This window comes from Glycine soja, chromosome 16 (assembly GCF_004193775.1).
Source record: "Glycine soja cultivar W05 chromosome 16, ASM419377v2, whole genome shotgun sequence".
Classification (NCBI taxonomy): domain Eukaryota; kingdom Viridiplantae; phylum Streptophyta; class Magnoliopsida; order Fabales; family Fabaceae; genus Glycine; species Glycine soja.
The window spans coordinates 24,720,469-24,792,557 of NC_041017.1; the positions used below are offsets into that span (position 1 = coordinate 24,720,469).

Below are 72,089 nucleotides of genomic sequence, written 5' to 3' on the forward strand. Positions count from 1 at the left end.
TCAATAATGCCAAACAAAAAGAAATGTTGAAGAAATTGGGTAAGATTTCATATTTGATGGTCACGTTTATTTTACTTTCATTTATACTTAAAATTGTTATTCATAACTAATTTTATGTAGCCTACACTCCTTGCAAGCATATTTTTTTATCAAAATTTAGAAAAATTTCATGAACTGAGTCTAGCCATAGCAACATGGATTGATCGCATTTCTAAGGAAAAATGGTCGATGGCTTACGATAGAGAAGGATGTCGATATGGCCACATGACAACGAACCTCTCAGAATGCATCAATAAGGTTTTAAAGGATTGTCGCAACATTCCCATAACAGCATTGGTGAAATCAACGTACAGTAGGTGTCGAAAGTACTTTGTTGAGTGTGGCCTCCAAGCCCTGAGACAGTTAAATGAAGGACAAGTATATTGTTCAAAGCTTGTTAAAGAACTGAGGAAAAATCAAGAACAAGCTTGTACGCACATCGTTCACGTGTATGATATATACTCCATAAGGTTTGAAGTAGAGGAGACCTTCAACCCTATAACGCAACATGGCGGACAAAAGTGGGCAGTTAACATGAATGGTCATCATTGTCAATGCGGAAGGTATTCTACGCTTCACTATCCATGTTCACACATTATTGCAGCTTGTGGTTACGTGAGCATGAACTACTACCAATATATAGATGTTGTTTACACAAATGAGCACATCTTAAAAGCTTACACCGCACAATGGTGGCCTCTTGGGAATGAAGCGGCTATTCCTCCTTCTGATGAGGCATGGACACTTATCCCTGACCCAACTACAATTCGTGCGAAAGGTCGCCCAAAATCAACAAGGATAAGGAATGAGATGGATTGGGTCGAACCATCTGAGCACCGAACAAAATGTAGTAGATGTGGAGCCGAAGGGCATAACAGGCGTCGCTGTCCAATGCAATTTGAGCATGGGAGTTGTTCAAATCATTGATTTATGTATGTTAGTCGAGTGACTTGTATTTGTTTAAGTTCTCATCAATGTATTGAATTTTTCGTTATTTAGTACCATTACTTATTTTCATTTGTCTACTTTAATTATTGTTTATATTAAAGGAGAACTATATACAATGATGAACTATGGACTTAGTTGTTTAAGGGTATTGAAATTGATAATAAAGGAGAACTATCTACAATGATGAACTATGGACTTAGTTGTTTAAGGGTAATCAAATTGATACTAAAGGAGAACTATCTACAATGATGAACTATGGACTTAGTTAAAAATATAAACATCAACCCAAACCATAAACCCTAAAACCTAAACCTAAACCCTAACCCTACGACTAGACCCCAAACCCTAACCGCTAAAGCTAATCCTTAACCCCTAAACCTATCCCCTAACCCCTGACACCCTAAACCCTACTCAATAACCCTAAACCCTAACACCTCACACTAAACTCCAACCCCCAACCCTAACCCCTCACACTAAACCCCAAACCCTAACCCCTAAAGCCAAACCCTAAACCCTAAACCATAACCCCTAACGCTAAACCCTAACCCCTAAAGGTAATCCCTAACCCCTAAACCTATCCCATAACCCCTAACACCCCAAACCCTAAACAATAACCCTAAACCCTAACACCTCACACTAAACCCCAACCCCCCACCCTAACCCCTCACACTAAACCCCTAAATCCAAACCCTAAACCCTAAACCGTAACACCTAAAGCTAAACCCTAACTCCTACACCTAAACATTAACCCCTAAAGGTAAACCCTAAACCCTAACCCTAAACCCAAACCCTACCCTACACCCTACACCCTAAACCCAAACCCCTAAAGCTAAACCCTAAACCCTAAACCGTAACCCCAAAAGCTACACCCTAAAACCTAACTCCTAAACCCTAAACCCTAACCCCTAAAGCTAAATCCCAAACACTAAACCCCAAACCCTAACCCCTAAAGCTAAACCCTACACCTAATCCCTAAACCCTAACCGCAAACCATAAACCCTAAACCTAAACCCTAACTCCTAAACACTAACCACTAACCCTAACCCCTAAACCTAAACCAATACTTAGTTTGATGGGCGACATAAAAATAGTCATTATGGTTAGTACCATTAATTATTTTCATTTGTCTACTTTAATTTTTCATTTAGAAGTTCAAATTGGTGTTTGTCGTTAGTTAGTACCATTACTTATTTTGATTTGTCTACTTTAAAAATAGTCATTATGGTGTCTACGATGGTGATTCCAAAACAAATAGTCATTGAAAATGAAATTCCATAACACATTCCATAACAAGTACTATGAGATACCATAAATTAAGTCTGAAATTCAAATTACAAAGATAAAACACAAATATTAAATAGACACATCAAAATCAGTCATTATGGTGTCCGTGATAGTGTGAGCCTATGCCACACGGTCGGTCCCTAATGCTAAACCCTAACCCCTAAAGGTAATCCCTAACCCCTAAACCTATCCCCTAACCCCTAACACCCCAAACCCTAAACAATAACCCTAAACCCTAACACCTCACACTAAACCCCAACCCCCAACCCAAACCCCTAAAGCTAAACCCTAAACCCTAAAGTTAAACCCCAACCCTAACCCCTAAACCCTAAACCATAAACCGTAACCCCTAAAGCTAAACCCTAACTCCTAAACCTAAACCCTAAACCCTAAAGGTAAACCCTAACCCTAAACCATAAGCCAAAACCATACAACCTAAACCCTAAACCCTAACCCTGCACCCTACACCCTAAACCCAAACCCCTAAAGCTAAACCCTAAACCCTAAACCCTAAACTGTAACCCCTAAAGCTACACCATAAACCCTAACTCCTAAACCCTAAACCCTAACCCCTAAAGCTAGACCCTAAACACTAAACCCCAAACCCTAACCCCTAAATCTAAACCCTACACCTAATCCCTAAACCCTAACCGCAAACCCAAAACCCTAAAGCTAATCCCTAACCCCTAAACCTTAACCCTAAACCTAAACCCTAACACCTAAACACTAACCACTAACCACTAACCCTAACCCCTAAACCTAAACCATTACTTAGTTTGATGGGCGACATAAAAATAGTCATTATGGTTAGCACCATTAATTATTTTCATTTGTCTACTTTAATTTTTCATTTAGAAGTTCAAATTGGTGTTTGTCGTTAGTTAGTACCATTACTTATTTTGATTTGTCTACATTAAAAATAATCATTATGGTGTCCGCGATGGTGATTCCATAACAAATAGTCATTAAAAACGAAATTCCATAACACATTCCATAACAAGTACTATGAGATACCATAAATTAAGTCTGAAATTCAAATTACAAAGATACAACACAAATTTTAAATAGAGACATCAAAATCAGTCATTATGGTGTCCGTGATGGTGTGAGCCTGTGCCACATGGTCGATCCCTAACGCTAAACCCTAATCCCTAAAGGTAATCCCTAACCCCTAAACCTATCCCCTAACCCCTAACACCCCAAACCCTAAACAATAACCATAAACCCTAACACCTCACACAAAACCCCAACCCCAACCCTAACCCCTCAATCTAAACCCCAAACCCTAACCCCTAAAGTTAAACCCTAAACCCTAAACTGTAACCCCTAAAGCTAAACCCTAACTCCTAAACCTAAACCATAACCCCTAAAGGTAAACCCTAAACCCAAACCCTAAACCATAAACCCTAACCCTACACCCTACACCCTAACCCTACACCTTAGACCCTAACCCCTAAAGCTAAACCATAAACCCTAAACCGTAACCCCTAAAGCTACACCCTAAACCCTAACTCTTAAACCCTACACCTTAATCCCTAAAGCTAAACCCTAAACCCTAAAGCTAAACCCTACACCTAATCCCTAACCCCTAAACCTAAACCCTAACTCATAAACATTAACCACTAACCCTAACCCCTAAACCTAAACCATTACTTAGTTTGATGGGCGACATAAAAATAGTCATTATGGTTAGCACCATTAATTATTTTCATTTGTCTACTTTAATTTTTCATTTAGAAGTTCAAATTGGTGTTTGTCGTTAGTTAGTACCATTACTTATTTTGATTTGTCTACTTTAAAAATAATCATTATGGTGTCCGCGATGGTGATTCCATAACAAATAGTCATTAAAAACGAAATTCCATAACACATTCCATAACAAGTACTATGAGATACCATAAATTAAGTCTGAAATTCAAATTACAAAGATACAACACAAATTTTAAATAGAGACATCAAAATCAGTCATTATGGTGTCCGTGATGGTGTGAGCCTGTGCCACATGGTCGATCCCTAACGCTAAACCCTAATCCCTAAAGGTAATCCCTAACCCCTAAACCTATCCCCTAACCCCTAACACCCCAAACCCTAAACAATAACCATAAACCCTAACACCTCACACAAAACCCCAACCCCAACCCTAACCCCTCAATCTAAACCCCAAACCCTAACCCCTAAAGTTAAACCCTAAACCCTAAACTGTAACCCCTAAAGCTAAACCCTAACTCCTAAACATAAACCCTAACCCCTAAAGGTAAACCCTAAACCCAAACCCTAAACCATAAACCCTAACCCTACACCCTACACCCTAACCCTACACCCTAGACCCTAACCCCTAAAGCTAAACCATAAACCCTAAACCGTAACCCCTAAAGCTACACCCTAAACCCTAACTCCTAAACCCTACACCTTAATCCCTAAAGCTAAACCCTAAACCCTAAAGCTAAACCCTACACCTAATCCCTAACCCCTAAACCTAAACCCTAACTCATAAACATTAACCACTAACCCTAACCCCTAAACCTAAACCATTACTTAGTTTGATGGGCGACATAAAAATAGTCATTATGGTTAGTACCATTAATTATTTTCATTTGTCTACTTTAATTTTTCATTTAGAAGTTCAAATTAGTGTTTTTCGTTAGTTAGTACCATTACTTATTTTGATTTGTCTACTTTAAAAATAGTCATTATGGTGTCCGCGATGGTGATTCCATAACAAATAGTCATTGAAAATGAAATTCCATAAGACATTCCATAACAAGTACTATGAGATACCATAAATTAAGTCTGAAATTCAAATTACAAAGATACAACACAAATTTTAAATAGAAACATCAAAATCAGTCATTATGGTGTCCGTGATGGTGTGAGCCTGTGCCACATGGTCGATCCCACCTTCGGGCTTCGCGATCAGGATTTCTTCTTGCCCGCTGTCGCCGCCCTTGTTGCTCAGCCTCAACAGAAAACTCATGACGCAAATCAACACCTAATAAATCACCCATATCAGGTATTGCTCCGGGTACATTCCATTGCGGAGCTAATGGGGCATTAGGTGTTGCCATTGGGGCATCATGTTGCTGCGAAGGGGTCATGATCGGCCATGAAAAATGAGGGTGTTTCCGCAACACCACCATACGAATGTTCGCTTGCAGACATATCAGTGTCATGACCTTCGAAAGGATATTGATACATCTGAGAAGGATACTGAGAAAATGTTGGTGGCCTATAGTACATTCCATGGCCACGCTGCTCCATTTGTTGGGAAAAATCTTCCGCTTGAACAATCTCCCTTCGTCTGTCAAAACCTCGAGTTTCGACACTGGACGGAAGCATGTGAAACTGTTGTGGCGGAAATCGACGCTCTGATGCTGGACCATGTGCCACAGGCTCAGTGATCCTCTCTTGCTCTTCGGATAAAATTGTCAGCTTCTCCACATAAGGCACGAAATCATCAACTGTCCATGTGTTCCGCCCTTGTGGTGACACCATATACTGCAATGTCTCTGCAACTTCACCCTGGAATTATTAGGGTCAGCAAATTAATGTCAATGCTTTAAAAAAATTGAAGTTAAATATTTAAAAAGAAATAAATACCAATGCAGCTGTCTTTGCATTGTTTTGGTCGACAAACATCTTTGTTTTTCGCCTATACCAGACCATGTAATCTGAGTTAAAACTCAATAGGCCCTCCTGTCGAGGATAAATGTCGACCCTAAAGTCAGCTCGATTATTCCACTGACTGATCATTAGGGCCAACAGCTGGAACCAATTTTCATCTTGTTTGTCTTTCAGCGTTAGCCCATGGATATTCTGTGGTTGCGAAGGAGACTCCGGAATAGGTTATTGCATTCCAAATTGTCGCAACACTCTATCGGATTGGTGCCACTCTACAACATGGAAACAAATGAGTGGCCCCACTGTGCACCACGCCACACTACCAACCAAACAAATGGGAGGAACCATTGACAAAACAGTTGTTGTGTAAGGCTCCCACAGAAACTGCATACAATAAGACAATTGTTAATTTTGACTTAAACTTGACATTTTATTTATTATTTAACGAATACATAATGATCTTCTTACCTTATGTCGTTTCATGATATCTAATTTGCGACGGAAAACTATTAGATCATCATTGCCAATATGTTGGTTTCCACGTCGCAGCCACCTACAAAAAAAAATATGAAATAATTAGTGGCGACGCGTTACATTATTGATTATTTTCAAATGAATTTTTTTTTAAAACAACTAACCTGTGCCCCAGTGGTTTATTTTCTAGTACAGGAGGAGTCCTCTTTGGAGCCAAAGTCGTGCAGCATTCCCATGCCCACATTTGGATTAAGATGCACATACCTCCGATTGATTTAATTTTGTAATCGGTTGCGCTGCACATCTCTCTAAATAAATAAGCAAGCATGACATGTCCCCATACATACGTGCTGCACTGTTCAAAGTTCCGTAAAATTGAAGGTACCTTAGGGAAATTTTACTGCTGCTTTTATCAACAAATAGAACACCTCCTATGAATCTGAGGATCCATGCACGGGTAAATCTTTGTAGATGCTCTACGTTACCATCATGGATATTTATTTCTAAGAAATGGTGAGTCAGCCAACTTAATTTTACCACACTGCCTTGAAGTTCACCTTCCTGTGGTCTGACGCCCAACAATTCTTCACACAATTCGCTCCAATCAAGATTAGTCTGACCAATTAATGGTGCCCCATCAACAGGCAGACCTAATAATACAGAGACGTCTTGAAGAGTAATTGTATACTCTCCGCATCTCATGTGAAATGTATGGGTTTCGGGCCTCCATCTTTCAATCAAGGCAGTAATTAATGACGAATTTATTTTGAGGTAGCCCATCTTCATTATCCAGTAAAAGTCAGATTGTCAAAGCAGAGAAATAATTTCCTCTGGTATCTCTTCTTGACCTTGATAAATCGGGACAGCTCGTCGAATATGTAATTTTCTGTCTGGTTCCCCATTCCAAACATGTTCTGAAACATGTTTAGGTTGCATCCATAAAACGTCTCCTTCTATTGGACCAGACTTAATTTGTATACTTGATGAAGACGACGACAAAGATGTCATTGATACTGTAAAAAAATATAATAAAAAAAATTGACAACAAAAATTTAACATAAAAAAATTAATTTGACTTACAACAAATTAATTAAAATGTCACTAAATAACAAAATACATAAATTTGAACAACAAAATACTATATACAAAATTAAAAATCTTTAAACTGAATAATATTAACATTCTAAAAAAATTATAAATTAAATTACATAAAAAACATAAAATACTAACTAAAATACTATACAAATAACAAAATTAAAAATTTAAATACATACATAAATTTAAATAAATTACCAATTTATTTTCCAATTAATAAAATTTAAATTAAATTACATATATTACACAAATAAATTAAAATAAATTCAAAAAATACTATGGAAACAAAAATTTAAAAAATATATATATATATATATATATATATATATATATAAAATTAAAAACATATCATATATTCCAATAAAAATTAAAAATAAATAAACTAAATAATATTAAAATTCTAACAAAATTATAAATTAAATTACATAAAAAACATAAAATACTAACTAAATTATTAACTAAAATACTATACAAATAAAAAAATTAAAAATTTAAATACATACATAAATTTAAATAAATTACCAATTTATTTTCCGATAAATAAAAGTTAAATTAAATTACATATATTACACAAATAAATTAAAAAAATCCAAAAAATACAATGGAAACAAAAATTTAAACAATATATATATATATATATATTATTAACAACGTATCATATATTCCAATAAAAATTAAAAAAAATAAACTAAATAATATCAACATTCTAACTAAACCTAACATACTATATATATAACATAAATAATGTCATACAAATCTAAAAAATCTAAACCAAATAATAATAACATATCAATTAAAAAAACTTAAACAAATTCCTATTAACAAATTAACTACAACTAATGTACCTATAACACAAATAATTGCATACCAACTAAAATTATAACATATATTTATAACACAAATAATTTTATTATTTTAGGATACTACTTAAAATTTAAAATTATTACCTAAACTAAACAAACATACTATATATATACTAACCAAAATCTACACATATATAAAACAAATAATACCATACTAATTTATAAAATATAAACAAAATAATATTATCAAAAACTAACCTAAAGCACAATTAATACTAACTTAACATATGTATATTAACCTAACTAATATTCTTAAAATAATATTTATAAATTAACTAAAACTAACCTAACATATATATATAACACAGCTAATAACTTACAACTTACAAAAATATAACCTAAATAACATTAATATCTCAACTAAAATTAATTTAACATATATGTATATAACATATAAGTATATAGCAAACAAGATAAAAATAAATTAACTTACCTCAAATACGTACTAAAGAAAAGCAACCAAAAAGTGTAGGCCAAAGAAGAACAAAAACTTCACCTACAACATAAAAAATTTATCAATTAATATTAATATATCAATTATACTTAAACATATATATCACAAAAAAAAATCAGTTAACAGCATACTTACCAATAACACAAACCCGTAGCAAGAAAATAAAATGAGTTCACTGGAAGCAAACAACAATGACAGGAGAAGGAAGAAGCAATGCACTGAAGAGTGAAGGGAAGGGATTCAAACACGAAGCAGACATAAGGGAGCACCTCCTACATTGCTTTATAGGCCAGAAAATTTTTGAACAACCAAATCGCCACCATGACTGGCGATTTCTAGTCCTTCTGCGCCTGCGGCAGCCTGCACCGTAGCTGCACCGCCTAGCCTACGCCTGAACCTCCCCCTGCAAAGCCAACCCGCCAGTCAAAGTAGCGATTTCCAAAACCATGCACAGAATCGCCAGCAAAGGTGGCGAGTTCAAGCTCCTATCAAATCGCCATCACGAGTGGCGTTTTCCTTGCCACGTGGGAGATGCTCAGCAAACTCGCTATTGGCAATGGCGGTTTGCTAAGAGCCCCATACATTTTACGTAAAAAACAACCCCCTCATGTAAAATTTTTCAAAACCACCCCATTTGGGGAAATACTTTTTAAAAGAATCCCATCTGGGAAAATTTGCCCCATCAATCATGTGGGAAAGTGTTGTCAATTAGCGTCGTGTTCACCAATCACGTGTTTTCATTTTCACGCTTCACATGTCACAATATTCTCTCGGAATAGTTTGCTTGAGAAATTTATTTATTTTTTATTTATGAATAACGTTTGATTAGAGAAGCTAATGAATTTTCAGGATCTAAATTAATTGACTAAACAGGATAGTGACTTATTGTAATTTTTCTAACATTATCTTCTATTCCTATCTATCAAGCAAAAGAAGCTAATCAATTTGTAGTTTTCACTCAGCTCCTTTAAATCGGTTTCCCTAGATGAGTGATGTTGTTTCATTGTCTTTTTCCTACGTGGATACTAATATTAGGTCCTTGCCTCCCACTCACTTCTCTCACTAATGTAATTGACTATTGACCCATTTCACAGTTATGGTGGGTTGAGGTCAGAGAGTCCCCAAGGAACAGAAACAGGAACAGTAGTATTTAAAATGTAATGAAGAGTTTGTCCTTCAAGAACTTTCGCCACTACAAAGATATTATATTGATGCCACAAATGTCGTTTTTGGCTTTATACTAGAAAAGCAAAATAAAAAGAAAGAAAAAGCAATACCATTACCAATAGCATCCCCAGGTGAATAGCCTTCGTTTTATGAACATTATTCTCACTCTTACCATACCATCAATAAAATTTCCTTTTAAGATCTGCCCTTTTTTTCCTTCTTCACAGTTTTTATCTGATTCTCCAAAATCTTCAATGGTCTTACACTACTCCTGATTAAAAAGTTGATTTTTTCTTTCTTTCTTTCTTTCTGGGCACATGTAAAGTTAATGTTTTTATTCTCAAATTGAACTAAACACCAGGTTTTCTGGACCACTTTGCTGCTGAATATAGATGTCGGCTACTATACTGTGAATCAAACTTCAGGTACATTCATCTCTTTGATTAAAGTCCTATGTTATTCACATGTTGTTATTTCCCCTTGCAATCTGCTTCTTTTTTGCTTTAATGGGAGGGACTTTATATCTTTATTCTTTCTCGTCATGGTTTTGTTTAAGATTCACTTTGCAACTTTGTGCCTGTGTTTCTCTTTTGGGTTACTTTGCCTGGAACTAGCTTAACATGCCTAATAAGGTCTTGATTGTGAAGTCCAGTTTATGCTTAATGTTTTAAAAGTCACAGTTTTGGGGATGAATGTTTAACTTTTTACTTTCTTAATATCCCCCTTTTTTTAATTCCCTTAGAATGTTGCTTTACTTGTTGATTTAGCAGTGTGATCGATAATGGCTTTCCAAAGGGAAACTACAACCATGATTGGAGTTTGGCTTGTGGTGTTGATGGTTCTCTCCAAAGGGTTATCTTCAACAGGGGTTGTACCAGATAATTTCACTATACCTTCTTTTGTAAATATTGGGGTTCTCTATTCTTTCAATACTAGTGTTGGTAGAATGGTGAAAACTGCTGTACAAGCTGCGGTTGACGATGTAAATTCTGATCCATCTATTCTTGCTAACACTAAGTTGAAGGCCTCACTGCAAGAAGATACTAAATACAGAGGTTTTCTGAGCATTGCCGAGGGTACGTCCTTCACAATATTCCCATCCTTTTTGTGTTAAAACTTTAAAAGAATCTTTTTCTATTAGACAAGTTACTAAGTTTTGGCAGATTATAACTCTTGTTTTACATAAATTATGTGTAATAGCCTTGCAGCTCATGGCAACACAAACTGTGGCTATAATCGGTCCCCAGACCTCTACAACAGCTCATGTCATATCTCATATAGCGAACGAGCTCCAAGTTCCTCTGCTATCATTTACAGCCACTGACCCTACTCTTTCTTCGCTTCAATTCCCATTCTTTATTAGAACTGCTTTTAGTGACATTTATGAAATGACTGCAATAGCAGACTTTGTTAACTACTTTGGATGGAGAGAGGTTATTGCAGTTTATGGTGATGATGACCATGGGAGGAATGGAATAGGTGCATTAGGGGATAAGCTTTCCGAGAGACGTTGCAAGATCTCATTTAAAGCACCTATGACTCCTGAGGCAACTAGGGAGGAGATTACGGATGTGCTTGTTCAGGCGGCCTTGGAAGAATCCCGGGTTGTAGTTCTTCACACAAGTACTGCTTGGGGCCCAAAAGTGTTAAGTGTGGCAAAGTCTCTAGGAATGATGGAAAACGGGTATGTCTGGATAACAACTACTTTTCTGTCTACTTGGCTGGATATAGGTAGTCCCCTATCTTCAGATGCAACGGATGACATGCAAGGAGTTATTACACTTCGAATGTATATACCAGATTCAGAGCGCAAAAGATGGTTTTTTTCTAGGTGGAAAAACTTGACTACTGGAAAGACTGCTAATGGTTCCCAGGGTTTGAGTACTTATGGTATCTTTGCATATGATACTGTTTACGCTCTTGCTCATGCACTTGATGCATTTTTCAAACAAGGGAACCAAATTACATTTTCACGTGATCCAAAGTTATCTCAACTACGTGGAGACAACATTCATCTTGATGCTGTGAAAATATTCAATGAAGGAAAGCTGTTGCATAAATATATTTATGAGGTTAACATGACTGGTGTATCAGGTCTATTCAAGTTTACATCTGATGGAGACCTTGTTAATCCTGCTTATGAAATCATCAATGTAATTGGAACTGGGACTCGGAGGGTTGGTTATTGGTCAAATTACACTGGATTATCAATTGTTCCTCCAGAAGCACTTTATTCAAAACCACCTAATCGATCCAGTGCAAGCCAAAAGCTACTCCCTGTGCTTTGGCCAGGAGAAACAACCCATAAGCCCCGTGGTTGGGTTTTTCCAAACAATGGAAGGATGTTAAAAATTGGAGTTCCAAAAAGGGTTAGTTACCGAGAATTTGTCTCTCAAGTACAAGGCACTGACATGTTCAAGGGATTTTGCATTGATGTATTTCTTTCTGCAGTGAACTTGTTGCCCTATGCTGTACCCTATAAATTTGTTTCATATGGGGATGGTGACAGCAATCCTAGTAACACTGAGCTTGCCCGTCTTATCACAGCGGGTGTGAGTATCATTCCAATTACTTTTGTAGAGCTTGGATGTTTTATGGTACTTTCTGAGACCAGTTTTTTTTTTTTTTTCTTTCCATACAGGTCTTTGATGCTGCAGTAGGTGACATTACAATTACTACAGAAAGAACAAAGATGGTGGATTTTACTCAGCCATACATCGAGTCTGGTCTAGTGGTAGTTGCATCAGTTAAGAAGACAGATTCCAATGCTTGGGCATTTTTTATGCCGTTTACACCAATGATGTGGACTGTCACAGCTGTCTTTTTTCTACTAGTGGGAGCTGTTGTTTGGATTTTAGAGCATAGGCTGAATGATGATTTTAGGGGACCTCCCAAACAACAAATGGTCACAATTTTGTGGTAAGGAAATCTGGTCATTCTCTCTCTCCTCCCTTTCTCAAGCTCACTATATTGAGTCTACCCATGTTGGTGATACATTCAGTAATCATATCAACCAATGCTAGGGTTTTCACTCTGGATCACTTAGCTCTCAATATGTTTGTAACTTCTATTTGTTTTATTTGACAGGTTTAGTTTTTCAACCATGTTCTTTGCTCACAGTAAGTACCATATCTTTGTCTTCTGTGACATGTATGGTTCATGTATAAGTGGTGGCTATTTTGAGTTTATCAACTTGCTCTTTTCTGTACTATGTAGGGGAAAATACAGTGAGCACTCTCGGTCGCTTTGTGCTGCTTATATGGTTATTTGTAGTTCTAATAATTAACTCAAGTTACACAGCAAGTTTGACATCAATCCTCACAGTTAAACAACTTTCTTCACCTGTCAAAGGCATTGAAAGTTTAAGAAGTAGCAAAGAGCCTATTGGCTACTTGCAGGGTTCATTTACTCGAAATTATTTAATTGATGAAATTGGTATTGATGAATCCAGACTAGTTCCTCTGAAAACACCAGAAGAAACTGCAGAAGCACTTAAGAAAGGTCCCCAGAAGGGTGGTGTTGCTGCATATGTTGACGAGCGTGCTTACATAGAGCTCTTCCTTTCAAGCCGGTGTGATTATAGCATTGTAGGTCAAGAGTTTACCAGAAATGGTTGGGGATTTGTAAGTATCTCCTTTCCATTGGTCCAGATATTCTTTAGTTTTTTTTGTCTTTAAATGTAATTTGGAACCTGGCATTCTTTTCTATTCTTTTTTTCCTAAAGAAAGTGTAGATGCATTTTCTCGACTATTCTAATTGAAACTTCAATCTGCCATTTACATTGTCCACTACAGTAATACTCAGTCAAACATAAAGCACTGGGGAAATGGGATTGAATGATTTATCTATACTAAATCCAGAGATAATTTTACTGCCAAATCATAACGTACAAGCTTTTTCCTAACTCTATTAAATAGACTCCATTTTTGTGGTGTAACTGAAATGCTTCACAGGCACAAAATAATACTTGCATATATAAGGTTAGTTATATCATCATATATGTAGCAAATTTTCAATGTTTTCTCCAGATTCTTTCTTCCATGTTTGATGTTACTCAGCAACTTTCCTAAGTCAACTCAAGAATTTAACTGAACATGCTTTGGTCTGTGTATAGTTCTTTGAAGCCTGTAACCATGCAACAATAAAGGGTAAGCATTAGGGGGGAAAATAATGGAGCTTTTACTTGATTTTTTTTTTCCTGAGCATGTTCTTTTGCCTATCAAGTACCAAGCTAAACTTGTTATTCTAAAACAGAAAAAAAAGTTGACAGGATGTTACCTTCTCTGCATTTTTAAGTTTGTTAGCACGTAATCTAGCTCAAGGTTAATATACCATGCTTAACTGCTGGTACTGTAAGTTATCAAATCCCAGCTCTTGACACTTGAAGTTGTACCTGATCAAGATAGTGAAAATGAAGTTGTAAGTAGTGGAAAACAATTGGTAGGTAGAATTTCACTATTTCTTGTCCTTTTCATTTTTCTTCAGGCCTTTCCGCGAGACTCGCCATTAGCAGTTGACCTTTCAACTGCAATATTGGAGTTGGCAGAGAATGGAGACTTGCAAAGGATCCATGACAAATGGCTTTTGAGCAGTGCTTGCCTATCACAAGGTGCAAAGCTTGAAGTGGACAGACTCAACCTGAGAAGCTTTTGGGGCCTCTATCTGGTGTGTGGATTAGCATGTGTGCTTGCTCTCCTCATATATTGTATTCAGACCATGAGGCAGTACTCCAAGCACCGCCCCGAGGAGCTTGAGTCTTCTGGCCATGGCTCAGGATCTTCGTGTCTGCGCACATTCCTTACATTCATAGATGAAAAGGAAGAGATAGTTAAGAGCCGCTCCAAGAGAAAGAAAATGGAGGGGATATCATAAAGAAGCACAAGTGAGGCTGGATCATCCATCATCTTCAACAAAGCATATTCCCAGGCATCATTAAACAGAATTGATTCAGTTAATGAAATCTAACCGTTGCATATTTATTTGCTCCTCGTAATTTTGTGGCCTCTTGTACTACTTGTGCATCACCCTTCATTCTTCATTCCATACTGTAACTGTTGGCTTCCTACTACATTTTCTTTTTCTTTTTCAGTACATATAATTGTAAGATATATATCAACTTGTGGCGGATTGTGATCTAAGTGTGGGGACAAGGTGACCTTGCAATTTTTGTTCATACTTATGGTTTGTGTAGGATACATTATTGAATGAAATGATCTAATTGTAATTTTTGATGTCCTGAATGAGTAAATTTAATGATTTTAGTTCCTCTTGATAGTTGTCTTTTAATTTCGTTAACTTAGGTTATTGTAACACTGCTACAATTTTTTTCTAGTGAATCAAGGTTTGAATCCCTGTTGGGATAGTTGTCTACGTATAATGTCTGAATATTTTGTACGTATTGCCTTTGAAGGATACATGTGGGAAATCACAACTTTTCTGGTAGTGTAAAACCATAAAAAAAATAAAAAATTCTAATGATTGTCAAACTACAAAAATTCTCTATTTTGAGATATTTCTGGCAGTTTAACGCTAGAAAAATTTTGCATTCTTAATAACAAACTTTGTCTAGGGACTAAGCCTTGTCATTATTTCGTACAGGATCAAAATAGTAAAGTGCAAACATGCAGAGATTAAATTAATAAATAAACTATTACAATTGCCAAAAAAAAATGTTCTAAAAATTTTACTGCACCAGAAATATTTTCTAGCAGTATTACCAGTAACTATAGTAATTTTGTTAATAATGACCAGTGACCAAAATGCATTAAACTTCCTCATCTAAGAAATGAAAATTTACAAATTATTGCTTAGGTTAAAACAATAAAGTACAGATAAATACAGACTAAATTAGTAATTAAATCATTACAATTTTACAATTCACGGCCTTTTTATTATTATTTGTTTTATTACACAATTCAATTATATCCAACTTATAAGCGTGTATAATCAAATCAAAATGATCTTTAACCTATTATTGCAGAATAATGTTTTTGTGAAATGTTGAATCCTTAGTATGCTACTGATTACATTTGATGAACAGTTAATGATAGCATAATCCTGAATGAGACGACGTATTTATATAACTATATGTGTCAGAGACATGTAACTTTAGGTTAGATTAATATTATGATACTATACATACATATACATTATTACATTTTATAAAATACCAACATAATCTGCTTCATGCTGCAACAGTCTTTTGCCTTTATATTCTCAAGCCATCCAAACGATGACAAGGCACTAATCAACATTTTTAAAATATCTTAGGAAACATTCTTCCTCCTTGCAGTATTGGAGTATAACTTTATACACTTCAATCAAGAGTCTTGGGTATCGACTTGCAAAGTAATTGAAGAATCCTTCGGGAACAGGTCCTACAAGTTCCTGAAAAACCAGAGCAAAATTAGAAACCATATATTTATGGATGGATGAAGAAAGCTGTCATGTTGTTAAGATTAAAGATATCCAGCTTATGCACGACTTATTATCATTCTTTAATTATTTTCTATCCTTGAAGTTTATGCCTAGAAGATTATAGATGTCATGTGTTAACAAAGATGCATGTTGAAATTTTATGTTACAGACCATTATCAGCGCATATTAAATAGGTTTAATGACTTATTTAGTTTTCATAATTTTTAAACAAATTCCTTTTAATTTCTATAGTTAAAGTGAATTTTTTAATCCTTATAAAAATTAAAATGTAAACTTTAGTAAACTTCAGAACTAAAAAATCCATCAAAATTAAAAAAGATAAGTTTAAAAACTATAAAGATTAAATAAATAATTAAACATATTAAATATTAACTCCTACTCGTAGGAGGTCTTACAATTTCAGTGAACAGTATAATAAATATTGAAAATTCAATCATGCTTGTCAAGCATATCAAGGTAAAAGAAAAATGTAAAGACATTATCTGGAAACTAAATCAACAAAGGCATCCCTATAAGATCCAGCTATGACACTTCCTAATCATCACACACACACTGTCATCTTCGGAGACAACAAAGTGGAAATATTATGATAGCAACCACCCCATTTAATAACCAATCATTTGTTCAATTAACTTATCATATGGAGTTAAGATTGGAGATTGAGTTGTATTTATCTTATGATTCAATACACAATATGCTTCATCATATACAAATTATTTTACAATTATATGTTTTCCAAACAGATACAGTTCCACGTAATATCACATAGTAGCATATGGTTGAACAGAAGAGATGTCTGGTGATGTAAAGATTAAATGTGGTTTCGGTTAAAATTAATGTCTAGTTAGGCTTAGATTAATGTTATATGGATTGGGATTAGGTTCGATAGATTTTGAGTACAGCTACATGCTACAGGACTTCGAGGTCACTCAAGTTCTCAAAAAACAAGAAGTCTAACTATCCCTCAGAGAATTCAATACCTAAATCTGAGGGTATTGGTCACAGTATAAAAGACAATATTAGAGGCACATAAAGGTCCATTGACGGGCCAGGGTCATAAAGGTCTATATGAGATCCTAACAATGTCATGGTATGCTCAATTATCTATTAACCTAGCTATGTTAGGTTCTTTGACCATTCATTCCATCTTAATATTTCAGGCATGAACCCCTATTTTGTTCTGTCAATGCCTACACAGGGCAGAATGCTGCCTTGAACATTTTGGTCACAAACCACCTATGTTATGCAATATAGGGAGTTTGATTGTATCACTACCATGTAAGATATAACAGGTTTGGATACTAGATACTTAATTTTTTAGAAATTGATTGCAATTTGCAAAATAAATAAAAGAGTAGTTTGCCGAGTATTGTAATGCAAAATCACTTTGAGAATATCAATTTACGAAAAACATATCATGATATATTGAGGAACCAACTCAGAATATTTGACATGAAGGACATTTTTGGAAAATAAGTGGATCAACCTGTTCGTCTTGCTATATTTTTTCACTTTTGCTCAACATACAGAAGGCACCTTGAAAATCATGTAAATCAATATTTGCTAATTTGTCGAGAATGCAATTTACTAAAATGATATGGGTTGCTGTGTTCTAAATATGGTTCTGATAATGAACATCTAAACCAATCAGGCACAAAAGTTTCAACTTTCACCTAAGCCAATCATCTGCTAGGCCACTTGTAACCACCCCGAGTGTTCCAAACCTGGTCCATGGGGTATGGAGAAGTTTGGGATTATACTCTTGCAAAAACATGGGATGTGAGTTTAGGGCCAATCTGCCTCACATCCAATAAATAAAAAACTAATTGTCTTTATACTTGGTAAACTTCATATTTTCAAACATGAGATGTTGGTCTGCATTATAATGAGGTTGAGCAAGGCATGTAGGGTGCCTATTTATTATTCTTTTATAAAGGAGGGTATGAGATTTTGGTCCCACAAGACCCACAAGGTGAGTAGATAGGAGGCAAGCATTAATTTCAGACCAAAGAATGCAGTATAGGGTAAGTTAGCAAAATCCCACCCCAACCCACCATGTTGCCAAGCCTATCCAACCAAAATAAAAATGAAAGAACAAATTCATCGAATAAATGTTAACCAAAAAAGAACCTGGATTTCTCGAGGCATTTCTCTATAATGATTTAGTTTGTTTCTCATAACTCGCAACAAGTCTCGAACACTGTTAAAATTATATCGCCGGTAATAACCGATGTTAGCAATGAAAGCTGGTTCCATCCTTTCATCCCATTTTCCACCCAAGGCCACTGTAGCAATGCTTTCTAATGTCACCAAAAGATCAGAATTAGTCTCTCTATTCTCCAGTTCCACCCTGTCACTGGTGTCACGTAAAAAGGAAAGTCTCATCTCAGAACTCCAGAAAAAAGGATGGTACAATACCTCAGTTGCCTTTGGCCTGCAAATAAAGGAAATAAATTTTTAAATGAAATTGCTAGCCTGTAACCAGAAGATTACTAATATAAATGCTAGAGATATAACAACATTCATGGGCCTCTATCTAAAAGCTAAAGCTTTTAAGAGAGTTGATATATGGCAGCACATATATATACTTCCAGTCCCTCATATTATAGGAGCTACCAAACAGTCCCTCTAATTTTAATATGCAATCAAATGTTTCATATTTGTCAAGTTTTGTCAATCATGTGCAAATGATAGCCTTTGAAACTCCTTAACAATAGGGGAAATGGAAGTCCAGAGGTTCATGACACCTAGTTGTGGAGTTCCCTAAAGTGGCTACCAAAATAATTAATACCATTTCTTTATTATTATTGCATGATGATAAAATATCCTTTGCACTACTGACTGAACCTTCACATGTATGTGCATGCAAGGCAAAGCACCTTCACCCACCCTTTGTTTTTCTCATATTTGTAAATTGAAGACTTTTGGAAAAGAATAAGTTAACCATGCCTCATTGACTAGGCCACAGCTGTATGCATTGTTTTTAATAATAAAATAAAAAAGAAATGTGTAATTAAATTAAAACAGAGAGTGAAGGGGCACAAAATAAGAGTTGTGGAAAGACCCTCCTGAATACTGATATCGGCTGATCTTCATAAACTCACATAAATACTTCAATAGATTGATCATTACATATTATCAAAATAGGGTACACTCTTCCATCTTATCTTATTATTCATAATTTGGACTTTGAGACTTCACCATTTTATACCACATAGCAATCAAGCAAGTCATCACTAGATGAAAAATTATGAAGGTATATGAGAATGAGAATGGTTTACCTTACATCAGGGTTAGGGTTTAATAGACGACTAATAAGATCTTTGGCTTCAGGAATGAACTCCACTAGGAAAAGATCCATTTTATTTTTCAAAATATTGATATCCCGTTCAATACGTTCTCCAAATGGATGTTTTCCCCCAGAAACACAGAAAAAGAGGACACAACCTAAACTAAATATATCTACTGCCCGTGTTTGACGTCCTTCAACAAGTTGCTCTGGTGCTTGCCAACCTGAACTGCCACCACCTGCAATAAGCCAGTAAACCTTAGTACGAGAATAATAAACTAATTAAAGTATTGCAGATTAAAATGTAGGATTCAACAAAAGACAAGCTACTCAATTAAGCTGACATGAAAAAGGAACCAAAAAAGGAAAAAGTGAATGGACGGACTTCACATATCAATGTTAAAGTTGAGTCTAAAATCTGAATAATGATATTGGATTGATATGGAAACAAATTGGGAAAGAAAACAAAATTAGGAAACAACTCCTAAAATTACATCCTAAATAGGATTAATTGATCCCACCATAAATTATAATGAGTTCATGAGATATATTGAAGATGTTTAGAGATATATATTCTAACCCTCCCCTGGAGTTAAAACTTAATAAGCTTTCAGCTTGTTACAAATAAAAATATAAAAATAAAATAATTTTAGAAAATAATGTTGGCCCCATAAGCCATAGCTAAAAAGACAAACTCGTTATTCTTCTGAGGAGTACTTACCAGTAGCATTATTACCCAAAGAAGACATATTTTCCAAAAGACATTTGCTAATCCCCATATCAGAAAGCTTTGCACATAAGGATTTTTCCTTGATTATTAGAACATTTTGTGGTTTCAAATCCCGATGTATCATTCCCAATTCATGCAAATGAACAACCCCAGACACAATGTCCCTGTGTTGCCATACAAACAATGAAAGTTAATTTATTAAAAAAAATATATTATAAACTTAGAAAGTCAACTTCCATGCACGTACGAGCTTTCATAGATTTATCTCAACCTCAGTCCTCAAGTTAGTTGGATCAACTACGTGAATCCAAATTGTAACTAAACATGTTTACTCTTGGGCATTCTTTATTATTCACTACTATGTTTTCCTCCAACCTTTTACCATCATAACTTCTTAACTATATTTTATGATTGTGTCACCCTTGGTACTCATTTCATCCCCTAGGTTTCTCCTCCCATTGCATTGAAATGCTAAATTTATTCTAGTAAATTATATCTGATCTTCAACTTACTGAATCTACCTCAACCTTAGATGTTAAATCAAGCATTCCACATTTGATAGTCTAAATGAAAAAAACTAATTCATTTTCTAATGATTTAATTGCATAGGACAAAAAAAAACAGAAGGTTATTAGAAATAAAATTTTAATTAAATAAAGGATATTTTGGAGATGGTAACATTAAATAGGGAAATAGTAATTAAAATTTACTTAGTCCATCACACAAATTTTTCTTTTGCTTATATTTCAAGTTTGGAGGTAATACTAGCAAACTTTGTTACTTTATTATTGTAATTTTCTATTTTACTTTATTATGGAGTTGAGATGTTAAATTATTATGTTATTTATTGGTATATTTTTTTTATATTAAGTAAATTCCTACAAGTTTACAAAATCTCTACAAGTTTACATAAACTCTAGAGTTTGACAACCTTTGTCTTGCACATCAATACCAACAAGGTACACTTAGCCTAAAACCAAATTGTCTGATGAGATCTCACATCAACAAAGGACTTGCGCAATCCTTATCTCATAAGTTTTGAGTTAGTTTTGGGGATTGAGTTAGACTCAATCCAATTTTAAAATGATATCAAAGTCTATCACAAATCTAATATTAAGTCACCCTCAACTATCCACAAATCTATCCGAACTAAAAGTTTTCCTAGTGCAATAAAAAAATTATGTTCTCTCCAATCTCCACATTCCAGATGTCCAATCTAGGAGGGAGGCAGTGCTTTGAGATTCCACATCAACTATAGATATGACCAATTGATATGATCAAAGTAAAGCTAATAAAGGCCTGGTCAACTTTCACCTCATGAGATACGTTTTAGGATATTTTATATTATATGTCTATTAATAAATTGTCAAAAAACATAATACCAACCTCATTAGTTTTAGTAATAGAGGCGATGGATAGCGGTTTTCCTTCCAAAGACATTGTGTATTATACTTCTCCATCTCCATTTGGGACTTTATCAAACATCTGAAACCTTGGTCCTTCATAAGCACAGAGTTTTCTGATATATCTGAATAAATTTGAATCAAATCATCTAAATTGCATGTACAACGTTCCAAAGCAAGGTAAACAAAATCGCTATCATACTCCACCCCATGCCATCGGACAATATTTGGATGCTGATCAGACACAATAAGATTTTGGATTTCTTTATAAGCTACATCATGATGAGCCTTAACGAGACGTTTAACAGCAACTGCTCGGCCTTCATATATTCCCTCAAGGACAATGGTACCGTTGCTGCCCTTAGCAATCACTTTATTTGAAACAAATAATTTACCAATCCTTCGTCCATCAACACTTTCATCAACTTGGTTGAAGTGCTTCCATACTTCTCTATAATTACCCTTTTGTGTCAGAACATCCTTATTCTCTGGAGACAGGTGCTTTTCCCTTTTATCGATAGTGTCATTTTTCTTCCCTGATTTTCGTGTTTTCTTTTTCTTAGCAGGCGAGCTTTTTAATTCAGACTCACTGTTTTGGTCCTTCATTACATCTTGATTCTTAATCACTAGAGGATAGATGACTGAAAAGGCCACAAGAAAGACCGTAAACAATATAAGAGGTAATGGAGTTGGCCATTCACTTGTCCTGTTCAGATAAACTTCCCCTGGTGTTGTAATCTCCACAAGAGGCTGTTGAGGGAGCATTATATTATCATCATGACCATTGAATAATCTATCAATATTTGGCTGTGAAGGAAGTATTAGATTTGAGTTAGGAATTGAGAGCATATCATTTTCATGATAATCCACAAGTAATCTTTCAGTTAGTGAAGGTTCAAACTGAAAATTCTTTTTCAGGCGAATGACTTGGTTTATCTCTTGACATGGGTATGGCATCCTAAAGTTGAGGCTACTGTCAGAAGCATACTCATCCTCTAGATCAAAAGAGGTATGTTGGCATAATAAGACAGCCTCTAATTCAGCTACTGCCATAGTCCACAAAACTATTCCTGAGCTAGGACCAACAGATTTAAGAGAATAATCTGTCCTAAAAATCTTAAGCAGCGGCTGTGGTGAATTAAGCTTCATAGGATCAGCAAGATCCTTATCGTTTACGTTGAGGATATTTGTAACACCTTGGTTGCCATCACTCCAAGGTGCAGAAGCATTATCAATATCAGACATCGCATGGATTTTAATGATTGATCCAGTTTTAGCATCAACTTCAAACAAAGTGCTTCTTTTGGATCCAAGTGTTACTGCTCCATCATCTGAAAAGGTAGGTGTACGAGCTACATATTCTGCAATAGATTCTGAGATTCTCTGCAGATATGACAAACCAATCAACAAAACAGCAAGTTCGGTATTCCTAAAATAATAACAGCACTTAGATAAACAATATTTGAAAACACCATAGGTCACATTAAATATTATACTTTTCTAATTAAAAAGAAACAAGGAACACCCTACGTTTTTTATCAATCATAAGAAATTTTAGCATATGTAATTGTTGATTACACACCATGGCAGAAAATATTTAAATAATGCAGGATACCAATAAAATTATCTCTCATTTTGATTTTGCAGTTATAGGTATGAAACTGTGATAAAGAAAGAACAAAACATTTAGCTACATAGGGTTGGAACAACCACAGCATGTCTCAAAACCAACATGCCACAGGAACAACCTGAGACCTATCTTAGTCTCCCTGAAAACCATTTTTGGGAATAGATCAATTTAAAGTTTAGGTTCATGAATTTTTCAGATACATGCATGGGGTCTTATCCCATGTTCTTAGGAGGTAGCTCTTGCATTTATGCTACACTGGAGCATTTCTCAAATTTCAGTCTCAATCTTCAACTACCATGAAAGGAATTATATCACATAAAATTAGCAGTATCTCTGTCAAAAAGCAAGTATCGCTTCTAGAATTCAGTAATTGGTAAGTTACAAAACAATCTCTATTTATTTATTTATTTATTTTGGGGTGGGGTGTGTGTGGTGGTGGGGGAGATGAAATATAAACCATCACAAACATAATATATTTCGGTCGGTGATATTTTATGCACTTAGTCATGTCCAGAACATTTCACTCAAACCAAAACATTTGTACATCAATGAAATGACTTCTAAGTCCATGTATTCATTTATGATATTCTTCTAATAAGGTATCATTCTACGTTAGTCCCATAAAGTGCCAATGCATATTTGCAAAATTTTCAACCACATCCAATAAAGAACAAGAGTAACTTCCAACCAAGAGTTAAATTAAAAAATTTGTCTTAGGATATGTTTGCGTAAGTTTTTTGAAAACACTTCTAAAAAGAAAAAAATAAAATGATTTTTTTTATAAATTAAAATGAATTTTCTATTAGTTAATTTATAGAAGTTCTTTTATATAATTTTTCTAAAAGATGAAAGAATATTTACACTAATTAAAAACTCATTTAATTTATAAAAAAATTCATCTTTTTTTTATTTTTTATTTTTTTTCCCTTAAAAGTACTTCTAAAAAAATTTACCCAAAACATGTCCTTAAAGCACAATCAAAATTCTTTCACTTAAGAAAAGCATCAATTACACAACAATTACAATGCTCAGATATATCTTAAGACAAATACCATTTTACCAAAGTGCTTGTCGTGCATATACAATGACCAGTCATTCCCTTCCCCGCATTCCATGAACCCACTCGTTAGTGCTGCAGATGCATTTTCTTTACCATTATCCTTTTTGGTTGGTGCTCGATGTGATTGATAGATTGGTGATCCTGTCGAGAACGACCATATGACTCTCATGGAACCACTCTCCAATTGGTCCACCAAGTGCATAGTCCCATCTAGGGTCACAATCAGTGCCGTAGTTGCAGCCTTACTGTCAATGAAAATATTTTATCAAGTAGAATAATGACAACATGATTCGCAAGCACATAGATAATCTTTAAAATTATAGAACACGACCACCTTATTGCAATACAACATATAAAATCAGTACAAAATTAACACAATACAGGTTCTGTCTCAAAAGAGGAATCAATGTTTCCAAAAGCCAGCATAAGTCATCACGCGAGTAATAAAATACTACCCTCTGTTCCTGAATATAAGGCCAACTAAATTTTGTTGGTATGTGTAATTCTATTAAAATTGGCTTATATTAAGGACCAAAGAGAATATAATTTATCTTATTTTGATGCTATTCTCATCTATATTAGATAAAAACATGGTTTTAAATTACAATTAGTGTGTGATTTCATTGCGGTCCTTGATATTGGCGATCGAGAAAATCGCAAAAACCTTGATGATACGGACAATATTTAAAACCTTGATAAAAGTTCCAAAACAAGTATAGAATGCAGCGAAGCAGAGGCGGAGGGAGTGGGAGCCTATTGGGGCAATGGTTCCCGAAGGTTTTTAAACTATGATAATACTATTATGTATAAAATTATTTTATGGTCGCTTTTTTTACTTTAAGTTCTTTTAAACACTTTTTATTAATTAAATTTTATGTAAAAGTCAATTTTTTTTTTACTTTCTTTTATTTGATAATTATATTTAGTTTTTGTATATTTTTATTTTATTTTTGGCAAGATCAAAATTTTTTTTTCATTGATGTTCTTCTTTCTTTGTCCTATAACTTCCTTTTACTATGTTTTTAACATTTTTTTATCTTAACTGTTAATTTTTTTAATTAATTATTATAAATAAAAAATGAAGGAATAATAAAATACTTAAAATAACTTTGTATCTTTTATAAAATGATTAACTTATTGAAAAAATTAACTTTAAACAAAAAAATGATTTCTTTTAGTAATATTTTATTATATTTTTATTTTTATTTTTGCTAATGATACGTCGATATTTAATTAATTTTTCTAAACATTTATTATGTTTTATTCATTTAACCAAGTATTTTTAATATTTTTAAGATTTTTTTGTGTTTTTCATGTATCTAATTTTGAAAAATATACTTTGACTATAATGAATTTTTTTTCACTTAACTTAAATCAAAATTTTTGTCCTTTCTTTTGCTTTTAATACGGATCTTTGACTCTTGGACGATTATGTGTTGGTTACACTTATTCATTATCTCTTATCTTCAACACAATTTATATGTCATTTTGCCCATAAACAATATTAGTTACATATTAAAAATTTTTTATAAATATCATGTAAAATTTTATATATTTTTAAAGTCATAATTCTTTTTATATTGGCCTCACTTATCTAAAATTTCTTACCCCGCCCCTGCGCGAAGAATATTGGTGGTGGTGTTCGAGAAATGCTCCACATAAATACATATATGACACTACAAACAATTCCTCGATGAAAACAGCACCGAGCTGTTGAAAGTTGGAACAACCTTAAAAATAATAAGACTTGTATAACATATATTTCATAACAAAACACGCTCACGAACATGCTTGTTGTGAAAAGAAAAGAAAAAAACGCGACGTGGAAAGTGCCATCAGTGATGGATAAATTGAAGGGCGAAAAAGAAAGGAAGGAAGTAATAAAGAAGGAAATGAAAGAGAGTTAGTTAAGGGAACTTACGGAGGAAGAGAGAGAAGGGATCGCGAAGCGGGTCGATGGTGAAGTGCACTGTGGATGTCGCGTTCTTCATTTGAATGGGGCGTTCCTGAGGTTGGGATGAAGCAGTAGAAGGTGATTAGGGAGGCAAGAAGAAAGGAAATGAGAAGAAGAGGAAACTTCATTGGGACAAGGGTAGAAGGGAATTCAACTTTCAAGAAAGTGTTTGGCTTGCAAGAAATAATGAAGAGGAGGAAAAGGGGTTTGTTTATTGGGAGGGAAGGGTAGACAAAGGGAGAACAGCTACAGGCAGCATGGAAGATTCCACGCTTCTTCTCCAACCTCAAACATCTCCCGTGTTGGACTTCTGTTTTCTTGGCAAGGACTTTTTTTTGGTAAATCTTGACAAGGACTGCGTTTGGACTTCAAGAAAGATTTTGTTTAATATTAATTTTTTATATTTAACTAAGATATATACTTTTAAAGAAAACATTAATTGTCAAGTGTCTTTAACTTAATTGATTGTCTCATAATTCAATTCCTACAAAAATAAAAAACACTAATTAATAAAGTTGTGTTAAATATGGAAAAAAATTATACTTGTAATATTCATATCTTATACCCTCTACTTTAATAAAAAAAAAAATCATCTTTTTATTTTCATGCTCAATATTTTCATTCTCTAAATCAAATACATCCTAAATCATACAAATTTCAATCTAGGTTTTTGTTATATCCATTCTTTTTCTTTTTTTTTTGCTAAATATACTCCAACTTATTCTTTTTCTTCTAATTTTTATTATCATACATATATCTTTATACATATAACATTGATACATAACTATTATTCTAGAATGTATTTTCCAAAACAATGTTTTACATTTAACATTATGAAAAGTATTTTTCGGAACATAATTTTATTTTTAATATTTTAGAAAATACTTTCCAAGATATTATTTTTGTATTTCGGATAGTACTTTTCAAAATGTTAAAAAAATAAAACCCTATATAAAAAAAAATTAGTACAATAATAAAGCAATTGAAATGGAAAAAAACATATAATTAATGTGGGTCTTTTAATTGGGCCTTTTTGTGAGAGGCCAAGAGCAAAATGGATTGTATGTCACTTGAAAACTTACATTTTACTATTGGTGATTCATTTGTTAATTTCATTATTAGTTAAATGTTTGGAGGTTGAATTTTTTAGTTTCATGAGAAGTTGCCACCAGTTATTTTTCGCATTTTTAGTCTTTTATTTTGAATATAATATTGATTATTGATTTGTGGGTTCAATTCCTATTAATATATATTTTTTATTTTATTTAACTCCTTAACACATAAATCTTATATCAATAATTTACATAAGTGTCACATTAGTATTAATATGTTACATCAAAGTTAACATTTGACTTTGAACAGTCAACTGACAGAAGGATCAAAATTGTTGATTTTGAAAAATAAGAAAACTAACTGTCTCGATTTACAAATATGGAGACTAATAACGATGCCAAATCGTCTCAAAACAAACTAGGATTTCAACAATTTGTAATATAGGAATAACCTAAGTCAACTCAGACACAATCCAATTAGGTTCCAACTTCAATTCACTTTAAATCAAAGGAAGAGATTTCATCTAGCAGTTTGTAGACAATTAAAATTCAAAATCAAAACCACAAAATTAATAGGATTATGAAACAGATTTAAGGAAATCCAATTCACCAAATCCAAGCAATTCAAATTATCACAGTTTTCTAAAGACGGTGATCCTGTTATGAAGGTTCTGTCAATCTAATTAGAGGTCATTCAATCAAACTAATCCCTAATTAGATTGAGATCACAAATCAAATTAAAGTATTATTCAATTAATTTGTAACTAAGATTTGTAGAAGAGGATGAACATTCAAAACAGAATTCGAAATTGTTAATCAAAACTCAAATTCATCATTGTTTGAACTGGATCTTTGGATTGATTAGTTGTTTAGCCTTCTATGATCACCACCAATGGAAGAACAAGGAGGATTGAAAAAGAAAAGAGAAGACCAGAGTTGAAGAAATGAAGACATATGAAGAACAAGTGAGAAAAAAAAAAAAGAGAGGAAAAGTTTGATCTCAAACTTGGACTAGAAGTTTCTAAAAACGTGTTTGTTAAAAAATGACTAACTCCCTCTAAAAATAAACTAAGTAGACTAATATATACTCTAACTATTCAGAAGTAATGGGTGGGCCTTGATTAGGCCCACCTAATCTCTCTAATTAAGTTAATTACAAAATGCAAAGACCCAAAATTCAAGTGCAGAGGCATTGACTTTCAAACCCAAAATAAATCTCAAAATGGCTTAATTGATTCAAGCTTATCTCTAACAAAATTGTAGCTCTTTTTCTTAGCTTTTGAGGGACTACTCATATGCCCCATTTGAATTTTTATAGCGTCCTGTAGATCCTACACAAGACAGATAGGTCAAGTAAGCATAAAGTCCAAAAATAAGTAACAATTATCAATTAAGTTCAATTATTTGCCTAAGACCGAAACTGAATTAATGTGAGAAAATAAGGGTAAAAGAAATATCAAATAAACTAAAAAGAATAGGAAAATAATAAACTAAAAATGATCCTTCGGAGACCAAAATCATAGATTCAAAATTATAGAAAAAGTGAAATTATAATTTAGCCAAAAAAATTATTGCTATTATTTTAAATTTATTGATCGTTGGAATGCGATTTTTCTCAATTAAACAATCTTTTGTGCACTTTTAAAAATATAAGAAAAGAACTTCAAAAAACTGTTTTATCAAAAAATGGAAAAGGCGCATCCAAGAACGCAATGTCTTAAAACCAATGGATGTAACAAACAACTTTTCCTTTTTTGGTTTTCTAAAAGTTCATGCGTATGTGCGCATCCTTAATGCAATTAATAGCTAAGCTTTATTGTCATCACGTCTACAAATATGGATGAACCAATTGCTACCTCCACACCTCAATTGACCAAAATTTAAATCAATTTTAAGAGAGAAAAAACTTTCCAAGTTCTGGAGGGGAAGCAAGTCGTTTTTCATGGCAGAAAATTTGCCTAAGAAGTTGGGTGTGATGTTGGTCGTGATAGTGCTAGTAGCTATTTTGGTCTTGGAGCCACAACTTGTGGAGTGTTCATTTTCGATACCATTCAACCCCTGCACCCTTCCTGAGTGCATTGCTCAATGAAAGAACATTTTGCACAAAACATTTATGAGTGCTTCCTGTATGATCACTGGCTCTTAAGGTCTTAGCGCTATTCATTGTAACTAATATTGTAACTAATCCAGCTTTTCATTGTAACCATTTTCTATTATTGCTCAACCATTTTCTGTTACTGCTCAACTGCTTTTCCCGCGCTTATGTTTTCATCATTGTATAAATAACTTCTCTCCATCAATAAAGCTAAGCTGGTTTGATCATTTTGCTGTTTTACATTTTGCCAACTTTCTGTTATTTGGTTTCGTTTTATTATGGTATCAGAGCTCTTCCTTTGAAGAGCTCTGTTGCACACTCGATATTTCCATCTTCTTCCATCTTCTTTTCGATTTTCAGTTCAACCATGAGAGAGAAAGTAGAACAAACACCTAGCATGGATAGTTGTCTTTACCTTCATCCGAGCGAGAACCCAGCGGTAGCTCTTGTTTCTCCGGTTCTAGATTCTTCCAACTACCATTCATGGAGCAGATCGATGATGACAACTTTGAGTGCCAAAAACAAGGTGGATTTCATCAAAGGAAGTGTGCCTGAACCACCAAAAACAGATCGAACGCATGGTGCATGGCGTCGCTGCAACAACATGGTTGTATCCTGGATCATGCATTTGGTATCCACTTCCATTAGACAGAGTATTTTATGGATGGACAAAGCAGAAGAAATATGGCGTGATCTGAAATTGCGATATTCACAAGGCGATCTTCTTCGAATCTCCGATCTTTAGCAAGAGGCAGCTTTGATGAAGCAAGGTGATCTTTCCATTACCGAATATTTCACTAAATTGCACATTGTATGGGATGAATTGGAGAATTTCAGGCCAAATCCTACTTGCTCTTGTACTCTGTGATGTACATGTTCAGCTTTTACTATCATTGCGCAAAGAAAACTCAAAGATCGAGCGATACAGTTTCTTCGCGGTTTGAACGAACAATACAACAATGTCCGATCACATGTCTTGCTCATGGATCCATTGCCTACGATATCAAAGATTTTTTCATACGTAGCACAACAAGAATGACAGCTTTTTGGAAACAATCTTATGGCAAGTATCAGTCCTGAACCTAAGGGAAGCATGATCAACGCTGTAAAATCAACTTGCGATTTCTGTGGAAGAACTGGACACACTGAGAACGTGTGTTACAAGAAGCACGGTGTTCCTTCCAATTATGAAGGGAGAAGCAAAACGACCAGCATCAAGAATGGAAGGACATGCACTCATTGTGGGAAAATCAGACACACCATTGATGTATGCTATAGGAAGCATGGCTTTCCCCCAGATACAGGTTTTCCAACACAAGAAACACTGCAAACAACTTAGTGACAGTGGATAGCAAAGTCATTGATGATCAAACGCAGCACCACGAGTCTCAAGAAGTTCATTTTTCACCCGAGCAATACAAGGCATTGCTTGCTTTAATCCAACAACCATCCCATGGGAACTCAGCTTCCACTTCATCTAATGTCAAACAAATAGCTTCTGTCTCCTCGTGTTCTATCGACCCAGCTTCAATCACGGGTAAATTCTTACCTTCTGTAAATCACACACACACACTCACTTCTTGGATATTGGACTCCGGAGCAACTGATCATGTATCGGCTTCGTTAACTCACTTTCATTCCTATAACCAACTGAATCCTCCCATTATGGTCAAGCTACCAAATGGTCACTATGTCCCTACTACCCATTCAGGCGACATATGTCTTTCAGCCTCCATAATTTTGTCAGATGTCCTTTACATTCCTTCGTTTACCTTTAATCTCATTTCCATATCCAAGCTTGTTTCTTCTACCAATTGTAAACTTATTTTCTTTTCCACTTCATGCATATTACAAGATACGAACACTCAAGCGAGGATTGGTACAGTTGAAGTGAGAAACGGGCTTTATCACCTTACTCCAAATCATATAACAACACCCACTGTTCAAACTGCCATCACTCACCCACAATGTATCATCACCCCTATCGATCTTTGGCATTTCCGCATGGGGCATCTTTCTTTTGAACGCTTACAACACATGCAGTCATCTTATCCTTTCTTGAAACACAATAAAAACTTTGTATGTAATACATGCCATTATGCAAAGCATAAAAAGTTACCCTTTCCCTCTAGCAATTCCTATGCATCATGCTGTTTTGATCTTTTACGCATAGACATATGGGGGCCATGTTTAAAGCTTTCTATGCATGGTCATCGCTATTTTCTCACCATAGTAGATGATCATTCTCGATTTACTTGGATTTTTCTCATGCATACAAAAGCTTAAGCACGTAAAAACATTATAGATTTTACTGCATATGTTGAAACTCAGTTTAGCGGCAAAATTAAAACTATACGAACTGACAATGGTTTTGAGTTTTCCATGCATGATTTTTACGCACTTAAAGGAATTATTCATCAAACATCTTGTGTCAAAACTCCTAAACAAAATGGCATTGTTGAACGCAAACACCAACACCTTTTAAATGTAACTCGAGCTCTCCTTTTTCAGGCTAATCTTCCTCATAGCTTTTGGTGTTTTGCTTTAATTCATGTTGCATATTTAATAAACTGCATCCCCACTCCTTTTTTGCAAAATATATCACCTTATGAAAAGCTTTATGGCAATTCATGTGATATTTCTAATCTCTGAGTGTTTGAATGTTTGTGTTACATCAGCACGCTTAAAGCCCATAGACACAAACTTGACCCACGAGCTCACCCATGCATTTTTCTTAGCTTCAAACCCCATACCAAAGGTTTCCTAGTCTATGATTTACATACCCACAATGTCACCGCCTCACGTCATGTTGTTTTCTATGAAGATCATTTTCCTTCACTCCACGAAACACAAAACTCACCATCTTCTATCTCTCCTACACCCTTCACCCATGATCACACCATTTTCGAACCATTGCCTACCTCGGTTTCTTCCTCGCCATTACCCACTAACCACATTGATGATAGACCATCCATACCACCCATGACCTTGCGTTGCTCGACCAAAGACAAACATCCTCCTACCTATCTTCAAGATTACCACCGATTTCTCACTTCCACAATTGTTGCCACCTCGACCTCCATTCGGTATCCACTTCATCCAGTTCTTTCTTATTCTCGACTTTCTCCATCTTATCTTCATTTTATTATGTCTATTTCTATTTCTACTGAACCCACATCCTATGTTGAAGCTTCTCGTCATGATTGTTGGCTTAAAGCAATGCAGGCTGAGTTACATGCTCTTCAAACGAACAACACTTGGACTCTAACCACTCTACCGCCTCATAAAACTGCCATCGGGTGTCGCTGGGTGTACAAGATCAAGTACAACGCCAATGGTTCAGTCGAACGTTACAAAGCTCGCCTTGTGGCCAAGGGATATACTCAAATGGAAGGCCTAGATTTTCTGGACACGTTCTCTCCCGTAGCAAAACTCACCATTGTTCGTTTCCTGTTAGCCTTAGCAGCTCTTCATGGTTGGCATTTGCGCCAACTCGATGTCAACAATGCTTTTCTCCACAACGAGCTTAATGAAGAGGTATACATGCAACTTCCTCCAGGTCTCTTGGTTGATAATCCTCACCAGGTATGTCGCCTGCAACGTTCCTTATACGGCCTCAAACAAGCTAGCCGCCAATGGTTCACTCATCTCTCCTCATTTCTTCTTTCTCATGGCTTCCAACAAGCCTCCGCTAATCATTCTCTCTTCTTAAGCTTCAATGGTAATTCCACTACTGCTCTTCTTGTTTATGTTGACGACATTGTCTTGACAAGGAATGACATCGAAGCTATTCACTGCATCACCACCCTTCTGGATCAAGCTTTCAAAATCAAAGATCTTGGTACTTTGAAGTTCTTCCTTGGTCTTGAAGTTTCTCGATCACATCATGGTATTCACTTGTGTCAACGAAAGTACGCTCTGGATATTCTCTCAGATTCGGGTATGCTTGGTTCTTGCCCTACCACCACTCCTATGGACTATTCTACTCGATTACAGGCCACAATGGGTGATCCATTATCCGCTGAAGCTTCCTCTTCTTATCGTCGTCTGGTTGGTCGCCTTATTTACCTCATGAACACACACCCCGACATAGCTCATGTTGTTCAGCAATTGAGCCAATACATGGCTCATCCAACTACTGCTCACTCTCAAGCTGCCTCTCGTGTTCTTCGTTACCTTAAGGGTACTCTAGGTTCTGGCATTTTCTTCTCCGCCACTGGTTCTCTCCAGCTCAAAGCATTCAGTGATTCTGATTGGGCCGGTTGTCATGACACTCGACGTTCCATCATCGGCTTCTCCGTCTATCTCGACAATTCCATTATTTCTTGGCGCTTAAAGAAACAGCCCACTCTGTCTCGCAGCTCCTCTGAAGCTGAGTATCAAGCCTTGGCCTCCACTACTTGCGAGCTCCAATGGCTTACATATCTCCTTCAAGATTTACGTGTTTCGTATGTTCAACCCACCAATCTTTACTGTGACAATCAATCCGCTATCCAGATCGCCTTTAACCAAGTTTTTCACGAGCGTACTAAACACATTGACTTAGATTGCCATATTGTTCGTGAAAAAGTTCAAAGTGGTCTCCTTAAGCTTCTTCCTATCTCATCTTCGATGCAGCTGGCTGACATTTTTACTAAACCTTTACCTCCGACTATGTTTCAGCTTTTGGTTTCCAAGCTGGGAATGTTGAATATCCATTCCCAGCTTGAGGGGGGCTCTTAGCGTTATTCATTGTAACTAATATTGTAACTAATCCAGCTTTTCATTGTAACCATTTTCTGTTATTGCTCAACCATTTTCTGTTACTGCTCAACTGCTTTTCCCATGCTTATGTTTTCATCATTGTATAAATAACTTCTCTCCATCAATAAAGCTAAGCTGGTTTGATCATTTTGCTATTTTACATTTTGCCAACTTTCTGTTATTTGGTTTCGTTTTATTACAGGCAAGTCTCTGCATTTGCTTAGGTTGAAATTTTCATACAATACTTTGCTTTATTATTATGATTATTTCAATAATGTTGAGGCTTGATCTACTTAAGGGTTACACTAGACAGGCTGGTCCTTATATATGGAAGGGCTAAAATTATGTTACCCTGAAAAAAAAGCCTTTTGTACTCTTGAAAGTTGAAACCATTATGTTTAAGAGCATTTCTTCTTTTATGACAAATGTTAATTAGTTTATTAGAATGTTAAGTTTGTCAACGGAGAACATCAAACTCTAAACATTTTTTCTTTCACTTTCTCCTTTAACCATAAAACTCATCAACCATACAGCTCATCTTATATCTCCTAATGTTTAAGAGTATTGCTGAATGGTACCGAAGAATTTGTTGCCAATAAATACGAATCCAAGTGCTTTTTGAAGGAGACTTGTATGCTGCCTGTTTATCTTTACAATGTTTTAAATATGGCCTAGTATTTTAAATTGAGCAAAATAAATCAAATTCAAACCAGATTGTCTTTACATTTGTCTATACAACTTTTAACCATTTTGTTTAGTGCCTTTATCATTATTTTTTGTGCAAATCCTACTTTCTTTTCTAGGTTTTTTTTTCCAATCTACACTATCTCTCTCTTAATAATTTCCAATCTATTATATTTCTCAATTTAATTCTCGTACTACACTTTTCTTTTAGTTACCCGACTTCCCACCAGGATTTTTTTTTAAATGTTATTTCATTAATTTTTTTAAAATTTATTTTATTTATATTATTTAATTTTCTCCAATGTCATTGGTGGTGTTTCTACCCTTTTTCTTATAAGGATAAAAATTGATGCTTTTAGTGGTCTTCGTTATAATGTCGAAATACCATTAAGTGGTTTTTTTATATTTATTTTCCTTAGTTATTATCACATCAATATTTTCTCCCATACAATTCTGGATCCTGTTCTTTGATGTGTACTACACATCCATCTTAATATTTTCATTCATGCCACCCTTTTTGCTTTTTTCTGGTTGTCCCTTTAGCCTAACATTAACATAAAAGAACCAAACACGGTAGAATATTGAGCTATTGGCTTTATGAGAAAAAGGCGCATACCCTAACAATTGAATTGAGTCTTGGATCACTTTCAGTGGAGCATCATGCCCTATTATTAGGTTCCTTATCCATTTAACTCCACCATAGAGGAAACCTAAAAACTGATCATGGAAGCGGGTAAAATTTCTCAGGATCATTGAAGTCACGGTCACACAAATTAAACAAAAGTAGAGAGAGAGAAAACTAAAGACAAAGGAACAAATTTAAAAGAAAAGAAAAAGGAAAGAAAGGACCACACCGTAGCAATTGTTGGGGGTGACATTGGTTCTGCCAGGATTTGGCCTAGAGTTTCCATCATTCTGTGACAAAACGACCTTTCCATATTCTTCATTACAATATAAGGGCCTTGGTCTACAAGCTGGAGATTCGGATACATTTTATAAATCAGCAAATTTTTTAGGATGTCTGATATATACTATACTTATTTGAGTTTGAGAAAAATGACAAAGCACACAAAAAAATGGATAGAAAGATTTTGAATTTCCGATTTCACTTATTGTCATTTGGTCAAGGATATAAAACCACTTTCACTCTCAACATTCTCACTCTTTGTTTTAATAAGATGTTTCATGCTAGTATTTTCATTTTCTGCCAAGACAACAAATCAATAATATATTACTACTGCTCGGAGTCTTGCAATCTGATTTTCAGTGTCTACAGCGTAACCCTCATTTTGCTTGAGAAGGCGAGTTTCGGCATTAGCATCAAGGTTTTTGTTGGGAATCTTTAAGATCTCAGCAGCCTCAAATGCCTTGTATCTATAGTATGTGTTTCGCATTAGTTGGTAAGAATAGGTCCAGATGAAGCACCACCAAGCTACAATTAATAAAAGATGATAATATCATATACATGTTGAGATGGTGAAAGCAAATCAAGGGTAAAAATGAATGCATAACCGCCAAAGAGCAAAAGGAATAAGAGAGAGCCCTGATGCGGCAATCATCAGGTGCACCAAATGGACCTCCTTTCTGATCACAGATTGCAGGGATAATTACAACAGGAAGATCACCCATGTTTCTTGATCAAAGAGGCACCCTTGAAATGAGAGACATTTTTTATTACATTTATAAATAGAGAGGCTTTTATATTAAAGGGTTTGTGAGACAATTTAGAATGTTTGGTAGGAGTGAAAAATGGAAGGATTGGGAGAGAACAGAAATTGAAATTTACTAATGTAACAAATCATGCATCCATGTCCAAGTACATTGTCAATTTTCACACCTTCTGCCTTTCCATTCCTTCCAAATTTTACTATTGCCAACCGTACCACAACTTTGATGCTATGGTACCTGTTGAACATGAAGCAATAATAAGCCCTTGCACTTTCAAGTTTGGTTTTAGTACATTTACAAGTATCCATCCCAGAATCCCTCCAATTAAGAAGGTACATCCAATGTTAACGGGCATAAACCACCTGCATTAATGAGTAAACAAGATATGGTTAACATAAAGCATAAACAAACAAAAAGAACCATATCTATTAGAAAAACAGGACATAAAGGTATTGGATGGAAAAATAAAGAAATACTGTAGAACAGAACAAACAAATTTAATCGTACGAAGAAGAAGAGAGGAGCAAAACTAGTTTGATGTATTTCAGATTTTGCACACATCAGCAAATTATGACTAAGCTAAAAGTAGACATCATTAGCCCACACTTACAACTAGCTTTTTTTTTTACACAAGCCAAACTTCAACCAAACTTACAAGCAAACAAGAAAACTGCAGAGAAATTAAATATTTTAATATGACAGCCGAAAAATCTCAACTGCCAACACAAATGGATACCCTTTTTGTCCTGTGCTTTTCAAATATACGTAAATGGTCTCATTGCAATTATTAGTGACAAATGTGACAAAATCAAAGTTTGTGCTATACTGTTATATAACTTATGGATTTGTTTGTAGTGCCAACGGGAGAAGACCCTTTTACTAATTTTAATAAGATTTAACCGAAATTCTAGCTGAGGATTATCTTTCTCCTAACAAGCTATGTTTAAGACAATGCATCTCACTTTAATGATTAATCAACCTAAAATAGCCTTAGGCTCAAACTGCCTTGGTTAGATGGAATTTTAGTCGAAATCAATCACTCTTGGTGTTATACAAAGGATTCCAATTTCTAAGTAATATCACCAAATGTAAAGCTCTTAAGAAAGTTCATTCCTTATTCTGTCTCAACGAAGATATGCTGTTGTATGATTATAGCGTTATCCTATTCTGGTAAAACATTCATGTTTTGTCTGAGAGTTTGAACTAGGCATGGCTTATTTCTCTTTTGATGTTTATTATTTGTTTTCTTCTTTTTCCTCCCAAGAGAGTCACACATACCAGTTGATCAAATCATATACATAATGTAAACATATCTATTAAAAGTTAAAACTAACTCTTCAGAATCATTCTACTAAAATATAATGCATACCATGATATCATATCGTCGAGAGAAACATTCTAGGCAAAACTGGAAAATATAAATGGAGTTAATGCAAAAAAGACAATCTGCATATGTACACAAAATCAATGGAAAAAAATGTGTGGATAAGAATAAAGCGGAGTTTGTCCATAATTTTAATTTATGAGAAATGTTGGTGGCAGATCACGATTATCCAGTCTTCTAAGGACATTCCAACCCATGGGATCAACATGAGTCCCATGAAAATTTCAAACTCGATGCCTAAGGACAGAGTCATACTTCAACTTATTCATGTCCTTCCTGTTGGGTTTTTTGAGCTTTCTTCCTATATGGAGTAAAGACCCATATGAGAAGGCCCATTTTGTTTCACTTATTTAAATGAAGATGGGTCAGATTAGAGAGATAGACACACAGAGAGAGAGAGAGTGACTCATTTGAAAGGGAAAAACAGTTACGAATCATTGAGAGAGAAAGGAGAGGAAAAATCATGGTGATTTTCGCATACCCACCAAAGAGCGTTTTTCAGATTCCAACTGTGGATTTGTTCACCGTTGGATTGGGATGATTTTTGGACAGCAGGTTATATACACGTGATAATTCAAATTGTTCGATTGGATCGTGAAAAAGATATTTGTAGAGAGAGATTTAAATTTTCTCTCATATGTATCACTCTTTCTCTCATGTGTATCACTCTTCTTTTTCCTATTCTTCTTTGGTGCCTCACTCTTTTCTTTCTCTTGTTCTCTCTTTTCTCTCATTTTGATTTGGTCATCACACACTTCTCTAGGGGATAAAGGTTTAAGAATAATATTCCGATCATGGTGTTGGAAAGAAATCTTGTTGGTGAAGCCATCATACACTACTTTGGTGTCATACTGTCATGGTCTTCTCAACAGTATATGAGTCACCTCCATTGGAACCATATCACACAACACCCTAGCATGGTATCTTCCAATGGTGAGACACACCTCAACCTGCTGAGTCACCTTTACCTCTTCATCTTCACTAAGCCACTGAAGTCTTTATGACCTAGGATGGGGTTGAGTATCCAAATTCAGTTTGGACACTAACCTGGAACTTGCAACATTGGTACAACTTCCTCCATCAATAATTAAAGGAGAAAGCTAACCATTAATTGTACATTTGGTGTGGAAAATATTTTCTCTTTGGGTGTCATTCAGTGGCTGCATCTAACTTCCCAAAAGCATTCTCACCATTAGCATATCACCTTGCATAGCTTCCTCCTCAAGCTCTTTTTTCATGTCTTCTTCTTCACTGATTTCAGATTCACTGGTGATTTTTCCATCTGCCTTCATGATCATGGTCCTCTTGGTTAGACACTCAGAAGCAATATGTCCTCTACCTAAGCATTTGAAGCATTTTATGTTTTTCGTACCAGTGTTAGATGATGAGGCAAAATTATGTCTGTTTTCAACACTGGAAACTGCTGACTTTCCATGGGGATTGGACGAGTTTCCTCCCTCGTTCTTGGATCTATTGGTCAAGTTCTAGTTGAAATGGTTGGATGAGTTCCTTCTTGCTGTAACTTTCCTCTTTAGTTGTTGTTCAACCCGGACTGCCTTATGCAGCAAGTCATATAATTCCATGTACTCCTATAATTCAACAACATCTCTAATGTCAAGATTTAGGCCACTCAGAAAATAAGCCATTGTGTCCCCAGTTTCCTCTTCAATGTTGGCCCTCACTAGTGCCATCTCCATCTCCTTTTAGTACTCCTCCACAGTCAAACTTCCCTGGGACAGCCTCTGGAGTTTCTGTCACATGATTCTGCTGTGGCTAGTTGGAACATACCTCTTTCGCATAACCCTTCTCATCTCAGTCCATGTATCTATCTCCCACCCTTCCTCTCTCATTATCTCTCTTTGATTTTTATTCCACCAAACAAGGGCATAGTTTGAGAGTTTAGTTGCTGCTAACTTCACCTTCTGTTCTTCAGTATAATCATTGCAGGAGAATACATGTTGAATCTTCATCTCCCAGTCAAGGTAGGCGTTTGGGTCACTCCTTCCTTTGAAAGGGGGTACATTGAGTTTTACTCCGTTAATTCTGTTCTGCCCCTCCATCCGGTTGGGTCCATCATTGACCCTTTTGTTCCCACCATAAGGTCTCCCAGCATTCTGATTCATTTGGCGCTCTAGTCCTTCTATTCATCCATAGAGCTCTTCATTGTTACGGTTCAACAAACGTTGCATTTGTGCAGTCATCACATCTAGTAACAATCGCTGAGATCCGTCGAGTTGATGATATTTACCACCACCGTCACTAGTTCCTACCATAATTAAGGAACAAAAAATTCTGCAGTAATTTAAACAAAGGTTACAAAATCTCACCACACTCTACTCACGTGTTTCTCTCTTTGATGGTAGTTCACTCGTGTTTGATGCTTTCAATATAAGCTTTTTTTTGTGATGTTTTTTTTCACTCTTGCCTTTTACCACTCACTCCCTCTTAAGTTCTCGGATGAATCAAATTGGACGCACAAAGGAAATAGAATGGAAAGACAACTTAATTATGGAATAGTAGATTGGATAACATACTAATAGATTGGATAACAAACTAACAGATTGGCTAACAAACTACGATAACAAACTACAGATTGGATAACAAACTGGGATAACAAACTAACAAATTGAATAACAAACTAACAAACTCAGTAACAAACTAACAGATTGAATAACAAACTAACAGACTCAATGACAGATAGAAGAAACAAAGAAACTACTTAATTACAGAGAAGAAGAGAACAAAATTAACGAAGATGACATGTAAACTTCAAATGGTCATAACTTTTGCTACGATTGTCCGTTTAAGGCCCACTATATGTCAAAACGCTCAAAATTTAGAGGAGAATCCATGTAAAGGGGATTTGGTATGCGATTTTTGCCAAAAAAATGCCTATAACTGCCTCAAATTCGTGTTCAAAGATTCAAACACCCACATTTTTTTTCAAACTTTCTGCAGTTTTTTTTTTTTTTTTTTTTGCTTTCCTTTTCAAAATTTGTCTAGGATAATAGATTGTTCTTCACTCAATCAATTTCACTGGTCCAAATTCAATAGGCAATTAGGCAATTCGTTCAATAGTCAAACAAACAAATATGAGGAATTCAATGGCCTCCTAAACCCCCTAAATTTTCTAGCAAGCCAAATTGTCCTCAACCAAAATTGAAACAGAATTCAAACAGACTTGAAATAGAATTTGAACAAGAACAAGAATGTAACCAAGACGCAAACAAGAATGCAAACAAGGACACAAACAAGAATGCAAACAAGAATGAAACAAGACGCAAACAAAAACGACACAAGATGCAAACACGAAACTGAGACACAAATTACAAAGGAATAAAAATAAAAATTGGATAGGATAGAACTTGTAATAAGAGCCAAAGCTCTGATACCAGATGATGTGATCCTTACTAGGAGCGGATCGCTTGATACAGGTTACAGAGTTTTGGATGACGTCACTTCCAAAGAGGGAAGATAAGTCAGGGTTGACACCACAAGGATTACCTTGATAAGTTTGAGATTGGTTCAATAAGGAACCCAGAGAGAAGCTCTTACAAAATTTTATCAAATGCCAAAAGTCCCTCTATTAAAAAGGAAATTCATACATATAGTGTATCTGAATGAAAAGATAGAAATAGACATAGGCTTTCAAAACAATTTGGGCCAAAATTAAAATGAAAAAAATTATAAATAAAAAAAGAACATATTTGGCATAGGCCTTCAAATTAGTCTGGCCTTCAGCAACAATTAATATTTTTAGTAGTATCTCTGCCTCTAGGCCTTCATCCTTCTCCACTTGGGCCTTGTTAAGTGTGCTTGCTACCATTTGTTGGAGGGTATCCACTGACTGTTTGGTCCTACTCTTGGTCATAGATCCCTGTATTTGGGCAGTTTTTGGATTCTCATCATAACCTCAATTAGACTAGTTACACCATTGGATTTAAGATTTGTTAGCCATTGCTAGACTTACAACAGTAAATGGTATCTATGTTTTTTACTGCATAGATTATAGCTCTTCACGTCAAAGAGGGATTTCACTCAGGAATGCGTTTTTTCACTTTTATCTAATAATTATTACAGTTTACAAGCTTAATACAGAAGTGGGTTATTCTCACAAAGGGTTAAAGCAATGTTCGAATGACATCAGCAAGTGTATCGATTCGCACAAATAGTATATAAAAAGGTAAGACCAAGTATCGTATCCACAAGAAATTTATTTCACTCAGACATTGTACATTTAGTAAGCAAATCTTTGTATAAACTAAAAGCAAAGTAAATATCAAATTGAATTCTGTACTACAGTCTATTTGAGTATAAACTAAATACTTAGGATTATAGAAGCGAAAACAGTCAAGTAAAAAGCGTTGGGTTGTTCTACTGAGTTCCTCTTGATGTTATTATGTATTTTTCTCTATTTAATATTATCCTAGTGTTCTTATGCTGAGAAATTACTCAAACCAAGATCCCTCTAGTGAATGAGCCTAACTCTCTTTAAACTTCGTCCTTGATCCTTCAACAAACTTAGCTTAAAAGAGTTGCATTAAGTCTACAACATAATATGAACTAGATCTCTGTACTCCATTCCTAGACATACAAATTTGTAGCTTGCTCTATCAAGTTCTAAGGCTTTAAAGCATTTCCCAATGCTAAAAATCCTAACTATACATACAAATGGGTGATCAAGCCACAAGCATGTCAAAATAAGCACAGATAGAAGCAATGAACACATAAAAACAACATTAAATAGATAGTGAAAGAATATTACATCAAGGGTTCAACAGAACTTCCCAACCAAGAGGCTTAGCCTTCCATTACAAGAAATATGCTCTCAATACAAGGAAGGAACAAAGTTTAGTGAAAGAAAATGGAAAAGAATGGTTGAGGATGTCTCCTTCAACCTCTAAAACCATAACTTCACTCCTCTAACCTAAGCTCTCTTAGCAGCTCTATTTCTGTCGCTTCAGCTTCTCCTTGTGCTCTATTTTTTACTCTCCCTCTAAGTTTTTGCCAACTTCTGTGTTTTAAAGGCTTCTTGGATGTTTCAGCTTCTAAAGTCTCGCTTAGCGAGACTAGCTTGCTAAGCGAGAGTAAGTGAATTTTGGCTTAGCGAGTTGGACACGCTAAGCGCGAGAAGAGACAACATACTCGCTGAGCGAGCTGGCGGCACGCTGGACGAGCACATCTCTGACTAATCCTCTTCTAGGGTTTTCCAACCCACTAAGCGAGCTGTATGCCTCACTTAGTGGATGCCACTCGCTAAACGGATCTGCCTCGCTTAGCGAGACATCACCTACTTGAACCTTCTCTTCTTTTGGCCTAAAACTAAAATGGTTTCAACATTAATTCACAAAATGAGAGTATCTAATATATAAAATCACACTAAACATGAAAATATGTACAATTCCTACAAAAAGAACCATAAATTGGAGGTAAAGCGCTAATTTTGTGCAAATATTCAATACAAAACTAAGTCATGAATAGCGACTAACAAGCAGAAAGTGCAAATTTCTCACTCAAAGATCTGCTCAAGTTGTTCTTGTTTGGATTGCTTCAACTTCTTCAATATGCTCTTCGAAAATACCTCATAAAACTCACAAGAAGACTAATGAGGTGAGCTCCACTCAACTGACAAGCTTTTGGAGCAAGTAGGCAAACTTGACAACCATCATGAAGTGACAACTTGCATAACTATTTTGAGGAACCTTTCTGATGAGTATTCTGAAGTATCATCATAATAGTCATTCTGATGTTTGTTGAGAAAGAATCCATACTTGATAGATTCTATTGATGAAGTTCAAACAAATTCACAACTTCATCAAATTTTACACTTCTTCACAACTCCAAGAATTTTGAAGTAGATTGTTTCATAAACATTAAGTGAAGGTTTAGTTGATGGTGTGTTAGTGTTTTGTCCAAGGTTAGATTGTGTAGTATCTTCAGTTTTTTATTCTTATGCTTCTCATGGATAGATTCATCTTTTAACAAGTTTGTATCTTCTTATGCAATTAGCCTTCACTTTTTGATGCACCCTCAATGTGTCTGACAACATGTGGAAAGTAAAGTGTTGTCAGCTTGAATCTTTTGAAGTGTCCTCTGTATGTGTGGCACTATTTGAAAGACTTGATGGTGTTCCTTGAAAATATTCTAAACTCCATTCTAAAGCTTAGTCTTTATAGTTATACTTCTACATCATTTTGTGATAACTTCATTCTGATGTTTAATACTCTCTATGAGATCTTCTTGTTTCAAGACTTGGTTGTTTATATTCCTTAATAAATATAGCATTAAAACACTTGAACATGATGTTAGTAATCATATAGACCCATCATCGTATCAATATGCTTATCTAATGATTTGTCATAATTAAAATCAGGGAGGTGGATTCAACAATAATCACATAAGACGACAACATTCTTTTATGTATCATTTGATTACTTCAATTTTTGATTAACATTCTTTTATGTTTTGACTTCTATGATATTATATGTTATCGTATAGATTAACAAGAGAGTTGAAAATTGATATGTAAAATCTTTAGTAATATTTGTAATTATGATTTTGTTATTGTTATTATTATAATATATTATATATTATACATTTGTATACATAATGAAATGAGTTAATTACTGTCACATTACTATAATGTATTATGGATTTGTATTCATAATTTTAATATGAATTACGGTTTAAAACTTATTTGAATCAAATATTATCCATTATTTTCAAAATTCATCCGTGGCTTATAACATTGTATTTATCCTTACCAAATAAAGAAATAAATTATGATTTAAAACTTAAATAGAAATTACCATAAGTATATTTTTCTCCTTATGAAATATCACTATAAAATAGAATTATTTTTAAAAAAGAAATTAAGACTGATTTTAAAACGTATGATGATGGTCCTGCAATTGTGAAAGTGAGTACATACAAACCAACCTTTAAAACTGCCTTTTTCCTGTTAAAAAAGCTGCCTTGTTATAAAAAAATAAAACAAAACTAAAACAGGTGAAAAAAAGCTACCTCTTTATTGGATGGTTTTCTAAAATTGGCAGTTTTTTCAGAAATAAGAAGTAAATTCCATAAACAAATATAAGAACCTAAATTTGATTAAAAAATAAAGAGAAAGAAGAAAAAGGAGAGAAAAAAAGAGAGAATATCTGTAATTGTTAGATTTTGAAAATTTAAAAGATTGAATGGTTTAAAAGAGACAGCAGGAAGAAGAAAATAGTAGGGTAGTTTAAAAAAATGAAAAATAATAGAAACAAATAAAAAGTATTTTTTGTTTGATTTTAAAACTGTCAGAGGTATCTTGATTTAGAACTGACGAGTGAAAAAAATAACTCTTTATTGTTAATGGTTAAATTCTGAAAATTAAAAAGATTGGACGGTTTTTAAAATTGATTTTTTTTTTAAATTAGAAGTAAATTCTTTTAAGTAAACTTGAATCAAAACTACGTAAATTAGTTGATTTAAAATTAATAAAAAAGGATAAAGAGAAAGAAGAAAAAGGAAAAAAGAAAAAAGAGAAGGAACAATAAAAGAAATAAAAAAAAAGATTTTAAAATTGAAACAGATACGGTGACAACTTTAGCATTTACACAGTTGATGAAAAACATTATTCAGCACTAAAATTCCACGGGTTAAAAATGGCATGTTTGTTTTACGACTATAACATATTAGCATGTATAAAATATAGTTGTAATTGTAAGATTTTGTAAATTTGTTTTTATTTATTAAGGAGATAATTATCTTATAAAAATAGAGACCAAATACAGATTTTAAAGTTCAGTATTCTTTTTATTTATTGTTACAGATAAAGTTGTACTCCGATAAGGGACTAACAACCCACAATTTTAATTTTAATGTAAGGAATAAAAGTGAAATGAATTAAAAGAGAAACTAATTGAAAAATAACCATATTTTAAAATATTTAAAAAATGTTTAAACTTTTAAATAATCAGGTTAATTTTAACTTATATGGCTTAATTACTTTTAAATAAAATGATTGTATGGTTTATTGTTTTTGTTTTTTATTTGTTGGTTATTTGACTTTGTTATGTTTTGGATTTTTTTTTAAAATAAGAATTCACATCACGTGTTTAAACCAATTTGTTTTTGTTTTATTTTAAAAACATTATCAATTCTTTTTTTAAGAAAAATATTATCAATTCTAAAAAGGATAATTACTTGATATTGCATAATTTAGAGAATTTTTTTTATTGCATCAATATTTTTTTTACATTCTTAAACATGATTTAAAACTCTGAATGAATAAACATAATTGGAAAATTGAAATGACAAACAAACATAACCATTTTTATATGAATAACCCCTGTCAACATGTTATTATTAATTTTGAAAAATTATTAAATATAAATTAATTGGAAAAATGTATGTACCTCTTGATTAAAAATTATGATGATATGCATAGCTGAAAACTAAAATTATTTAGTTATTGAGAGAGTTATCTAAATCTAAAAAAATTATTTTTTAAATAGTTAAAGGGAATTTAACAACAATAATAATAATTAGTTAATAATAAAAAATTTGTGAGATCAGGACACAAGTAAACGATAAACTAGCATAAATTTTTATCATTGTATAATTAAATTATATACAATGGGCTAGGCCCTCCTAAGTAGTTAATATCCAAAATATTCTTTTTATACAATTTAAAGTAATTCTCGAACTAAAACTTGAAATGAATAATGCAGAGAACAACTCAATTTAAAACTTGAGTCACTCATTGGTTATTTTAACTTATTTATAGAAAAATTATGTAAAATTACTTAAAACAATAATTCTTACATGACACATGTACAAAAACCATTAAACATATATATTAATGCTTCATTAATTTGAATTTGATTTCGGTTTTTAACCAAACTAAACAATTACCAAGGCCGAAATATGTCAAAAAATTTATAACAACTCTTAACCGAGTTAGACTCCCTTAAAAAAATTATAAAAGAGAAATAAAACATTTGTTAAAAATAAAATAAAAAAGAAATGAAAGACATTTCATTGTTCACTTTTTTTTTTTTATCAGTCTGAAAACTCCAAATGCATCAACTAAAAAGAATGCAAAGGAGAAAATAATGTTCACTTCGTTGAACCTTGATGATTGTCATGGTATGGTAGCAATCAAAGGCGGGTGGAGCTGCGGAAATTGAATTGAAAAGCAAGGTACCCGGAAATTAAGGTTAAGAGAAATGTTAACCTCTTCTTCGCAGTTTCTAACCCATCCTTTTGAACGCATTTTATTTTATAAATAAGTATTACATCTTATTTAATATTTATCTCCTGATTTTATAATTTTTAATATATTTTAATTAATTAGAGAAATTACGGAAGAGTGTGTTGTTACTACTTATGGTTAACTAAATGGCCAATTATTACTGAGATTAATGCTAGATGATAATTTTTTTTTGTAATATACTTTGTGCACAGAATAAAGACAAAAATTCCAAAGTGATATACTTTTTTTTATATAACAAACTTTGTGTTTGTGATACGCGGAATCAGACATTAGAATCGGACATTTTAGAGAGCAAAGTACGGATCGCGGATTAGACAACCTAATTCACAAACAACAAGTACAATCATGGATTGTGTTCTTAATTAAATATATTAAATGCTAATTGTTCACCGAACCACCAGCAAAATTATTGGTTAAAAATTATTGTAGAAAGGTTTTTTTTATTTTGAACCGATTATTTTCATGCGTATTCAGCAAGTGGTCATACTTAACGAGATTATACTTTTTATCTTATTCATGTTAAAAAATCTTGAGCACAACCCCTAAAAAAAAAACCTCTTTAAACAGCACTGGGCATTTTAGGTGCTGTCTTAAACTTTTATTTTGTTGCTGAAACGGCACAAGGTTGACGTAGGACTCGGGAAATACAATATGCATTCAAAAGCTTAGGAATTTAGTCTTTCACTTTCAATCAAAAGATACCGTGGATTTAGAAAGAAAAAAAAAAACATAAATGAACAAAAGACTAAAACATATTTCTTGTCCATCAAATTTGAAGCTCTGTCTTTTTTTTCCTATCAAACATGTGAAATGTTTTCTTTTTAATTTGTCCTGTGCTAAAAAAATCATCTCAAATTATATATCCAAAAAGTAAAAAATCAGTTTGAAGAGACTAAGGAATGTACTTGAACAACGTATAATTTTGATTAACTTTAATGTCAACCTTGGTGGGAGAAATAACTTCCCCTTAAGTATTCACACTATAAGGCTTAATGTTTAGAGGATTATACAGTGTTCAGGACAGTTATCACGATAATGCTTGACTCTGGCGGGAGGAACGACTTGTCCTTGATTAGTCTTGCCATAAGACTCAATGCTTGGAGGGCTATACACCGACTGGAATGATTATCCCAATAATACCAACTCTGATAGGAAGAATGACTCATCTTAAGCATTTGCGCTATAAGGCTTAATGCTTGGAGGATTATACACTAATCAGGATGATCCCTCCTATAAGAATGACTCTTTTAAGGGAGGACGACTTACCCTTAAGCAATTATCCCCCAGTACTTAATGCTTGGAGAGTTGTACACTACTTGAGATGAGTCTCTCAGTAATGACCAAAGCAATAACAACACCCAACTCCTATGTTCGGGAAAGTGAAACGATAGGAGGTACGCTATGAAATCATACTCTAGGGATGCGACGATAGGATTAGAGAAACTTCGTAACTTGACATGTTAGACACACACAATCATGCACCCCGTACCATGCATAAGGGAGACAAGGCTAAGCCTATTGCACGGTGGTGTGGCAAAAAGGGACCAGTGAGACTATCACACGTGGACACCATTGTCAAAGAACATTGTGTATAAATAGGGTAAGTTGCATGACTCACCTTAGATTCATGATTAGCAGAATTAAGGGGGCTTCGATGGTGGCTTGAACTATAGCCATATGTCCTCTTTAGTGTTATCCACATGAACAAAACACAAATATATTATTATATAGACACACACCTAACAACTCATCTTTAGGAACAATTAATTAAAAAACATATGTAATACTTCATTTGTTCTTATTTATAAGATTTAGTTACCTAGTTCATCATGATTGAGGAAAAATGATCAACTTAGTTGATAACAATAAATTTATCTTAAATTTATATATTTTTTCAAAATTATTCTTGTCTTTAGTACTTTTTTCTCTATTATAGTTATTTGCTAGTACAATTAATTATGAATATTTTAGTCTAAAAGTAATTAATGCATAAGACATTATGCATCGGATCTTATAAAAAGAAACAAACACTACTTTTATTTAGATATTATAAAAAGGAACAATGGAGGGATACTAATTAAAAGTATGCCAGGTAAAAAAATAATAAAAACCTAAAATTTAAAAATTAGGAAAACATCAATGTGACTTCCTTCTCTCTCTTCTTCTTTCACACAATCAAGTATTCTCACAATCAGGAATGACGGTGTCGGGTGATTGCCTTTGCTTTATCACTCTCATGATCACCTATCACAATATTGGACACAACACATTAATCAAAGGATTATTTTTACTTATTTTAAAAACAAAAATGACTAAATAGATTTTTTTTAATATAAAAGACTAAACTCAATATAATCAAAAGAATAATGTTAAATTCTCCTATTACCTTTTATGATAAGTATTGAATAAAAAATAAAAATATTTATTATCATAGAAGTATAAAAGACATTTAAAATTTACCATAAAAGTATGAGAAGAATTTGTAGAAGAATGAAATACGAGAATTTAAAATTATTATAATTGAAAACATAAAGTATCCATTTCACTGGTTCAAATTTTGTTGCCGATGTGATAATCTTGTTGTTAGATGATATGCGAATACATCTATAAAATAGTATTTTATCCTTAAGTATGTTTTGATCTTGATGAGTGTTAATATCTAACTTATTTAAACTTTCTGAGCTTGAAGAATCTTAATATCTAACTTATTTAAACCTTCAATAATCACTTATATATTTTAAATGATGTGTTTTTTTAACTATAATTATAGTTTGACTTCTATAATTCACACAAATAAAGTTTTTCATTAAAAATAACGAATTTCACTTTTATTACTATTTTTATTTCTATACCACGACAGAATCAAAATTTACTCTGCACAAAACAACAAGACTCAAAATGTACTTTAATTCGCCGCAAATCAAGTTGGGAAATAACAAAAGGAAAATGATAAACGAAAAAGAAAAATTCAGTATGAACGAAAGACTGCCAGTGTCGTGACAACTGTTAACTTTCCATTTTGAACAACACTCTAATTAATTAATACCAGAATGCAAGTTTAAATTTGCACACGCGGTTAAGAATAATAATGATAATAATTTCTGTTTTGGGTTTATTATTTATTTTCTTACATCAAATCATTCTCATACATCTCATACATCTCATACATGTACCAAAAAATGTTAAGAAAAGTTATGTACCAAAAAAATCATTCCCATACATCTCATACATGTACCAAAAAAATGTTAAAAAAAAGTTATGTACCAAAAAAGTCATTCTCATACGAATAATACAGACAATAACACAACACACTATACCAAAAAGACAGAACACAACAGAAAATTAGACAATCTTTTTCTTAAAAAAAAGTACAAAAAAAAAAATCCTTCTCCAACCTTTGAAACTGCATTCAAGACATGCCTGCTATACACTCCTGCAGCACCACCAGAAGCCACAACTTTTTTCTCTCACCTCTAAGAAGAGTTATTCTTCAATAAATGCACCCGCTTTGAAGACTTCTTCTTTTTCAAAACCAACCCAGATCAGAAAAAGTCATAAAGTTATTATCTTTGTCTGTTTCAGAACAACCCAGATACTAATATAATAATCCTTGTTTTTGCAATCTGTTTCTGAGAACCCCCACTTTACATTTTTCTCACTCATTTTGTGGTAGTTGTTCTTTTGAGAATATTGGGTGGTTTGTGCTTAATACTATAATGTCTGTCTCAAAGTACAGAAAACTATGTCTTTGTCTGGTTTCATGGTTGTGCTGTTGCTGTGTGGCTGTGGCATCAAGTGAGAGTAGTATCGGTTCCAAAGACCTTGATCAGACACCAACATGGGCTGTGGCTTGTGTTTGCACTGTTTTCATCTTGATTTCCATAACTCTGGAGAAAAGCCTTCACAAAGTGGGAACGGTGTGTCACCATTTTCAAACAGTTCTTTTCTTTTCCCTTTTGATTTGTATGTGCAATTATTAGCGCTGTTTCCCTGCTTGTGCGTTTCACAATGAAGTTAACTGCCCCTTCGCTCCTCTTGTTTAGTCCAATTTACTTTAATTTGGTCTTAATGCAATTTTTTTCTTCTTAATTTTTGTCCCTATTGCTTCCTTTTTTTTAAAATTTTTTTTTGTCCCTTTTGCTGAGGCTTTGGTCTTTGAATTTGATCCCTGAACTTCCAAGTTTCTGGGATTTTGTTTTGATTGATGTGCATTGTCCTTTCTGCCTTTGCAGTTTCAGTTTTTTTTTTTGCTTCTGTGGAAAACTCTTGTATTTGTTGAGATTGTCATAATGTTTGTAATCATACAAGTTGCGGGGTTGTTTTGATTGCGTGATCAGTGTTTTGATTTTCTTGTTTGCTGACCTGATGAATTTTTTACCAGTGGCTAAGGGAAAAACACAAGAAGGCTTTGCTTGAGGCTTTGGAAAAGGTCAAAGCTGGTAGGGGTTCTTCATTAAAGCCATTAGTTGTTATGAACTCATGCTTATCTGGTGGAGCCAAATCAGTTTGACTCTTCTTCTTGGCTAAAATTTATTTTATTGTAATCTATGTCAATAATAATAAATAATAGTTATATTAATTATTTCTTGCACGTTTTATGTTGTTGATTTTGTTTTTGCAGAGTTGATGGTTCTTGGTTTCCTTTCACTGCTTCTGACTTTCGGGCAGAGTTACATTGTTAGAATATGCATTCCTGCCGATGTGGCAGACAAATTGTTGCCATGTCCGTATGTTGGTACCCACAAAGGATCAAGTGGTGAAGAGGAACACCGTAGGAAACTTCTTTCTTATGAACGCAGATATTTGTCAGATGATGCTACCCCTTACCAATGCAAGGAGGTAACTATGTTTCCACGCTAAGCTTTTATTTAATTTAATGAAAACGTTATTCCTTGCTCTTTAATCAAAAGGGGCTTGTAGATTTTCTCTTGGTTTAAATTCCAAGTATTTCAATATCATACTGGTTTATGTTTACAGAAACAAACCATATTTTTGTATTCGTATTATGTTATGTTATATTGTTTGATGTACATTTGTCTCATTCAAAATGCCATCTTAGGAGTGGATTGGCTAATTGAAAACATATGATTATCTCATTCAAAATTCCATTTAAATGTATGCTTGCTTAAGCTAAATAACGTATTTTATGTTGATTGTAAGTGTTGCACTCCCATATTTTGTTGGGTTTCAAAGCAGAATCCTCTACGATTTCCACTTATTTTCTTCTGTCAACAGTCGGCATAATATCAAAAATTGCTTTTGCTCATTGCTGCCCAACTTTATTAGATTTTTTTTTTCTGATATCAGCAGTTGCCTGTGTAATTGTTGTTGGTTTCAGAGACATCAGCCACTTTTATCTGGAAATGGATTGCACCAGTTACACATCCTCATATTCTTCTTAGCAGTCCTTCATGTGTTTTACAGTGCTGTCACAATGCTTCTTGGGAGACTAAAGGTCTGCATGTCTTTATTTCTTTCTTTACGATTTTTTCTTTTATAATTTTATTGGTTGAATACTTTCGTAATTTTTCCATAACTCTGCATATTATGGATACCAAGTTGGTAACTGATCCTATGACTTCCTCTTTGCTTTGGAAGCATGATGTCTGGAAGATTTAATAGTTGAAACTTATTCTATTTACTAATTTATAATTTTATTATTTTCTTCTAAGGAAAAGGAAAAACAATGAGTAGATTTAGTTTTAATTAAGGTCAAATATTGGCTCAAATTTACGTCCTTATCACAGTTTTCCATCTTGGTTGTTAGTGCGTGTATAAGACGGAATTAGAACATTGTGGATGCAATTGTAGGTAGGTTGGAACTGTGCTAGAGAATATAATAATAACCATATTCAAGCCCAGACCCAATTAAGGTACATTAACTTCAACATAGAAAAGAAATTGCATTAGAATGGCTTGGGTGATTAATACGAAATGTAAGAGCTTAAGTCTTGAGATTGGTCACCTGCTATGATATGATCAAAGATAGAAAATGTTTTTGTTCCCAGACTTTTACTATGATTAGGTTTGTGAGTCCTTGACTATATATTGGTTTGTTAATAAAATTCTGGAGTAGTGTCATGCCCTTTTTTGTGTTCACTGATAGTGAAGACTAAAGAGTTGGTAACTTACTATGGTGACTGAATATATATTTTTTGTGTGTACAGATTCGAGGATGGAAAGCATGGGAGGCGGAGACTTCATCTCATGGGTATGAGTTTGCCAATGGTATGATGTCCGATGATGTTTTTAACTGTTTTTCTTCTTTGAGTGTAAAAATAACTAGCTCCTTAATTTTACTGATAAGTATACCAATTTACTTTGAAATGTTGCTACATACAATCTCATGCCAATATTGGGAATTTACTATGCCTGCAGATCCTTCAAGATTCCGGCTTACACATGAAACATCATTTGTGAGAGCTCATGCTTCTTTTTGGACAAGATATTCAATCTTCTTCTATATAGTAAGCCTCATTTTACTAATCTACTATGCTTTCATTTTATATTTGCCTGAGGTTGAGGACTTGATTTAATCAACAAGTTATAGGTGCAAGTGCCCATGGCTTTTTTGGAACCATCATAGACATGTAAATTTGTTAAAGAAAATAAACAGTGGGACTTTAGAGACATTGTTTTAGGTATAGCTCAGAAAAATTGGGTAGTGAAGTAGTAGAACTAGTAGATTCACTATTACTATTTTTTTAAATATCATTAGTAGCCTGCTGTTTTATAACTTGAATTTATCATGCTTTTTTTAAATTGACCTCTTGTACCACGTCTTCCATGTTGCTACTTTCAGGGATGCTTCTTTAGACAATTTTATAGGTCTGTGGGCAAGGCTGACTACTTGGCTTTGCGCAATGGATTTATCACGGTGAGTCCTACTCCACAAGACATGTTCTTTTAACACTGAATTTTCCTTCCTCTTTTACAATGCATTATGTGTAGGTCCACCTGGCTCCTGGAAGTAAATTTAACTTCCAAAAGTATATCAAAAGATCCTTGGAGGATGACTTCAAGGTAGTTGTTGGAGTCAGGTAACACTCTTTTACTCGTGCATTTGTAGCATCATATTGTCTATCGTTTTTCCAGTGGTAACTTGTTTGACATACATGCTCACTATGTTGTTGACAGTCCTGTCCTCTGGGCATCATTTGTTGTTTTTCTGCTACTAAATGTTAATGGTGAGCAACTACTTTCTTAGTGAAGTCCTATGGAATTCACATTTCTTTGGTTGAGTATTCAGTTAAAGAATAACAGTTGGTTAATCTTGTATGAATTTCCAGGATGGCATGCTATGTTTTGGGCATCCTTAATTCCTGTTGTGGTAAGTATTCTGTTCCCTATATATCATATGTAGAGTGGTTAAGACCTACAATTATAAACCATTTATGTGTTTGCAGATAATTTTGGCTGTTGGAACAAAACTTCAAGCCACACTGGCAAACATGGCTATTGAAATCACAGAACGACACGCAGTTGTCCAAGGGATTCCTCTTGTTCAAGGCTCAGACAGATATTTTTGGTTTGGTCGGCCTCAGTTAGTTCTTCACCTTATCCATTTTGCTTTGTTCCAGGTATTCAATTGGTTTCCTTTAAACAGAATCATGAACAAATGTTTAGAAGATGGAATGGAACAGACAACACACGTATAACTGTTCAGGTTTAGAGTTGAAAATGCATCTTTGCCGGGAAGCAAATGAACATAGCTAATGATATAGACACACATGTTTACCTTGAAAACTCTTCTGCATAATCAGGAAAAATTTCTATTTTCAAATACTGCTCAAAAGCAAATAATTTTTTTTTATTTCTGACTTTATTTAAAAAAATAGTTCATTTACATTATTTAAGATTTAAGATATGCTGATGAATTTACTATTAAATGAATAGTATAATATTTCCTAGTTTAACCTTAGCATTAGTGAGAGAAAAACATATTGGAGTTTTGAATTTTGAGTTGTTAATGCTTGTACCTAACCAATTTTTTTTCTTACTTGCAGAATGCGTTCCAAATAACATATTTCTTGTGGATATGGGTACTGACACCTTGCTCTTAAATAATGTCTTTTTGTAGCATATGTTAATCTTGGTAAATGGCTGAATGATAAATGAATGATTTCTTGATTTGCAGTATTCTTTTGGGCTGAGAAATTGTTTCCATGCTGACTACAAGCTTGCAATAGTGAAAGTAGCTTTAGGGTAAGTGTTAGATTTAAAATTCTCTTTTTCCGTAAAATGCATGCCTAAATATGCATTCCATACTTCAAATTAGCCTGTGTTTTTATATGAACGCATAATTGGTTCCCTTCTAAACTATAGATACGGGGACCCCTCCAGCATTAATAAGATTGAAGCATTTGACATTGCCATAAACTAATCTGATGAATTATCTTGTTAGGCTTGGGGTGCTATGCCTCTGCAGCTACATCACCCTTCCATTATATGCTCTTGTTACTCAGGTACTATATGCTTTTCGTTTCCTGATTTTCTTGTATTTGATCGGAGCCAATTTTGAATGACTAAATTCCAATAATTAATTGCTATCAGAAAACTGAGAGATGCAAATAGTTCCAGGTTGATGAGGCCAAAGCTCATAAAGCTCAAAGAATAGCAAAGGACATCCATGAAAATAACCGATTTGATTAATATGATGAAAGATACGATAGTATTGTTTAAATTCTCTATTTATAGAGCTTATTAGAGACTAATAACAACCTTACTAACTAATGTTAACAATTCCTGATTCCACTGAAACATTCAGGATAAATCCTTATTTATAGAGCTTATTAGGGCCTAACCATTCAGATGATATCTTACAAAATTTGGTTTTCACGATGCAATCCTCATTTACCTTTATACTTACAAGTTACTAAGATTTCAAGGTGGATTAATTGACTATGATCATGGTAAACACATGCAGATGGGCTCGAGAATGAAAAAATCAATATTTGATGAACAAACGTCGAAGGCGTTGAAGAAATGGCACATGGCTGTGAAAAAGAAGCAAGGAGTGAAACTTGGAAATTCCAGGGTGCGAGCCCTGGATGGAAGCTCCACTGCTTCAACAATACACTCTTCTGGTCCCACACTACACCGATACAAAACTACCGGTCACTCAACTCACTTCACACCAAACTATGATGACCAAGATGATTACCATTCTGACACTGAGTTGTCTCCCATTTCACCAACAGCAAACTTGATAGTAAGAGTGGACCATGATGAGGAAGAAGCAAAAGAAAATGAACACCCAACAGCCAACAATCAAGAGGTGCCTTTACGTTTGACAAGCCTGGAAAGAAGCATGAAATAGCATAAGAAGTTACTCTCTATTCAACCATTTTTGGTTCTTTTACTTAATATATCTTGACCTTGTTTAGAGCTTTCTAGATATTGTTATACTTGATAATGATATAGTCAGTTTTGTATATTCTTGTTCTTAAAACACTTGCCGGCATTGGAAAGTTTCACCTTGCTCAAAATCATGCTTACTAGCTTTGATTCATGTGCTTGAGAAAAAGGCTCATAAGGAGCAAGTAGAGGACAGAATTGTTGGGTATATTATGTTATATGTTCAAAGTGTGTTACATAAATCCCAATTATATAAGCTTTCTGGTCAAGTACAACAAATAGAAAAATATACATTCAGTTACACAGGCTCTGTAGGTTCTGCAATATTCTTACATTGTATGATTCCCGGTTCTTGAATTTGTTGATTAGACCTGGGATGAGAAGGTTGAGGTAAGAGCTGCAGTTTATTTGGGTTATGAGTTGGTCCACTGATCGAGAAATTATCTATTTTCTATTTCCTATTATTAATATTAAAACAATATCTTACAAAGACACATGTCAACCTATTTTTCTTTTTTGAGGAAATCCCTTTCATTTTATGCTTTCTTGTTGTACCACGCAAAGTGAAAATACAAAATGTATATTGACAGGAATCAAATCACTGACCTCGTTATGGAGAGCAGAACAACTTATCGCAGAGTCATGTTTGCTTTTGTTATGCATAATACAGTATACTTATTTATTTATTTGTATATTATAACAATATTCAAGACACGTGTCAACTTATTTCTTCATTTTTCCACTCAAAATACCTCTTTATTTTTTGTTTTCCTAACCAATTTCTTGTAATACACTTCTCATTCTTTACTATGCTTTTTAACATTTTCCACTCACCTACCCACTCATATGTCTCACTCTAATATAAAATCAATAAGTCCATAGGAGTTTAACCTTCAACTTGGGATAGCAGAGCAAGCCAACCTGCCTTGACCCACCCTTACTTTCAACCCGCCTTAAACGAGGTAGACCCTCCAAAACCCACTTGCCTTAATAAGTCAATGATGGAGAAGAACTTCGATGATCAATACAGCTAAAATTAAAACCATCTTGGCACTCATAATTTGTCATGGCGTGTCATGGTGCATACTGTCTTCTAATTGAAGAGGGAGAACCATCAACCTTTCAAGATGATGTGAGTAGTTCAGGTGCTTTTCTAGGCTTTTTTACCAATCGGGTAAAAAAATTCAGAATTTTCCATTTGGGGGTATATTTAAAAAAATTACTCAGTTGTTACAACTTTTTAATTTTTTCAACTGAAGTCGTAAAAATATATATGACTTCAGTGTAAATATAATTTTTTTTACGACTTTAAAGTTATATTTTGTTTTACGACTTTAAAGTTATAAAATTGTATTATTTTTTTTTAAATTTTCTTGAGGTATACGACTTCAAAGTGGTAACCTCCCCCCCCCCCTTTCTTTAAAAATATTGTTTTACTATTTGTAGCCTGTTTTTAATTTGTTAACCTTTTTTTTTGTAAATTTGTTTTTTTAATTTAATAATGTTTACGATTTTATTTTTTTAAAATAAAAAAGTTAAAAAATATATTTAAATATATAATAAATAATATTAAGTTGATTTTATTAGTATATTTTTGGTGATAATATTAAGTTAATATAATTTACTTTAAATTCTTTTTATTTAAAGTTTAAATAATCTATCAATAAAAATACATTAAAAAAATAGAAAGACTTTAAATTAAAAATTGATTATATTTAAATAAAAATTACATGTTTGTTGTCCTCTCAGTCTACGGCCTCTACCTCCTCTTGTTCTAGGATGTTGACGTGTAATTGTCCGTTGTTGTTGAGGAACATGATGACCATTGTTGTCATCATCATGAACACCATCACCATCATCATTGTCATCGTTGTTATTGTTGTTATCCTCATCCTCGTCCTCATCTTCTTGACTCATGTCACATATTTGAGTAGGTAATGATGAACAATAACAAGAACTCGATGGTGCAAGATTATATGTAGATGGTGGAGTGTTGAAAGTGGTGGCAAACATTTGTGAGGAGCCATAAAAAACATTTGAGGTAGAAGGGACTTTTAATGAGTATTGAGGTATATATGATGAGAACCCCAGTGGTTGAAAACTTTGTTGACATCCTTTAGACGCATGACCAGAAAAACTTGTTGATTGATATTGTGCTTGTGATGGATGATGTTGGGACATAAATCCAAGAACATGCACTGGAGGTACATTAGGTTCCGCATATGATTGATGTTGGTGATAACTAGGATAATACTGTGATTCAAATTTATAAAGTTAGAAATAACAATGAATAATAATATCAAGAATGATTAAAATTGTAAAGTAGATTTACAACCTGCTCCTTCACACGATATATATCGTCTAGTTCGACGTATATACCATTGCATGTATTCTGAATTTTCATGTAAAAGACCTTGGTCCATTTCACCATGAACAATATAATTATTCCAATGATTCCATTTGAGAATCCAGTGACGATCATGGTGAGGCCAAAAAATATTTGTTCTCCCTCTCATATCTATGTCGTGGATTTGATCTAGGTTTGGTGGGTCATCTGGAATAATTTGTCACAGTCCAAATTGTCTCATGACCCTGTCTATTGGATGTCATTCGACAATTGCAAAACATATGAGAGAGACTTTTGCTCGAACAATCATTGATACCTCTACATCATTAATTAATGACCTTATTTCTGGTGTGTCATAAGGAGTCTACAAGAATTGCAACACATACATTATTATTGTAACATATTTATAATGGAATAGGAAACCGGAAAAAATAGTTAATTCATGAAAATTAAAAAATGAACCTCATTAATATGTAGTTTATCAAATATGATGCGTATCAATCTCATTGAATTGGTGGGAATATTTGGTTCGATCCTTGGACGAGACCACCTTCGTGCAAGAGGAAATTCGAGTCCTTCTTGTACTTCTTCCATGGATAGGTGATCTATCTTTGGGGTAATACATTTAATGCGGTCCCACGACCATGACTGTAGCAACAACAAACATCCACCGATTTTTGTTTGGTCCGACTTCACAGCCCGATCTAGAGCTTGAAAAAGGGATGCTAATACTGCTGCACCCTAACTATAATGACTTGCCTCGGTTAAATTTGATAATAAAAGAAGATACATAAAATGAACTCTTGCACCTGATGTATCTGGCATCAAACAACCGCCTATAATCATCATTATATGAGCTCTACCATGTTGTGCAATGACAACATCATCAACATCAACGGGAAGTTGTTGAAAATTTTGCCGCAACCAAGTTAGGTAAATCATTTTACCTTTTACATACTTATCAGGTGGAGTTTTCCCGAGTAATGTCTGAAAAGCAACACGTACATCGCCGGTGATGAAACCGGTTACTAGCAATCCATCAATCTTCAAGCCCAACTGTAGGGCCACATCCTGTAAAGTAATGGTTGCCTCTCCATGTGGAAAATGAAATGTGTGTGTCTTCGTTCTCCAACGTTCAACCAACGCACTAACCAAATGCTGGTTAATATCAACTTTTCCAACATTTATAATATGTCCGAAACCAGCTAAATTGATTAGATTTTTTTACCCGATTATCTATTTGATCCAAGTGCGTAAAAGCCCAAACAGAAGTATACCTCAGACGGATGATTCTCTCTTGGCCTTCCCACACTTGATTTGAAATATGATTGTCTTCTAAGCGCAACAACGAACAATCAACTGGTCCGGGTTGTGCATATGCCATTAGTAAATGGATACAAGGATGAAAATAAGAATGAGGAAAAATGAAAGGGGGGATGTATGAAAGGAGGGTGGTCCGTGCTCAACAATTTTTGAAGTCTAATATGTTAACTTGTAGAATATTGCTCAATAATTTTTGAAGTCTAATATACACAATGAAGTTGGTCCGTGCTATGATAAATCATTTGTACAAAATAAGTTAAACTTGACTACTTTATTGCTTTCTGTCAAGATTCTATTTTATGATAAATCATTTCACTATGTAGGTTGCTGGTAGCTGCTACAAAATTCCCATGCTATCATAAATTGTCCATTGTCTATCATAAATCATAAAAGTTGGATTCCCTTAGGTACACACTTTGTGAGTGATTTTTATTTGACTTAAAATATGCTTTCAAGAGTTAACTAAGTTCTTAATCTTAAAAATCAAATTTTAAGTTTTAGTCCTTAAAATTTAACTGACTAAAGTCTCTAAACAATTTTTTCATTAAGATTTTAGTATTTACCTTTTATTTATGCCATTAAATGATGATGTAATGTTAATTTTATTATTATTTTATTTAGTGTTCATTTTTTGACGATAGAAATTGCTTGTGTGACTATTTATTAAGTATTAAATTATTTGTGACAATTTTTAACCATAAAAAATTCTACACCCCATTTTTAATTCTTCTTAAGTAAATATGTTTTAAAGCAAAACATGATAAAAGTTGAAAGTAATTGTTATACGTGTTAATTCCCATGCTATCATATAATGAAAGTTTATATATATATATATATATATAACAGCTATACGTGCTAATTATTTTTTACACTACTACAAAAAGCAGCTTCTACATCGGTTGAAAACAGGTATCTACGTCAGGCCCTACACCGTCTTTGTTCTAGATGTCGTTGTATGTCGACAACAACGACATCGGTCACCCAAGGACCCGTCTTTGTAATGTCAGAATACAACGTCAGTGCATATATAACAATAAACGTTATATAAAATGATTCGACGACGCACATATTGAAGAACCCGTCGTTGTTGGGGTCCATTTCAACGTCGGGTACGCCTAAGACCTGTCGTTGTTGTGGTCCATTTCAACGTCGGGTACGCCTAACACCCGTCGTTGTTGGGTATCCATTTCAACATTGGTGGCGGGCTCACTCGACGTTGTTTGACAGTATGTCAACGTCGATTGGTGAGTACACCGTCATTGTTCTTTGAAGTTTCAACGCCGGTGGTCTGCGCACCCGTCGTTGTTGGCGTAGAAACCTATAAAGACGGGTTTTGTTAAGGACCGTCGTTGAAGTAGTTCCCCTGCTCACAAAATTTGGGTTATACCATTCAAATTTCAAAAACAAAGCTACACTTTGGTTATCCGTTATAAGTAACAAACAAATATTACTCACATGGTGTTCACATTTCCAAGATTCAGGCAACAACAAACCCTAAGCTGCCATCCTTTGAGATGACTTTAACTTCCACTCAACTTGGAAATTGAATTATCTGCCACTGCTGCACTACCTTTTATCAAAACCTATATGTAGCATACATTATATGCTCAACGATAGAGACATCATTCATGATTAAAACCTAAGTTGCAAGTCCACCCTCAACCCAGCCCTTCTAAATTATCAGTAACCAATTAAAATCATTTTGAAATTCAGAACTTGCCAGTATGTGATATACATATAAAAAACAATAAAATCGAGAGGGAGGGCAGGGACCAAAAGCAGACCCAATGATCAAGCCCTATGAAATAACACGTCCTTGAAAATAATTAACATGTGCAATAATACAGTTACTGCTAGTCTAGCCCTCAGTCCAAAATCATATCTTAGAACTAACTAACTTTGAGCAAAATTTTCAGATGCTTTTGATAGAAAACAAGGCAGCAAGTAGGGTTCACGGCGAATATTGAGAAGATAGATAGAACATACCTGTATACAGCTGCGTTGAACCATTGCTATTCATAGAAATTGGTACTAGTCTTCTGTCTTGGCCCAAAGATAAAATTTGCATCCTTTCAGGCCAATCAGAGTTTAACCTTCGTGCAAAATCTTCCACTTCCCTACAAGAAAAGAAACAAAGTCATCAAATGCAACATAAAAGACAAAACAATAAAATAAAGCACTCAACAATTAGTTGACAAGATTATCCTCTTTCATAGGTTATATTTTGATATGACCATTCCACAAGTTGTCAACTAAAATTAAATAAATGAATGAACTAGTACATAAGACAAATGCAACACGCTCAACACTGAATTCAATTAAGCAAGAATCCTCTTGATTAATAATAATTTTAATGGAATGCAATCAATGAAAAATGCACTAAACCAGTCAGGAAGATTCTGCATTTCATCAAATGACGATATTAATTGCTGCAACATTCAAAATTTGAGAATTTCACCCAACTGCTTTAGCAGTAATTACCTGAGCATCTGACAAACTCCTCAACAACTCTCTTGAATCATAATTTTCATCCCCTGGTCGCCTTCCATTGGCATGCCTGCAATCTCTGTACCAATACCATATAAAACAGATAGCTTCATAAAAATGATAATATAAACCAAAATATTATTAGACTGAAAAAGTGACACTAACAATTGATATAATGTATGCCTAGCTGATCAATTCAACAATTCATGTAAGCCTAGCTGATCAAATTTTAGAAGTAGAACATTTGAGTATAATGTATTAACTTATAGTTCATCAATCCACAAACAAGGAGGAAACACACCTCTTCAATGCTTGTGCTGCTAGTCATTTTGCTGCTAGTGAACTTGAGGAGCGGAATCAAAGCAAAAGCAAGGTCAAATGATAATATCATCTGGTCAAATGATAAAATCACTTATTAGAACAATCTTGTGGTAGATAATCCACATGTTGAATAACTAGTCTTGAACCCAAATTTAGGGATATAAGAAACAAACAAGAGCAAAAGATTATCTCAATTACCTTCAAAATAACTTGTGAGGCAGATTCAATCAAAATCTCCAGCCCCAAGGTAGCCATCACTGATGCAAAAACAATGATACCCTACATAGGAAATCTTATTAGTTATTAGCATGTACCTCTACCAAGCAACCATCCAATGACCGTGGACACTTCATTCGTTCACTTAACTGCTGCAGTGGGAAGCTTCGTGGTAGAACATCTGCACTAAATTGTTGTTGTGGCAATCAAATGCAGATGCAATGCAGTAGAAGGGGGTAATGACAATATATTACTACAATTATATCAAATTCAGTAGGTAATACTAAGAACAGAACAACACGATGTTTGGTCGCATCACCATTATAGGAATTGTGAATGGTCACTGTATTAGTACCATGACTGAAAATAAGATAGCTGCTGTCTAAAATAACAAAACAATTGTCTCAAATACAGGAAAAAAGAATACTCCTAAGCCATCATTAGCCGTTTTTACTTATTGTTGTCTTTAAAAAATATGTTGCCCATTTCTTTCGAATTGTGGTGATGTTGTCGATGTCCAACGGTGTCTCATCAACAAACCACTGCAAGTATTCATATTTAAAAGTTAGTACTGCAAATATAAAAATTCAGTTCCAATTGCATTGAAGTTTATGCATACCATGGACCAGTCACTCTTTATGTCGCTAGTTATGATGTTCCACATCCAATGCATTATGTAATATCCACATTCATAACATCCGGTTTGAACGTAACTCTACATATGGAAAAAATTTGGATATCATATACATTACATAATTACATGACTTAACTAGAAAACAATAACGCATGGTACATAGCTGATTTACCTTAACTTCAATCAACTTAGGTGCAACTGCCTTAGTTTCAGGAGACAAGGTCGTCTTTAATTTCGTCATTACACTGGTTTTAAAAAAGCACATCAACGCATATAGAACAACATGTTCAATGATGACCGTTAAAGAAGGCTTGTAAAAAGTTATATGGTATGAGATAACCTATTAATTGCAGCTTTGATATGCATATCAGGTTTCCTACGCAACGAGCACAACCAAAAAACAACATGTTGCCTAGGACACAAAAGTACAAGTTGCTAATGTGCCCTGCATGTCATGCACATTAGATACGTATACACCCAAACATCATTTGAAGTATGTTTGTTAAACAACACTTACTGATGGAAGTAAGGTCCAATGTACACCTCTCGGTCAGATTCCTTAAGCCATCTTTCAAGATATTGTTGGCATTCGCTGCGTGTATCCTTTGAAACCACCAACGACTGTGGCTCAAGGAATGCATACATGGAACCTTGACTGAATATCTGACTCCACTCATGCATATACCTATTCACATGATTTGAAAGTATTGTAGTGGATCATGATATAGAATGAATGAGGAACAAATAAATGAAGGATTTCACTTACATTAACCATAATTGTAAGACAGATATGTTCAGACTTTTGTCTCCTGCTATTATTTCACTAACATCTGAATATGTTATGAATATCGATGTAGGTGCATCTACAATTCCAAAGCAGCTCCCAGCAAAGTTGATTTCAACTGGCTTGTCATAAATATCACAACTGTACTTTATCAAGCCACGCAACGGATCATCTGCGTCCACATTAGCCGACTTTGGCACATGTGCATCCTCATTGTGCGAAATACTTTCTGGATCCTACATGGTTAATCAAAGTGGGTGAGTATTTGTAGTGTAATCTATGAATGTTTTACTTTAGGTATGTCAAATCAAACATCTTACCTCATCTAATACAACTTTCACAAGGTGTGTGGGCCAAGCTACAAATGTATCGACGACCTGCTTCACATATTGTATTTCTGAGGTGGCATAGGGGACCTCAGCCTCAGGATCGATAACTGTTTCTACACTTACCCAGACAACATCATCTGCATATGCCACTGTGTGTATGATTGAATCCCCCTCCATTATTTTCCCCATGGCCACCAACCCTAGTGTACCATCCTTACGCTGCACATACATTCCCATCAATGGTATGGCATCAACATGATGTTCCTGTGAAGGCTGAACATTGATAACAACATTACTTCCCTTAGTGCTGACACGCGCACCTAATTGTTGTATGTCCGGCTGAATTTGGAGTAACTCTGGGGATCCTTTATTTGACAACTCTTTTTTAATAGCCTCTTTCAATGCCTTGGTCATTATTTCCAAGCTTCTTTTATTTTCCTCTTCTAGCTGAGTCCTCAATTCTTCCTTAATTTGAGTCCTCAATTCTTCCCTAATCTAACCAGTCATGTCTTCCCTAAGCCTTGCAACAACTTCATCTAGTTGTTGTTGGCTGATGGATGTGGACGAGTTGCTGCTTGTCCTTGATGCCCTTCCGTAGTACTGAGTAATAGTCACACCTGAGCCCGCTGCCCGAACGTGACCCCCATGGTCAGGTCGCCCAATGGCAGTGTTCAGTATGTCTTGCCGACCATGGGGTACAAACGAATCCTGCGTTACCTGCTCTTCTAAGGAGTCCTACACAAAACAAGTGACACAGAAATACACAACGTGCAGTCATTGTCATTACAAAATACTTAAACATATGAACACTGCAACATATTGGTGAACTTAATATTTTATCTTCTATTTCCTGTGCAGACTCAGATGTCATATTGCCAACAGCCCTAGTCTGAGCAACCTTCCACTTAACATGTCTTTTTATTGGAGATGGGGGGTCATCAAGACTTGCTGGATTATCACTCAACAATGCTTCCTCTTGTATCCTTTTTCGTTTCTCGTCTAACAATTTCTTCTCAAGCAAATCATATCCCCCACGTGAAAGTACGTGAGGGCAGTCGTTGTGTTTTTGAATTGATTGTGCTCATTTCCTAATACCCTGTAATGTGACATACATAATTGCTGAAAGTTTTTTGAAATTAAAATAATCAAATTGGTAAAAAGATATTCATTTGAAGTTACGATAGACAGATTCAACTAACCTCCCAGTTAGGTGTGAGTCGGGTTTCTTCAAATTGTTTCCACGCTTCAGGATCTAGTCCATATTTGTCACAACATCCTGCGTTTGTTGACCTTCACTCTTAGCAAACACAAATTTGCTAGTCAATGTGGACTTAAATTGCCGCCATCTTGTCGCTACTGTTGACATAACCTTCGTCTTCACCTTTGGAGCTTCTGCGATATCAAACTTTGCCTACATAAATACATTAGTTAAAATAATAACAAAATGCAGCCAAATGTATATCATTATACAATACTAGCAATCAGCAAGTAGTCAATGACAATGTTCTGCCACAATACCCCCAGTAAAGCAAAAACATGCAATCAGCATATAATGTAAGTTTAGCATGCAATCACAGCCTTAAAATTTAACATCGAAATTCAACAAATCATAAATGAAGAAAAAGTTTATGTCAAACTGAAAACAGTTATTGCCTTAAAGTATGAATTCCTAGAAAAACTTGTTTTCATGGTTTGTTAAGAACATGCTTCAGCCTTGCCAGAAACTGCCAAAACTTTAGCCAATAGTCTCTATGATCCCAACGATAGATAATAGTTAAATAAACCCACAGGTTAATCTTCAGCACCGTTCAGATGACAATTGACTGGTTCTTTTTTAATGTCTGATTTAGAAGCTATTAGCACGACAAGACCGACGAAGATCAAGGGATCTTATACCAAAATTCATATCTAACTTTCCCATTTGAAGCAAAAATTGATTGAGAAGCTGCACTTCTCTTACAAAGGAAACATCCTCCACAATTAAATAACTATTAGAATGTGAATATTATTACTAATCTAAGAAAAATAACAACTAGAAGTACTCCCACAACTCAAGAAAAAATAACGAGAAGTAGTCTCACAACTCAATTTGAATGTAACTTTTAGAAGTTATATACCCGTAAAATAATTAGACATTAATTCAATAAGAAGTAAACCACGATCCAATATGACAAAAATAATACACTGCCAAAATAGGATTTTCTATTCACATAAAGACAAAGCTTTGTTGTTGGTAACATCAACTCTTAGAACAAGACCAGAGTTCCCCACATTTCCATTCCACTTTGATCTGCCAATATGTAACACTATTAAAAGTATGACAAACCATTTTATGATAGATAAGCACTATCCTTGAACTTTGGATTACTAATGTGCACTTAAATGCAAACTTTTACCTAACCACAGGGTAATTAAGCAACATCTTATGATTAGTGAACTGACATTTCCCTCTTTTTGATATAACAGTCATTTTGTGCTTAATAAAGACTAATGTTAAGCCAATAGTGAATTATAACACGCAAACTCCTTTTGATATAAACATGTTTGTACAACATTAGGAAACATCCAAAATAAGTCCCGCATAATTCAAGAACAACTTATGCTCATTCACAAACAACTTACAGATACCAAAGTTTATCCAAATGATGTAACCTAGTCAAATCGTGATACTAAACACTCAGAACTTCAACATGATATCAGTGAATTAGAGAGGAAAAGAACAAATGACTGTGATTCCGAGAACCTTCCTGATGAACTATATCATTCTTATAGTGAATTAGTTTAAAAATGTCAATTTGATGAAAAAGGTAAGCCAGTTTTAATAAGTGGACTTGTTTCAATATTCTGGTCTGAAGTTTTTCTTGACCTCAAAGTCTTAGAGTGGTGACATGGCTAAAAAAATCATGGGTGCCTGCCCTGTCCTTATTTGATGAGAAGAAACCCAATTTAACAGGGTTTGATTGAGGGTAGGTTAAGGTTTTCCTCAATTCATAAATGGTAGGGACATGTTTATTGAAGGTAGTGAGGATCTGTTGCCATCCAGTGGAGAAAAAAAACTGTTTGACCTAGCATTTCATTCTTTATAGGGGAAATCTATGTTTTCTTTAATGTTATCTAAACAGTTTCAGCTGTTTTGTTTCTTTTCACTTATTTGCAATTTCAAGAGGCCTTTAGTAGCACTGATGGACGTATAAGGCTGGTAAGTCTGAGATGTTCTTTTCACTTATTTGCAGTTTCAGCTGTTGTGTTTGTTTTCACTTATTTGTAGTTCCAGACAAGACGAACAAAACACTGACCATTGTTGACAGTGGTATTGGCATGACCAAAGCTGGTAAGTTTCAGATGTTCTTTTATTGATAAATCGTGTAACAATTTTTTTATTTGTTGATAGTCTCTAATTGATTTGATGTTTTGTCAGATTTGGTGAACAACTTGGGTACAATTGCTAGATCTGGTACCAAGGAATTCATGGAAGCCTTGGCTGCTGGTGCTGATGTTAGTATGATTGGACAGTTTAGTGTGGGGTTCTACAATTGGTATCTTGTTGTTGAGAAGGTCATTGTTACAACCAAACACAATGATGATGAACAGTATGTTTGGGAGTCTCAAGCTGGAGGTTCTTTCACTGTCAACAGGGATAACACTGGTGAGGTTCTTGGCAGGGGTACTTAACATCACTTTGTACCTCAAGGAAGATCAGCTTGAGTACCTTGAGGAGCGCCAATTCATTCAAACAAAGCGGAAGAGAAGTATTTCTTCTGATGGGTTCCATTTCTTCTGAGGTGTGCAAGTGAATGAGCTTGATTTGAAAGAAAATGGTCAGAAACAAGCAACAGTGGGGGATCAGATTCCATTATTTTCCTGCTACACTACTGGTTGACTACGTGTAAGATCTCTTGAATTAAATGAACGCTTTGGTCCATGTGGTTTTGTGATCAAACTTGAAAGGCTGAAAGTGAAACTTCCTTCGCAAAAAATTGAAGTTCAAGAATCCACTTTAAGTTTTATCTCAATAATATATATGTTTAATAAATAATTATAGGAAAAAAAAGACTATACACTAAATTTATATTGTTGTCCAATAATAAATTATAACTTATTATAAATTTATTAATATTTATAAAATTATCTTAAAATTAAAAATTATATCTATCGTAATTTATGATTAGGAAGTAATTTATATTATCAGTATATCACCTTTAAATTCATATTTATATTAAAAAAACGACCTAAGTAGATTAAAAAAATAGATAATGAAGTAAAATTTTAATTAAAAAATACCAAAAAATAAAAAAGTTACATTTAAATTTTATCTAAAATTCACCTCATACCAGAAATGGAACCCATCGGAAGAGACTGGTGGGGACAGAGAGGTAGAGTCAGAAGGTTCGTTTCCATACCAATACCATTTTAAATGACTTGTTTAGATGTTATTCCTTCTGGTTCGAGTAATAATAACCATGACAATTCTCTCCATGTTTTGTTTCATATTGATTTTCTTTTTTGCAGAAAACAAAGAGGGGAATGAGCAACAATTTGAAGGTTGTACATTCAAGAACTAAAGAATTCAAAATAGCTAGTAATAAGAGGGATTTGTTTTTGGGATTTTCTAAGCACCAAGAGCGGCTACGCAAGAAGCTTGCACTTGATGAGGGAAGGATATTTGCAGCTAATGAACAACTTTCTTAACTATTTTTCCTTCAGATTTTACTGTTTCTTTTTGCTAATATGTAAATATAAATAGTATAAGGCTATGGCTTATGGACATGCTCTTCTTTACCCCTAACAATCTTAGAAGTAAATATAGACCATGTTTTTACGCCATAGCCTTATATTATTTATATTTACATATTAGCAAAAAGAAACAGTAAAGTCTGAAGGAAAAATAGTTAAGAAAGTTGTTCATTAGCTGCAAATATCCTTCCCTCCTCAAGTGCAAGCTTCTTGCGTAGCCGCTCTTGGTGCTCAGAAAATCCTAAAAACAAATCCCTCTTATTACTAGCTATTTTGAATTCTTTAGTTCCTAAATGTGCAACCTTCAAATTGTTGCTCGTTCACCTCTTTGTTTTATGCAAAAAAGAAAATCAATATCAAACAAAACATGGAGAGAATTGTCATCGTTATTATTACTTGAACCAGAAGGAATAACATCTAAACAAGTCATTTTATTCTTAGAATGTGAAAACTCTGGATATTTATGGAGAACATGGGGTATGGAGGCACGTAAGCATGTCAATACCACACGTCATTTTCTCCAATTCAAGGGCTTGATTAATTGCTCTAGGAAAAAAGCATACATCTGGTATATTGTTTGGTTTGCAGCTGTTTGGAGCATTTGGCAATTCAAATTGCTTTACTATAATGTCATTTGATTTCCCCTTGTACTTGGTCTTTGCATTTGTTTGGTGAAATCTGGATCAGTAGGGACTTTGTTTTTTCTCAGACTAAAAATGAAAATTTGTCTATTTTGTGGTGCGCTCTGAGATCTTTGTTCTGACTTTATATGTGGATCATAATTCATAAATGAGAGTGATATGGGTGTTAAAAAAATGTGACCTATGACTAAAGGCTTTGCCTTAAATCCTTATAACCAAATTTAAAGCCCTTCAAGCTAAATCCATACAACTGATTTATACATGTGCAACCTCTTGGAGGGGCCCATGCATCTTTAGAGTAGCAATGAACGGTCAAATATGAGGTTCTAAGGTGGCTGCTGCATGATGCAATTGCCATTTGATTGCATGCAGAATTTGTGCTCATTTTTGGTAATTGGTATTGAATGGTTTTATTGGTAGGACCGTTGAACAACATGGGGCTGGAGATGTTATGAACCATGTTTGGTGGACTTGCAGCTGGTAGCCTGGCTGTTCCTAACAGATCAAATGGTTAGCATAGTTTTGTAATTATCTAAATAGATTTTATACTACGTTGTTGTCTTTTGTCCAACTAGTTTTTATACTGCCCTCCCTGATTGGTGTGACTTCATTGTTTTAATCAGAGCCACCGGAGCAATTGTATGCCACCCAACTTTCTCAGCTGCAAGAGATGGGGTTCTTTGACACGCAAGAGAACATAAGGGCTCTTATTGCTACATCAGGGAACATACATGCAGCAGTTGAGCTTGAAGGTCATCCGGAAGAACTTGGTTAAGAAGTGCCTTCAGCTCATCTTTGAAATTGCAGAGAACAAGGAGGATTACATCAAGTTCTATGAGGCTTTCTCGAAGAACTTTTACAAACAACTTGGGGGCCTATAATTTCTGTTTGGCTTGCTGCTGATTTTAAAAATATAGCAGATATAAAAAAATATGTATGTATAATGTGGTATTTGATTCTTCTAAAGTAAATTCTTCAATTTTCTTTCTAGCAGCAAGAAGACTATATTCCTGAGCTTATTCTAACGAGACAATGGGACAAAGCTGATCTGTTATGATGTCGAGGATAGTTTATTTTCCTGATGGAGACAAACTAATAAAACATAATTCAATCACTTTTGTTGTCCATCCAAAAGTAGGGGATGATGAAAGAAAACACCAAATGAAGGACATATCGTGTAGGCTATATTAGTGATGTGCAGCTTCAGCAATTGGTAAGAGGATGAAATAGAGGAATGGTATCATAAGGCTAGACTTTTGTTATATACCCATAAATAAGAACATCAATGATATACAACATTAAATACTATTAACCAATCAAGTATTTGTTGTAAAGGGCAGGAAACACATGTATTTCTTATAAAGGACAAGTATTTGTTATCCTCAATTATGTTTGTAACAGAAAAATTCATTCTCAATTCAAATATAGTAATTGGTATGAAGGACTTACTAGAATGTCATTCCACACTATCTCCTTTAGCATCTCCGGTACGTCTTTCCAAGTATTGTGGATAATGGGTACCTTTTCTCGCGCGACTACACCAAGGTAGCTGTGGAAGTTTTCACGCATCGGTCCCGATGCT

The 72,089-nt window shown here is 34.3% G+C and overlaps 3 protein-coding genes and 2 pseudogenes across 3 annotated transcripts; 3 read left to right on the plus strand and 2 right to left on the minus strand.

Moving 5' to 3' along the window:
• The first annotated feature begins 10,205 nt into the window (after positions 1-10,205).
• On the plus strand, positions 10,206-15,212 carry LOC114389487 (glutamate receptor 3.6-like). Its single transcript, XM_028350179.1, has 7 exons — positions 10,206-10,367; positions 10,713-11,018; positions 11,143-12,494; positions 12,584-12,861; positions 13,030-13,061; positions 13,159-13,565; positions 14,428-15,212. Exons 2-7 carry the CDS (start codon positions 10,724-10,726, stop codon positions 14,812-14,814), a joined length of 2,751 nt encoding a protein of 916 aa, XP_028205980.1. The 5' UTR covers positions 10,206-10,367; positions 10,713-10,723; the 3' UTR covers positions 14,815-15,212.
• A 681-nt stretch (positions 15,213-15,893) lies between these two features.
• On the minus strand, positions 15,894-26,774 carry LOC114389488 (serine/threonine-protein kinase/endoribonuclease IRE1a-like). Its single transcript, XM_028350180.1, has 7 exons — positions 26,414-26,774; positions 24,485-24,737; positions 21,786-23,185; positions 20,391-20,563; positions 19,662-19,908; positions 18,511-18,814; positions 15,894-16,329 (listed from the first exon to the last, which is right to left on the minus strand). Exons 1-7 carry the CDS (start codon positions 26,572-26,574, stop codon positions 16,186-16,188), a joined length of 2,682 nt encoding a protein of 893 aa, XP_028205981.1. The 5' UTR covers positions 26,575-26,774; the 3' UTR covers positions 15,894-16,185.
• Positions 26,775-35,497: 8,723 nt separating this feature from the next.
• On the minus strand, positions 35,498-39,370 carry LOC114389878 (annotated as a pseudogene).
• Positions 39,371-50,651: 11,281 nt separating this feature from the next.
• On the plus strand, positions 50,652-56,994 carry LOC114388972 (MLO-like protein 10). The gene is made up of 15 exons (XM_028349524.1): positions 50,652-51,251; positions 51,716-51,773; positions 51,956-52,173; positions 52,673-52,789; positions 53,502-53,562; positions 53,713-53,801; positions 54,137-54,211; positions 54,286-54,374; positions 54,472-54,521; positions 54,624-54,664; positions 54,741-54,914; positions 55,341-55,376; positions 55,472-55,539; positions 55,739-55,799; positions 56,261-56,994. The coding sequence occupies exons 1-15, from the start codon at positions 51,051-51,053 to the stop codon at positions 56,651-56,653; spliced, it is 1,731 nt and encodes a 576-aa protein (XP_028205325.1). The 5' UTR covers positions 50,652-51,050; the 3' UTR covers positions 56,654-56,994.
• An 11,143-nt stretch (positions 56,995-68,137) lies between these two features.
• Positions 68,138-68,913, plus strand: LOC114389879 (annotated as a pseudogene).
• Positions 68,914-72,089: the final 3,176 nt, after the last annotated feature.

What these genes read in the sequence shown, in the direction of transcription:
- LOC114389487 (XM_028350179.1), top strand. Translation starts at nt 10,724, where the DNA reads ATGGCTTTCCAAAGGGAAACTACAACCATGATTGGAGTTTGGCTTGTG. An exon ending in CCCGTCTTATCACAGCGGGT is followed by an intron (nt 12,495 to 12,583) that starts GTGAGTATCATT and finishes CTTTCCATACAG; the next exon opens with GTCTTTGATGCTGCAGTAGG. An exon ending in CCAGAAATGGTTGGGGATTT is followed by an intron (nt 13,566 to 14,427) that starts GTAAGTATCTCC and finishes ATTTTTCTTCAG; the next exon opens with GCCTTTCCGCGAGACTCGCC.
- LOC114389488 (XM_028350180.1), bottom strand. Translation starts at nt 26,574, where the DNA reads ATGAAGTTTCCTCTTCTTCTCATTTCCTTTCTTCTTGCCTCCCTAATC. An exon ending in TCCCTTCTCTCTCTTCCTCC is followed by an intron (nt 24,738 to 26,413) that starts GTAAGTTCCCTT and finishes TTTCATTGACAG; the next exon opens with TAAGGCTGCAACTACGGCAC. An exon ending in CTATTACTAAAACTAATGAG is followed by an intron (nt 20,564 to 21,785) that starts GTTGGTATTATG and finishes ATGGCAACACAG; the next exon opens with GGACATTGTGTCTGGGGTTG.
- LOC114388972 (XM_028349524.1), top strand. Translation starts at nt 51,051, where the DNA reads ATGTCTGTCTCAAAGTACAGAAAACTATGTCTTTGTCTGGTTTCATGG. An exon ending in CCCCTTACCAATGCAAGGAG is followed by an intron (nt 52,174 to 52,672) that starts GTAACTATGTTT and finishes TGTTGGTTTCAG; the next exon opens with AGACATCAGCCACTTTTATC. An exon ending in ATAGTGAAAGTAGCTTTAGG is followed by an intron (nt 55,540 to 55,738) that starts GTAAGTGTTAGA and finishes TTATCTTGTTAG; the next exon opens with GCTTGGGGTGCTATGCCTCT.